At 41.3% G+C, this 72,089-nt stretch overlaps 1 protein-coding gene and 1 long non-coding RNA gene across 3 annotated transcripts; one reads left to right on the top strand and one right to left on the bottom strand.

The window, feature by feature from the left end:
• Window positions 1–25,489: 25,489 nt before the first annotated feature.
• On the top strand, window positions 25,490–34,365 carry LOC118666505 (GTPase IMAP family member 6-like). Its single transcript, XM_036328947.1, has 3 exons — window positions 25,490–25,765; window positions 27,638–27,722; window positions 30,450–34,365. The coding sequence occupies exons 1-3, from the start codon at window positions 25,583–25,585 to the stop codon at window positions 31,193–31,195; spliced, it is 1,014 nt and encodes a 337-aa protein (XP_036184840.1). The 5' UTR covers window positions 25,490–25,582; the 3' UTR covers window positions 31,196–34,365.
• A 5,279-nt stretch (window positions 34,366–39,644) lies between these two features.
• Window positions 39,645–50,981, bottom strand: LOC118666506. Of its 2 annotated transcripts, none has more exons than XR_004970981.1 (3): window positions 50,787–50,981; window positions 40,338–40,426; window positions 39,645–40,059 (listed from the first exon to the last, which is right to left on the bottom strand). It is a non-coding gene; the product is annotated as an uncharacterized LOC118666506 (long non-coding RNA). The 2 variants fall into 2 exon arrangements; XR_004970980.1 differs by having other exon boundaries at window positions 40,338–40,432; window positions 50,787–50,980.
• Between the last annotated feature and the right edge of the window lie 21,108 nt (window positions 50,982–72,089).

Below are 72,089 nucleotides of genomic sequence, written 5' to 3'. Positions count from 1 at the left end.
AATCGAATAGAATACAGAGCCCAGAAATCGGCCCGAACCAATATGCTCAATTAATATTTGACAAAGGAGGCAAGAACATACAATGGAGCCAAGATAGTCTCTTCAATAAATGGTGTTGGGAAAATTGGACAGATATATGCAATAAAATGAAACTAGACCACCAACTTACACCATACACAAAAATAAACTCAAAATGGATAAAGGACTTAAATGCATGAAAGGAAACCATAAAAATTCTAGAAGAATCCAAAGGCAACAAAATCTCAGACATATTCCGAAGCAATTTCTTCACTGATACAGCTCCTAGGGCACTTGAAACTAAAGAGAAAGTGAACAAATGGGACTACATCAAAATAAAAAGCTTCTGCACAGCAAAAGAAACCATCAACAAAACAATGAGAAAACCCACTGTGTGGGAAAACATATTTGCCAATGTCATATCTGATAAGGGCCTAATCTCCAAAATTTATAGGGAACTCATACAACTTAACAAAAGGAAGATAAACAATCCAATCAAAAAATGGGCAAAAGACCTAAATAGACACCTTACAAAAGAGGACATTCAGAAAGCCAAGAGACATATGAAAACATGCTCAAAGTCACTAATCATCAGAGAGATGCAAATCAAAACAACAATGAGGTAACATCTCACACCTGTCAGACTGGCTATCTTCAACAAATCAACAAACGACAAATGCTGGAGAGGATGTGGAGAAAAAGGAACACTTGTGCACTGCTGGTGGGAATGCAGACTGGTGCCGCCAGTATGAAAGACAGTATGGAGTCTCCTCAAAAAACTGAAAATGGAACTCCTATTTGACCCTGTGATCCCACTTCTAAGAATATATCCCAAGAAACCAGAAACACCAATCAGAAAGGATATATGCACCCCTATGTTCATAGCAGCACAATTCACCATAGCTAAGATCTGGAAACAGCCTAAGTGCCCATCAGTAGATGCATGGATTAGAAAACTGTGGTACATCTACATGATGGAATACTATGCTGCTCTAAAAAGGAAGGAACTCTTACCATTTGCAACGGCATGGATGGAACTGGAGAGCATTATGCTAAGTGAAATAAGCCAGTCAATGAAAGAAAAATACCACATGATCTCACTCATTCATGGATAATGAGACCATTATAAACTTTTGAACAATAATAGATACAGAGGCAGAGCTGCCTCAAACAGATTGTCAAACTGCAGCGGGAAGGCCGGGGAAGGTTGGGGGGCAGGAGGTAGGGGGGTAAGAGATCAACCAAAGGACTTGTATGCATACATATACGCATAACCAATGGACATAAGACACTGGGGGATATGGGAGGCCAGGGGATTGTCCAGGGCAGGGGGAAAAAAGGGACACATATGTAATACCCTTTGTAATACTGTAACAATAATAATAATAATAATTAATAATAATAATAATAATAAAAAGAATAGAGAACGCAGAAATCGACCGAAAACAACAATGCTCAATTAATATTTGACAAAGGAGGCAAGAGCATACAATGGAGTCAAGACAGTCTCTTCAATAAATGGTGCTGGGAAATTTGGTCAGACACATGCAAAAAAATGAAACTAAACCACCAACTTACACCATACACAAAAATAAACTTAAAATGGATAAGGGACTTAAACGTAAGACAAGAAACCATAAAAATATTAGAGGAATCCACAGGTAGCAAAATCTCAGATATTCACGGACACAATCCCTAGGACAATGGAAACTAAAGGGAAAATAAACAAATGGGACTATATCAAAATAAAAAGCTTCTACACTGCAAAAAACAAACAAACAAACAAACAAACAAAAAACCATCAACAAAACAACAAGAAAACCCACTGCATGGGAAAACATATTTGCCAATGATATCTCAGATAAAGGTTTAATCTCCAACATTTACAGGAAACTCATAAAACTTAACAAAAGGAAGGTAAACAATCCAATCAAAAAATGGGCAACGGACCTAAATAAACACTTTTCTTAAGAGGACATACAGAAGGCCGAAAGACATATGAAAACATGCTCAAAGTCACTAATTATATGAGAGATGCAAATCAAAACGACGATGAGGTAGCATCTCACACCTGTCAGAATGGCTATCATCAACAAATCAACAAACAACAAGTGTTGGAGAGGATGTGGAGAAAAAGGAACCCTTCTGCACTGCTGGTGGGAATGCAGACTGGTGCAGCCACTGTGGAGAACAGTATGGAGTTTCCATAAAAAACTAAAAGTGGAACTCCCATTTGACCCTGTGATCCCACTTCTAGGAATATATCCCAAGAAGCCAGAAACACCAATCAGAAAGGATATATGCTCCCCTATGTTCATAGCAGCACAATTTACAATAGCTAAGATTTGGAATCAGCCTAAGTGCCCACCAGCAGATGAATGGATTACAAAACTTTGGAACATCTACACAATGGAATACTATGCTGCTGTAAAAAAGAAGGCACTCCTACCATTTGCAACAGCATGGATGGAACTGGAGAGCATTATGCTAAGTCAGTCAGAGAAAGATAAATATCACATGCTCTCACTCATTTGTGGATTATAATGAACAACATAAACCGATGAACAAAAATAGATAGAGAGACAGAGAAGCATCAATCAGATGCTCAAAACTCAGAGGGAAGATAGGGGAGGGTGGGGGTGTGGGGGAGAGATCAACCAAAGTACTTGTATGCATGCATATAAGCATAAGCGATGGATGTGGACAACAGGGGTTTAAGGTGAGGGCAGGATTGGAGGGATGAGGGTACATTGGGGGGATAAGGACACATTTGTAATATCTTAATAAAGGGAAAAATAATTTTTAAAAAAGTTACTAGAAGCAGTCTGGGAGCCCAAGGAAATAGCCGTCATCCATTGCAAAGGTCACCAGAAGGGAAAAGACTCAGTGTCAGAAGGAAACCAATGTGCTGCTAAAGAACAAGTGGCACCATCATGGATCATGTTGGCCCCTGAATTACCTGAATCTCCAAATTACACTCCCCAGGAAGAGGAATGGGCTCAGCAAGAAGCGGGCAAGAGAACAAAGGAAGGCTGGTGGATATTCCCAGATCATAGGGTCTATGTCCCAGAACAGTTATCCCATAAGTTAGTCCTCCAGAAGCATGAACTTACTCATTCAGGGAAGACAGCCCTAGAATATTTGTTAGGCAGATACTACCTAATTGCCTGTCTTCCCTCTTTCTGTGCCTCAGTCTCTCAGCATTGCCTCCTCTGTGCACAGAACAATGCCAAACAGGGTCCTGTGGGACTGATAGGAGTTCAGCGCTGTGGGCAAGCTCCCTTTGAGGACTTAGAAGTAGATTTTACAGAAATAGGGCCTAGCAGAGGAAATGCATACCCACTAGTCTTAGCTCCTTTTCAGGCTGGGTCAAGGCATGTCCCACTCACTTGGAAAAGGCATGAGAAGTCACTAAGGCATTGCTGAGGGATATAATTCCACAGTATGGAATACCTTTGACCATAGGTTCCAGCCTTTGTAGCAGAAATAGTACAACAGGTAGCTAAGGCTTTAGGAATTAACTGGAATCTACATACAGTTTACAAGCCTCAGAGTTCAGGAAAGTAGAGTGCATGAACCGAACTCTCAAGCAGGCTATGGCTAAGGTATGCCAAGGGACAACCTTACCCTGGACAGATATCTTATCTCTTATACTCTTGCGGGTATGCTGTGCCCTGAGGACCAGGTTAGGTTTCTCTCCCTTTGAAATTCTATATGGTAGACACCCTCCATTAAATCAGACCATGGGCATTTTGGGGGGAATAGGGAACTTAGAAATACAGAAGCAACTACAGGGACTTGGAAAAACTGTCTTTGCAGTCCACAGATGGGTTATTGATTTGTTACCCATCTCTCTAGGAACAGCTGTACATCCTTATAAACCTGGAGACCAGGTTTGGGTAAAAGATTGGAAAAAGGAACTCCTCAAGCCTACTTGGAAGGGATCCTATTCAGTCATATTAACCACACCCACAGCTCTCAAAGTTGCAGGATTTAGCAACTGGATCTACCACTCATGTGTGAAGGCAGCTCATCAGCCAAGCAGTGATCAGTCCGAGTGGAAGGTGACCCCAGATCTTGAAAATCCCCTCTGGCTGTGCCTCAGCAAGGAAACGAAAGCCTTATCATGAATTGCTGGACCACTCCTTGTCATGCCATCCTCGGCTACATTTGCCTTGCAGGAATTGTTATAATACTACTCTTAATTCTAGCGGTTCACTGCTGTGGACCCCACTGAACAGAAACAGGGGGAATAACATACTTCCCTTAATCATAGCCTGTATGTTCCCACTCTCCCTTGCAACTACATGTCCATCCTGCCCCTGCTTAACCAGGACCCAGGATGGCACTATTGTGTGTCTTTTCTCTTATCAGGGGAGCTACTGCTACACTGGAATAAATCTCTGTATATGGAGAAAACAGTTCTACTGGACAGGTAAACTCCACAACCATTGTCAGGGACCCTCAATTAGTGCATACATCTATTGTGCCAATAGGGGGGACCAAAGTTTTGTTGACCAAGCCTGATCCAGGGAAGCCATTAGACTAGAAACAATCAAGCAATGACAGGAAGCATCCAAGGTATTGATACATCGACTAAGAACTCAGCCACAGAGGCAATATGAATTGGACACCTGATTCTATCAGCTCCTTGATTCAACCCACCACCTCCTCAATATTACCAACCCCAATATGGCCAGGGATTGCTGGTTATGTCTTCCCCCAGGACCACTACTATTAATGGCTACCTCGGTAAACATAACTAAACCAGGGAACTTAGCGGATGAAATAATAGGACCTACCATTGCCAATGTGCAGCTAACTAATGTTGCTCCTATTTGTTTCAGGAGTACCCAGGGCCAAGATCCAATAGGTCGCCTCCCAGATGATCTATGCAACTCCACTCTCAAGGCTGAAAACACCACCAACCCCACATGCCCCTTGTAGGAACATTCTACGTGTGTGGGACCACTGTTTACCCCTGCCTGCCTGCAAATTGAACGGGAGTGGGCACTCCTGCTATATAACCCGAGATATGTCTATTATACCCAACAACCAATCCCTTGAAACCCCCCTTAAAGCAGTAACTAGATATAAAAGAGCTCTGCAAGTGACTCCTCTTCTAATAGCAATCGGAATTGTGGTTGGCATAGGAGCTGGGGTAGGGGGAATGGCTCACTTTGTCTCCTCTTATCAAGTTTTAACCTAAGAATTTTCAGAAGACATAGAGAAAGTAGCTGAGACCCTAATTGCCTTGCAGGATCAAGTTGATTCCTCAGCCACAGTAGTGCTACAGAATAGAAGAGGATTAGACTTACTAATGGCAGAGAAAGGTGAAATCTGCCTCTTCTTAGGAGAAGAGTGCTGCTTTTATGCCAACCATTCAGTCATTGTCATAGATAAAGCTAAGGATCTAATTGAACAAGCAACAAAAAGAAGACAGGATCTATCTGAGTCCTGCGCTTCCTGGGGTGGGGGAGGGGGCGGGTGGTCTGAAAATGGCTTCTCCCATTGACAGGACCACTATTAATGTTACTCATAGCTGTAATCTTAGGATGTCTTCTAAATTTCTTAACTTGCTTTATCTCATCTCGCCAAGATGCCTTTAGACTTCAAATGGTCTTACAAACCAGAACTCCCTACAAACCCCTCCAAGAGGAAGAAACTGGATGCTAAGACCTTGGTCATCATCTGTTATCGCAGGAAGCAGTTAGAAGCGGTTGTCACCTCTTTTCATCATAACATTCCATAGTCATGATTGTTGTATCACAAGGCTAAGAAAAGCTTGTGGGACAAGAAGGGGCGGAGATGAGAAGGCTAAAGGCTAATTCTTTCTATAACATCTGGTTCCCTCTAAGGGAACTTTCCTCAGGCAAAACAATGTAACCCAGATGGGAAAATATAACCAATTGCCCCATTTCCTGCAGTCTGGGCTAGCAGGATTTGTTGCCTGTTTGCTCACATGTTACAAAGGCCATAAGTTGTAAAACAATACACAACCCCCGGAGAGGGCTGCCAGTGCTGACGCCAGACCAGGCCCTTAGGGTATGGTCTCATGACCCCCATCCCCACACATGGGGCTTTTTGCAAAGCCCCTGAAAGGTTGGAAGTCCCATCCATATTTGGGGGACGAAGAAGCCAAAAAGATATAAAGAAAAAGCATCCACCAGATTGCTTTTGCTCAGACTTTGAGAGGTAACTCCTCTGAGTCCACCGGCATAATAAAGCTGTGTAACTCCATTTCTCTAAGCATTGCTTGGTTTTTCTCCAGTCTTCTTTAACAGGATGTTGCTTGCATTTCCAACTATCCCTCCCTGGCAGACAGAAACTCCACTGCTATCACAACCAGATCTTATGTGGGCTTCTTTCTTAGTTCTGGTGCTCTGGGCTGGGGATCCCAACTTGGGGTTTATATCCTAGAGTTCTCAGTGGGAACCCCCACAGCTGAGATATCCCTCTATGTTTTTAGCTGCTGCCTGTGGGTGCCTGCCAAGTCCTCTTGTGCCAATTTCTATGTGGGCTCCACTTTTGGTCCTCAGTTATCAGGGTTCTCTCCAACTAGTTTCCAATTGATAATTCAGGATGGTTTTTCCATATTTTAGTTGTAATTCCAGCTTTGTCTTGGGAGACTGTCAATGTAGCTTCCACTTAATTCATCATTATATTGGAATTTTCCCACAATCAATTCTTGTCTTAATTATTTGCCAGTATTTTCATTAATACTTATTCCTTAGAGTTCTAGACATCTTCATCTAGTTGAAAGTTATGGCCTGAAAATTTATTCTCAGAATTCCATGTTTTAGAATAAGTCAGAGTCCTTTCCATGGATATTTCTGAAGATGTAACATATTTGCAAATACATCAGGGTAAAACAATGACTGTATATAAATGGAAAAAACAAACAAATAAAAAAATTTATCCCTGACTGGTTTGGCTCAGTGGATAGAGCGTCGGCCTACAGACTGAGGGGTCCCAGGTTCGATTCCAGTCAAGGGCATGTACCTTGGTTGCAGGCACATCCCCAGTAGGGGGTGTGCAGGAGGCAGCTGATCGATGTTTCTCTCCCATCGATGTTTCTAACTCTCTATCCCTCTCCCTTCCTCTCTGTAAAAAAAATCAATAAAATATATTTTAAAAAAATTTAAAGAAACTTAAGATTACATGGTTATAAATCTAATTATATTGCAATTGACAAAGAAATTAGCTTTTTTGTAAAAACATTTTAAGATAGTAATTAAATTACAAATAAAAGCATATCACAATATCGTAGAATCTTTTTTGATTTTATATACTTTCTAGAACATCCATGTTAATAATAAAATATATTTTCAAATTGAACATATAAGTTATGACTACTTTATTTGATAAACCTTCCCATGTACTTCAAGTATATGAAATATGCCTAACTAGTTTCAAATTTTCTCTCTTATAAGGAGAGAGAACAAACTCTTGGGGTATTCCAGGGGCCCATTGGAATAACTCAAGGCAATTTTTAGGTTAAGAAAAAGGTCTCTTAGAACTTGAACCCTGGGAAGGTTGGAGAAAGGCCTTTTGCTATATATTTTTGGTAACTCGTTCTACTGAGATGGTTGTCTAACTTCATTTGGCCATTTTTGTATTTAGAGCCAAGTCAGTGGCTCTAGTATGAACTAAAAATAAATCAATTTGATTCCCACACTCAATTGGGCAGGAGAAAGCAAAGTGGGAAAATTTCTGGGATTAGATACAAAAGTGAAATTGGTAGAAAAATACTTTGCCATTTGTGGGTGCAGGATAGTTATCTGTCAACAATTAATAAAACAACGATAACAATGAGGGGAGTGTGGTCTCTATCCTGGTACCCTGAAAGGTCTGAAAGAAGGGAAACAACCTTGACATTCCACAGGTATGTTTTCATAGACTCAAAAAGACAATAGACATGCTCAATGAAGGTAAGAATTGACCTTTGTCATTCTAGCCTAGGTTAGAAAGTTTGAATTTCTTACTATGCTATGTAGTTATTCTTGGTCTCTGAGTTTGTAAGGCTTATCATACAGGTCTTCCCTGAGCTCATCAGGTCTAGTATGTGGGCCCTTTTCATCTACACCTTCCATTATAAAAACCAAATAATTTTTCCATCTTAATTAGAATTATTAGTTTTTATAAACCTTAATTTTTAGTGGCAACCTAAACTAATTATTTAGAATTTTTTACTTTGATACTTTTATTATGAACATATTTCATAAATTCAAGGAGAAAGTTCCTTCATTGGCAAACACATGCACATTCTCAAGAGCTATAACTGAGATAACATTAATTTATTTTTTGTAAATCCAGGTAAGACAAAAATATTTTATGTTAATAACTGTAAAAGATATCAACCAAACTTAACTCAGCTTAATATCAAACATTTTCCCAGACCACATGATCCTAAAACTAACAAACAAATCCTTTGAGGACTGTTTTTATTTATTTTTTTCCATACACATAAACAGTATCCTATATAATAAAAGAGTAATATGCAAATTAACTTTGAGATAAAGATGGTGGTGCCCACAGTCAATAAGGAGGGAATAAATTGACATGATAAGGCGAGAGGCAGAAGGCAGCTCTGGCCAGAGCGAAGGTGGAAAAGTGGCTACGGGTAGCCAGAGCCAAGGCTGTGCTGGCAGCCGGGGGAAAGAAGGCCTATTCTTGCACAAATCTTCATGCATCTGGCATGTAGTTCCTAATAATTATAAAAAAGACAAGATTTTTCATTTGTGTTTAATAACTTTTAAGGAGGCTGGAGAAATGGGAGGGGAGATATCAGAAATGCGTAACTTTTACTGCTTGAGATTTTTAAAATGTCAGTTCTTTTCTTCACACTAAGGAGGGGCAGTCAACCCTGATGCTCCCTCAGCCTGCACAGGGTTTGAGACTGGCATTAATTCCCCCATTGTTCCCAGGACTACAGAGATCCTGGGCCTCTGAAAGGAAGATTTAGAGTGTTTAAAAGACTCACTTCACCATTTTTTTCTTCTTTCTGAGTTTTACTGCCTTGGAAGCGAATTAAATTCTTCCCCCCTCTTTGAACCATCAAATTAGATATTTTCTGAGTAGAATCCCTATTATGTAACAACAAAAAGACTTGTACATAAGAGGTCTTACTCCATTTAGCAGACCTTTGGAAACATGATTCTAATTAGTCATTGTCTTACAGCTGTTAAGTCAACCAGTCAGCTAAAATATGGCCTAATGGACTCTCTGGTGGAACCCAGAATGAGCCACCCATTTTACAACAGAAACAAAGTCCAAAACAAAGATAAAGTTCAAACAAAGACTCTTATAAAATTCTCTGGTCTTAGAATCTTATCTCACACCAACTGATACCATGGATATCCTTCACAAGGTCCAAATGGCAAAAAGCACAAATAGAGAAGATAGAGGGTTCCTGTTCAATTTTATCCAGTCTTGGAGCTTATTGACACCACCAATGACCATTTCCTTCTCCTGATAAAGCATTTGTAGTCCACTGCTGCCATGAGAGGGACTCTAGAGAGAATTTCTGAGATAAGAAACTCTTGGTAGCTGCTATCACCAATTATCTTGGAGTCAGAATGAATAAAGGTTGGAGTCTTCTTCTTCTGAAGTTATTCCCTAGAATTCTTAAGCAAACAGGTTGTTAATCTACAGTCACATATTTTTTTAAAATATATTTTTATTGATTTTTTACAGAGAGGAAGGGAGAGGAATAGAGAGTTAGAAACATTGATCAGCTGCCTCCTGCACACTCCCTACTGGGATGCACCCGCAAACAAGGTACATGCCCTTGGCCAGAATTGAACCTGGGACCCTTGAGTCTGCAGGCTGACGCTCTATCCACCGAGCCAAACCGGTTAGGGCTGCAGTCACATATTAGTTAGTGGGCCATCATTTACACAATAATGTTAAAGGAATGTTGTCATGAATTATAAGATGAGTGGAGACCACGCAGGGACCAGAGGTCAAAGTTAGGGAATTTTGTTCATCTCTATGGATGGAAGGGACAAGTTGCACATGGGAACACATGACAGCCAAAGAATCCATCTAAGAAGATGACAACATTTGAGTCAGGCTCAGCTGGACCTACCTTACAGAGAATTCTGTGGTCTGCCTCAGGAACCAAAGTGCAATTCAGATGTGGTCTCCTCTGACAAAAAGGGGAAAAGGATAGTCTATTTCCTATGTTTAAAAAGTAATAATAATAATAATCCTATCTAATAATAGACAAACATGGTAATTGTCCATACCTTCGCTACGCCTCCCATTGGCTAACAGCACAATATGCAAATTAACCGCCAACAAAGATGGCGGCTAATTTGCATACTGCAGGCAGGGTGGGACAGCACGAGCTGGCGCAAGCCGCCATCTAGGCCCCAGTGTGCAACTCCAAAAGCCGCCTTCCTGCCTCCCGGAACCCAGAGATCTGTGTGCAGCCACAGAAGCCACCTGCCTGCCGCATCTCACCATGATCCACTGAGTTATGAGGCCAGAGAGCAAAGAGAACTTCTGCCCCTGAGTCAAAGTTGGGAGCGGAGACACGGCCTCCCCTCCTAAAGTCGCCAAAGGACAGGACCTAACCTAAGCCACATCCTCTGATGTGGCAAGCACCACTGACCTTCCCTGCAGGCCGGGCAGGCACCACTGACCTTCCCTGCTCTAAACAGACTTGACCACTGCGGGCAAAGACCTGCAGCTGAGTGAGGACAGGTTCTGGGTATCGAGGTCCAGAGCATAGAAGGCCTCCTGGGGGAGCAGTGGATCTGGAAGCCTGTGTGCTGGGTCAGAGACACCCCTGCCTCCCACCCTCCCATGCCCTGCACATAGACGTGCCTGGACTGGGGTGAGGAGGAGAAGGAGAACTAGAGGGAAGGAACACTGAGTGTTGGTTGGCGGCTGTGTAAAAAGGACTGTGACCCTTTTCTTCTGCTGAGTCACTCCCTAAGGCAGAAGGAGACAGAGGGTCTGAGAGCAGCCACACAGCCTTGTGGCCCTGACCCAGGCACCAAGATGGTGTCCGTGCAACAGGGCTGAGGAGATGTCAGAGGACCTCACCCCAGAAAGCCCAATACCTCTTTGTGTGTGTGAGAGAGAAGGTGGCAGGGAGGGAGGGAGAAAGCGAATTGGAATCAAGAGGCCTCAAGGCCCAGATGAGGAGAATATATCAGGGATCAGCATGGACTTGAGCTCTGAGGTGAGGGTCAAGAGAAGCTGGGTAGGGGTCAGCCCAGACAGAAGACTGAGGTCCAGATGTCCTTGACCCTGCTCGGTCTTTGGCACCTCTGCTTGAGATATAAACTGTCTGACATGGAAGTACAACTCCAGAGAAGGGGGTGGGGAACCTAAGTTAAATATTTTGTTTTTGTTTTTTCACTTGGCCGAATGGGGGCTGAAGTTGTAGTTAGGTTTGGTTACTAAACAGTAAAAAAAGCAACATTCCTTGCATACCCGACTGTGTGGTCTGAGTTTGCTGCTGCCTATAAACCGAGAAAAAGTTGTAAAATGAAGTACTAATCTCTAGGGTTTAGTTCAGACCGAGGAGTAGTGCCACTCAGCCAGAAGCTGGCTCATGGCTGGCCAGTGCAGAGGTGGTGGCAGGAGCATCTCCCGCCTCCGTGGCAGCAATAAGAATGTCCAATTAACAGTTTAGGCCCGATCCCTTGGGGAGTGGGCCTAAGTCAACAGGTGGACATCCCCCAAGGGGTTCTGGACTGCAAATGGGTGCAGGCCGGGCTAAGGGACCCCCCCCTCCGCCCCCGCCCCGAGTGCACAAATTTTTGTGCACTGGTCCTCTAGTAATAATAATAATACGAAGTGGACAAACAGGCTAAAATTGAGAGAGAACAGTCTGAAAAGTAAAAATAATAGCACGATGTGGTCTTACATTTTGAAAGTGATCAAGCACTTTGCATTTTTAGAAGGACATAATTTAGGAAGTGTCACTTCAGAGTTTCTCCCTCCTGGGTTGGAGGGATAAACTTTTCCTTTTTCCAGAAGGATGACAGTCATGCCCCATGCCCATCACTTCCAAAATCTCCAGTAAAGAAGCTAAAGGCTACGGAATGCTTTGTACATGTTGTTATTGTGAAAACCAGCCAAAGAACTGAATTTGAAATTTATATGACATAGAATATAATAGTCAGAGGATAGTGGCTCAATATTGAGAACATAGAGGGAAGCAAGAGAATATGAGCTCAGAGAGTTCCCCAAATGAGCAAGAAAGATTGTGGACTCTCTATGTTGTGGAAATGTACCTTGATACAAGTTTCAGCAAATCTTCAAAAGGTTGGGTGACAAATATATACTGAATGCCTCCTGAAAACCAGAAATTTGGTACACAATGATGAGCAAGGAGGAGCCCCAGGAACCAACTATGATGGCAGTGTACATTAGTCCACTGAGACAAAAAGCAATCAAGGTACAAGATAATAAATTAATACATTTCCCTGGGCATAACCAGCATCAAATTGGTGCAAGCCCTATTGTTGTCTTGGATGAGATCAAAATATTTCCAGAAGAAGGTCAGATACAAGGTGAATTATCTCAAGGCTTATTCAACTGTGCTAAATCCTCTATTGTACAGAGGGCACAATTGATTGACCCGCTATGTTCTCAGCATCATAGAGAAAGGCCTGGAGACATTCTATTCAGCCCTTTTTAGACAGGTTTAGGTTACAGTCTATGGATATGAGGCACTCACAGGGAATTTTGAAATGGACAGGATGAGTACCATACCCTAGCAGCTATTGCAAACTGACAACATTGTGCTTCTCCATCTGACTTTTTAAAAGGTTGTCATTAATCCTCACCTAAGGATATTTATTCAATTGAATTTTAGAGAGAAGAAGGGAGGGGGGAGAGAGAGACAGGTAGGGAGAGAAAAACATCTATGTGAGAGGGACTCATCAGTTTGCTGCCTTCCACACTCTGCCTCCACTAGGGTGAGGATCAAAACTATAACCCAATACATGCCCTTGACTAAAAATCAAACCTGCAATCCTTTGATGGTAGCCAAATCTCTAACCACTGCACCACATAGACTAGGGGGCCATCTTATTTATTTATTTATTTATTTATTTATTTATTTAAACTCTTTGTTGTTGAGAGTATTAGAGATGTCCCTCCTTTTTCTCTCTTTTGCCCCTCTCTACCTAGTTCCCTGCTTCCCCAGGCATTCACCACCCTATTGTCTGTGTCCAAAGTTAAGGCATATATGCATATAAAATCTTTGGTTAATCTCTTCACGTTCCCCTTCCCCATTCCTTTGATATTTCTCAGTCTGTTCTATGTTGCTATGCCTCTGATTCTATTTTATTAATCAGATTATTTTGTTCATTATATTTATTGTTATTTTATTTTCATTTATATATTCAATTGTTGAAAGATATGTATCCATTGCTATTTAATTGTTCATATTTTTTTATTTTCTTCTTCTTCCTTTACTTGTTTTTTTAAATATATTTTTATTGCTTTCAGAGAGGAAGGGAGAGGAAGAGATATAGAAACATCAGTAATGAGAGAGAATCATTGATCAGCTGCCTCCTGTAAGCCCTGCACTGGGATTGAGCATGAAACCCAGCCATGGTCCCTGACCAGGAATCAAACCATGACCTCCTGCTTCATAGATTGTTGCTCAACCACTGAGCAACACTGGCTTGGCTCTTCTTCCTCTTCTTAAAAAATACCCTTCAACATTTCATGCAGTACTGGTTTGGTGATGATGAATTCCATTAGCTTTTTCTTGTCTGTGAAGCTCTTTATCAGACCTTCAATTCTAAATGATAGCTTTGCTGGGTAGAGTAATCTTGGTTGTAGGTATGTGCTAGTCATCACTTTGGGTATTTATTGCCACTCCCTTCTAACCTTCAGTTGAGTTTCTGTTGAGAAATCAGCTGACAGTCTTATAGATGCGCCATTGTAGCTAACTAACTGCTTTCCTCTTGCTGCTTTTAAGATTCTCTCTTGCTCATCAGAAATGGCTCTCCTGTATCTCTAAGCCTTGGCATTTTAATTATGGTGTGTCTTGGTGTGGGTGTCTTTGGGTTCCTCTTGTTTGTGACTCTCTGTGCTTGCTGGACTTGTAACTCCATTTCTTTAACCAGGTAGGGGAAGTTTCTGTCATCATTTCTTCAGAGATTTTCAACTTCTTGCTCTCTATATTCTCTTTCTGGCCTGCCCATAATGTGAATATTGGTATGCTTGAAATTGTCCCAGAGGATCCTTACACTATCTTCATGTATTTTATTCCTTTTCCTTTTTGCTCTTCTTTTGGGGCATCTTTTGCTTTTTCATATTCCAAATTGTTGATTTGATTCTCAGAATCCTATACTCTACTGTTGAATCCCTGTAAATTATTCTTTTTTATTTATTTTTTATTGCTTAAAGAATTACAAAGGGTATTACATATGTGTCCTTCCCCCCCCCCCCGCCCTTGACAGTCCCCTAGCCTCCCCTACCCCACAGTGTCTTATGTCCATTGGTTATGCTTATATGCATGCATTTAAGTTAATCTATGCTTATTTTTTGACTGGTCTTTTTTTATATCTTTAGCAATCTCACTAAGAACCTTGAGAAAGTCTCACTAAGTCCCTTAAAGATCTTATTAAGAACCTTCAGTAATATTATAACCATTTTGTGAACTATATATTTAGGATCTTGCTTGCTTCCATTTCTTTCATTTTAACATATTTCTTTGTCTCCCCATTTTGTCCGTGTCCCTGTCTTTTTTTCCCCTATGTATTCGGTAGAGCTGTGTGTCTTCTGGAAGAGGTAGAGTTGTCTTGCGTAGTAGATGTTCTGTAGGGCCCAGTGGATCAGCCTTTTTGGTTACCTGAGCTGGCCACTCTAGGTGTGCCCCTGTGTGGGCTGTGTTCACTGTCTTTTTGTAGTTGGGCCTTGATTGTTGCTTCCATCACTGAGAAGAATTGGCCTCCAGGCCAATTGACTATGAGGACTAGCTGCAGCTAAAATGGAAGAGCTGTTATGCAGGAGACATCTCTATGGAGCAGGACTTGCTTCAGTGGGGCTTTGGTGCTCACTGAGTCTGCCCTTTGAGTGTGTTGCCTGTGGATGTGTAGAGTTTATCTGGTATGGTCTGAAGTTGTCCACTGGGTGCCCTGGCTCTGGGGCCTCCAAGGAGGTGCATAGTCAGCCACTTCCTGGAGCTACCTAGGAGGAGCTACAGAGAGATCTGCAGATGTTTGCTGCTTTTATTGGGCTAGAAAGTGCCCAGGCGAGGATGAACCATAAAGCAAGGAAGTTTTGTGCTAGGCCAGTTCGTGGGCCTTTTATTGATAGGTTTGGGGCAAGCTGACTCCAGCTTCTACTTGTTTAAGAGATTTTAGCAAAGTGAAGCCTGAGCAAGGACAGGCCATTTATATGGAAAAGCTTCTGTAAACAGCTTCTGTGGGGCTGCAAATGGGATGGGACAGGATCTCAGGGAAAAACCAGGCCAGAACAAACAGTGTGGGCCAGGCTGATGGAAACTCAGATATGACTACCAGTCAGCTCTGCAACAGGGGAGGTCCCAGCACAGAAACATTGACCCCTGCAAGCACCCCTATCTTTGAGAAATTTTCTCTGAAGTCCCTGCCCCAATTCCAGACAGTCCAGTTCCTCCCTGTATACCCCTGGATTTCCTCAAAGCCACAACCTGGTGAAAGAACTCAGAGGAAGCTAGATCATATACGTTTTGCCATGAGTTCTTTAAGGGGAACACTTGGGATTCCTTCAGCCTCCGTGTCACTCAGACACAATCCCCACTGGTTTCTACAGCCCGAAATTACAGTGACTTCTCCTGGAACCATGGGCTGGGGTCTGGTGCAGCGCTGGGATGCCCTGTTTCTCACAGAAGGTCTGGTAGATGACTCTCCCAATTAAAAAAGAAAACACCACAAGTGGGTGTGGGACCAGCTCTTTCCAAGTCTCAGCCCCTCCTATCAGTCTCAGTGTTCTTTCTTCATTACTTCTCTAGTTGAAGGACTGCCATTCAGGTGGTTCTAAATAAGAGTTGTTCTGTATATGACTTATAATTTTCATAGGATTATAGGAGGTTGCGAGTACAGGCATTTACCTATGACACCATCTTGGTTCTCCCCATCTGACTTTTAATATCAACATTGACTTCAGCTTTCTTAATCAAATGCTATAATATCTATACCACCTATTTGAATCCCTCCTCCTGAGTTTTTAAAATGTCTTCATATATTTGGGTATTCTTTAAGACATACAATATTCTTGGGGCAATGTCTTATGTCACACATCTCTTGTGGCTCTAAAGAAAAACACTTGCAATTAAAAAAAAAAACACTTGCATTTTTTCACATTTTAAGTCAATTACTCAAAATTTCTTGCTTTCTATGGGCAATTGTTTGGTGATTTCACAGGAAGTTTTTCATGTTCTCTATATTTTTAAATGTTTTAATTTTTCTTAAAATTTTCCAATGAAACTCTCCATGATCAAAGTAATAAAAGGGTTTGCTTTTGCTGTTCCTTTTTTGTGTGTTTGCAATTTTATCCAAAGGGTTTTGTAGCTGGCCCAAGTTACAAGCACATATCCTATTAAAAAAAAAGTTGTTTAGGATGTTTTCCTTGGACTTGTAATTCTAGTTTCAGTGATTAGTTTTGTTGATTCTGTTTTTGTTCCTTCAAAGGATTTGTTTTATCAAATTACCTATGTCTCTGGCAGCTTTTTCTGTATTAGCTGTACTGTAGCAAATTGCACTATTTGTCATGAATTTTGTTATCAATTTTTAAGTCTCTGATTCTTTATTTTCAATTTAAAAATTTTCCATTCTTACATTTTAAATCTAATTTTAATTTAATTACATCATAAATAAAAGAGTCACCAATGCCAATGTAGATAGGTGTCACTGTAACTCATGCTGTCTCCATAAAGTATTCAAATGAAAGTACAAATAATTATTCAAATTAAATCAGTCTATTGGTGTTGACTAGATCAATATGTTTTCATATTAATACTGGAAATTATGCATTGCAATAGAGCAATATTAACATGTGATACAACACTTAGAATAAACGTATTTCTAGCAAAACAACAAAGCTGTGTTTCATGGTGAAATATTTGATTCTGCTTTAGTTTTTAAATTTAAATTAAATCTATTTATACTTAGATAAAATGTAAAATTCAGTTTCTCAGGTATGCTAGCTATATTTCAAATGCTCGATAGCCACATGTGAGAAGTGGCTACCATATTAGATACTGAAATTTCTAAAAAAATACTCAAATTTTTGAAAGTGAGGATAAACTTCTAAGTAATCCATGAGTGAAAAAAGAAATCACAAAGGATATAGAAAATATTTTAAATTGAATGATAGTGAAAACAGAATGTACAAAATTTTGAGAGTTTTAGATATACATTCATAGAAGGAAACTTTATAGCTTTCTAGCCTTATGTTAGAAAAGAAGAATTTTTAATAGTTTATAGTAGAGGCTTTGAATATTATTACTTCTCCTGAAGAATATTTATTTTGTTTTTCATTTAAGCAGGCACATAAAGTATGGGCACACCACCATGATCTTCAGAAGGCTGGTTTTATATGTCATTAGCCAGGGACTACTCCAATTTGGATGTTCCTTTAGGCACAATTTGAGAATCAGATTGGGATGTCTTATTGTTAGTGGTGAAAATGGTGCCAGGTGTTAGACCTCAGTTCAGCAACATCATTACTTGAGTTCTAGCTAAGACTTGATTATAAGAAAAATGTTCATTTATAGTGACACAGGTAGAAATCAAGTGAGCCTTAGAAGAAATAGGCTTAGGATACAAGTTATAAAGGCAGTAGAAGTGCCCTTGGAGAGGCAAATAAGGATACTTAGAACTTAGAGATGTGCCTTGAGAGAGGAAAGAAGGGTGTGGAAAAAGGCTCTAATGTGCTCCATGGAGAGAGCCATGCTGGGACCTCTGTCCTGAGGACTTTTATCTGAGATCTCAGGGGACAATATCAATAGAATATTCATCAGCTTTTCAAATGTATCTTCTCAGGGTCATGGTCTCAACTAACTGATCTGTCTCTGGGCAGAGGATCATTAGTCAATGCAGCTGGTCCTAATGTCAGCCATGGCTCACTTGTCTGGTTTTGCTGCTTTGGTGGGCCTGGAACTGAAGTGCAGCTTAGGCTTATATGTCATCTCCAGGGGTTAGTGCTTAAGGGAGTGGTCATGCATGGGCTTGTGGTTTTTCCATTGCTAGGCACCCAGGGCTCTCTGCCTTGGGGACTTTCTGCACTATTTCCATCATTCCTGCTCTGTTCATGCCTATCCAACTGCCTACTACATTTCCCTCTCCCCCCAAGGAATCTTGGCTCTAATTTTTTTTAAGGGAATAGGGGTGCAAAGTCCCTCCTTAGCTGCTTCTTGCTGAAGATAAATGACATTATCCTTCAGAGCCAAGAGATCCTTGCTCTCTGTCAGAGGAAGATGAGGCCTGGGGATAAAAGAAGATTGAAATGGTATCTAGTGTCAGCAAGGGGTGGTATGCCTGGAGTACAAGTAGGGCTCATAACCTGGTGGAGACAAATTATGTTACAAATCTTAATATGATTGGGCAAAAGCAAGAAAGACAAGAGTTATGACAAGTGGTTCAATGAAAGAGAGCACCCAAGCAAGTTTCAGTTACTAAGATTGTTTAAGTATGCCTTTGGCTTTACTTTGTAATTGTGAAGTTCTGGAAAAGGTTTAGTAAGACAACTAACTAAATTAGAGTCTAATGTATGCCATGAAAACACAATTTCTCTCCCTAAAATTGCCCTCATTTTTATCAAAAGAGCCAAATTAAGACAACCTATTTACAGCATTGTCTAGTTTAAATTGAGTTGATTATTTGCGTAAACACAACAAGAACAGCAATTGATCATATAGGATCTTTTAAATCTGCTTTGCTGGTAACTCATAAGAAATCTCAAAATTGAGCATTAATTAGCCTCTCAGGGTTGCCATCAGGCTTCTCCTTCAATATCTATAGATTTGGGTGAATTCCTCAAGTTCTAAAGGTTCCCAAAATGTCTTGAAGTCCTTTCTTTGTCATCTACCAGGAGAGCAATCTTCATAGACACTGCTATGAACCATGTAAATAAGCAAGACTCCAGGCTGTTTATAAAAGGGGTTTTCATGGGCTTCCCATGTCAACCTAAATTCGTTAAAGATTTCTGGTGACATCCAGAGTCTAGGCATGTGTCTCTCAACCATGACAGTCCAGTCAAAGTCTTGGTTAATAAACTCAGCTTCTAACTGTGTCCTGTTATAAAGAGTACAGATTCCTAGATACTACGCGGAGTTTCCCAAAGCGATCCTGCCTATTTACACTTTCATAAACATTGTGTGAGAGTTCTGTCTGCTCCATATCCTCAGAAGTTTCTTAAAGTTTCCTATATATAGATTTTTTACACAATTTTAGCTTCATTCTTAGGAATTTTTTGGATGTTATTTTTAAAAATCACAAATTATTATAATAGGTTATTGTTTGTATGTTAGTTAACTTTTATCATTTTTTTAAAAAAATATATTTTATTGATTTTTTACAGAGAGGAAGGGAGAGAGATAGAGAGTTAGAAACATCGATGAGAGAGAAACATCGATCAGCTACTTCCTGCACATCTCCCACTGGGGATGTGCCTGCAACCCAGGTACATGCCCTTCACCGGAATCGAACCTGGGACCCTTCAGTCCGCAGGCCGACGCTCTATCCACTGAGCCAAACCGGTTTCGGCACTTTTATCATTTTAATTTAATGTTGTAACTATCAGATTTCTATACAAATGTTATCAGTTTATTCTCTTGATTTTCCATATAATGATGATTTTTGCATTCGTCTTTATGTTTTATAGACATGTAGTTAATTTGTCTTTAATGGTTTTAGTGTATAGAGTCATGCATCACTTAATGACAGGGTACATTTTGAGAAATGCATCCTATTTGTGTAAACATCACAGCATGCACTTATGCAAACCTATATGGAGTAGCTTACTACACACCTAGACTGTATGGCATAACCTATTGCTCCTGAGCTACAAGCCTGTGCAACAGGTTACTGTACTGAGTACTGTAGGAAATTGCAACACGATGATAAGTACTTGTGTATCTAAACACAGAAATGATAGAGTAAAAATATGGTATACAGTATTTTCATATAGACCACAGTGAGTTTCTTTACATAGTCTTCACCAGAAACAGGTGAGTAATGTGTGCTAAGACAATATAATGGCTATGATGTCACTATGTGATAAGACTTTTTCACCTCCAGTATAATCTTGTGGGACCATCATTGTATAGGTTGTCTCATTGACTGGAACATCGTTATGTGACAAATGACTGTATTTCTGTTAGAGTAGGCAGCTAGTTAGACCTGAGTTGGGAGAAGTAGTTGGTGCCTAGAGGGGAGTCATGAAAAATGTGACAAACCAAAACTATCAAAAATAGCAGACCCAAATGTGAGAATGGGGGAGACTTAAAATTCCTCCTAAATGTAGTCTAATTGATAGCACAGCATCTGGTTAGGTCAGCCTTGCAGCTTGAGGAGAATATACATATACTAGTGGCCTGGTGCACGACATTCGTGCATGAAGCGTGGGGGGGGGGGGTTCCCTCAGCCCAGCCTGCACCCTCTCCAATTGGGGACCCTTTGGGGGACATCCCTCTTGCAATCTGGGACCACTGGCTCCTAACCTATCACTGCCTGACTTCCTTATTGCCCCTAACTGCTTCTGCCTGCCTGCCTGGTAGCTCCTAACCCCTCTGCCTGCCTGCCTGATCACCCTTAACTGCCCTCCCCTTGCCAGCCTGGTTGCTCACAAGGCCCCTCCACTGCAGACCTGATCTTGCATCCAATTGCCCTCTCCTGCCTGCCTGATCTCACCCCCAAGGGCCTTCCCCTGCCAGCCTGATCTCACCCCCCAACTGCCCTCCTCTGCCAGCCAATTTGGTTCTGATTGGTTAGTTTCTATGTCAGTCATCATCAGAAGCTCCGCCTCCTAGGCAGCCATTGGCTCCTCACAGTACACCCGGATTTGGTTCTGATTGGTCAGTTTCTATGCCAGTCAGCGTCAAAAGCTCTACTTCCTAGGCAGCCATTGGCTCCTCACACTTGACCCATATATGGTTCTGATTGGTCAGTTTCTATGCCAGTCAGCATCCAGAGCTTTGCCTCCTAGGCAGTGATTGGCTCCTCACAGTTGACCCAGATTTGGTCTGATTGGTCAGTTTCTATGCAAGTCAGTGTCAAAAGCTCCACCTTCTAAGAAGCCATTGGCTCCTCACACTTCACCCAGATTTGGTTCTGATTGGTCAGTTTCTATGCTAGTCAGCATCAAAAGCTTCACCTCCTAGGCAGCTATTGGTTCCTCGCACTTCACCCAGATTTGTTTCTGATTGGTCGGTTTCTATTCCAGTCAGTGTCTCTGGGCCTATCAATGGGGCCTGATCAGAAAGGCAGGGCTGATCAGCAGCCCTGGTGGAGGCCGGAAGGGAAATGGAGGTGCAGCTGTTGGCCAGGCTGGGAGAGAAAGAGGGAAGCAAGTGCTGATCAAAAGCTTCCACAGAGACAACAAATCAGTCCCTGATTCTCTCTTCAGGCCTCACTCTGGCCCTGATTCACAGCGCCCTCAGCAGTCAGTGCTGGGGCACCGTGCCTGCAGAGGAAGCAATCACCTCCTGGAAACCCAGTGCTGACTGCAGGAATGACTTCTGGTTGGTCTAGTATCCATCGTTACCAGTCGTTACAACCCAAGGTTTTTATATATTAGGATATATATACTAGTATATGAAACTTGTTACTTGTCTAGGGGTATCTAGGGAACTTCCACCCTAGGGGTATACATCCTCTGAACTACCAATAAAGAGGGAACTTGGTTTGGCTTCTGTCATCTAAGCTGCCAGCTCAGAGTATATCTTAATGCATTTCCTTTTCTTGAAAATATACTCTTGAATGCTCTGCTGCTATTTGTTGTTGTCTCTTGTTTGAATTGATTCCTAGAAGCAAGACAAGAACTGGGGGTGCACAAACCACCTCTAACATTTCCTTCAGAAAAAAATTTAAAATAGTGCTAATGGTGAATATTTTAAACATTATAACATCCAATAAACCTCCAAATGTTTATAAAAATCTGTTTGTAATAGAATATAGTCCCTGAGGGACATTTCAGTTCCATCTTTTCATAGCAGTTCTAGAGCAAAAAAGAAAACAAGCAAAAAAAATGAGATGAAGCATTCAATAACAAAGGGGGACACTCAAGGCCAAGACACAGAGGGGGAAAATGAAGCTTTAATAAAAAGAGGAGGAAAAGCCAGAAGTCACCATATTTGGCCTATATCACCAAAAAGGGGCAAGGGAAGGGAAAGCTAAAAACAAAAAACAAAAGAAAATATAACAAAATAAAAAGCTGTGATGATCACAGCCCCAGGACACAGACCCACTGAGAGTGTGATTTAACTCCAAGACCGCACTGCCCTTCCCTCACGCCTGACCACCACATAGACAGGGCTCTGATATGGCAATAGCAAATTGAAGCTGCAGGAACTATGGGGGGCAGACTTCATTTAAGAAGAAGTCCTTTAAATAGTACAAATTGACAGTTAAAAGAAATCACAGGGATGAAAAACACAGCATAGGGAATATAGTCAATAATCCTATATAATAAAGAGGTAATATGCAAATATCTGTCATGCTCTCGCACACAAGATGGCCGTCCCATGTGGCCACAAGATGGCTGTCCCCCTGTCATCACAAGATGGCTGCCACAAGATGGCTGACAGGAGAAGGCAGTTGTGGGTGATCAGGCCAGCAGAAGAGAGCAGTTAGGGGTGAACAGGCCAGCAGGAGAGGGCAATTGGGGGCAACCAGGTCAGCAGGGGAGAGCAGTTAGGGGCAACTGGGCCAAAAGGGGAGGGCAGTTAGGGGTGACCAGGCTAGCAGAGGAGGGTAGTTGGGGGGGACTGGGCCTGTAATGGAGGGAAATTGGGGGCAACCAGGCCAGCAGGGGAGGGCAGTTGGGGGCAATAGGGCTGGCAGGGGAGAAGTTAGGCTTCAATCAGGCTGGCAGAGGAGTGGTTAGGGGTGATCAGGCAGGCAGGCAAGCGAGCAGTTAGGAGCCAACAGTCCCGAATTGTGACAGGGATGTCCGACTCCCAGTTTAGGGGATCTGGCCTAAACCGGCAGTTGGACATCCCTCAAGGGATCCTAGATTGGAGAGGATGCAGGCTGGGCTGAGGGACACCGCCCTCCCCCTCCCCCCCAGTGCACAAATTTCATGCACTGGGCCTCTAGTATTGTAATAACTATGTATAGTGCCAGGTGGACACTGGACTTATCAGGGGATCACTTCATAAGTTCTATAAATGTCTAACTCTATGTTGTACACCTGAAACTAATATAATATTGAATGTCAACTGTAATTTAAAAAGTTTAAACAAATAAAAATTTCAAAGCTGTAAAAGAGGGAGTCCTTAGGGAGACTCACAGACAACAGGTGAGACACAAAAACTAAAGGCCTAATCACTTCAGTTACTAATCTGATGTATAACATCTAGATTTCAACATGACAAGGTATACTAACAGGCAAGAAAAAAACCACAAACTTTTCTGAAGGATCTGCTGCCTTTTTTAAGCCTCTGAGTTCTAATTATGCTAGTTCAAGATAAAAATCATAACAATCTTGTGTTTTTGTTTTCCTGTTTATACTACTAAAGAAGGAAATAATTCCACCTCAGAAATCAGGGTTGTAAAAATCATACATAGTTATTACAATACTAGAGGCCTGGTGCATAAAATTTGTGCACTGAGCCATACAAATTGAATGAAGACACAAATGGGACACACTGAGGAGGTGGAATCAACAAAATATGGAACACTGATGGCAATACTGGGGAGGGAACCAGGCTTCTATCTTGGGCCACCCTCCTACATGTGGCTCCCTTCACTGCCCTGCACCCTCAGAGGGAGAGCAGAGGAGGGTGATGTCTATGGAGCAGGATGTGCCAGATTTGATGCCCATGGGGCACATCCTGTCCTCCAATGGACAATGGGTGAGCTCATACTCCTTCCAGGGAAGGCAATGGACCAGGCATAAACTTGGCCCAAGAAAATCCTAGGGCAGCCCTGGCTGTTTTGGCTCAGTGGATGGGGTGTCGGCTTGCAGACTGAAGGGTCCCACATTCGATTCCAGTCAAGGGCATTGTATGTAACTTGGTTGAAAACACATCCCTGGTAGGAGGTGTGCAGGAGGCAGCTGATCGATGTTTCTCTCTCATCGATGTTTCTGACTCTCTATCCCTCTCCCTTCCTCTCTGAAAAAAATCAATAAAATATATTTTAAAAAAAAAGAAAGAAAAAGAAAATCCAAGGGCAGTGATTTTTAACCAGTGTGCCAGAAGCAATTTCCAACCAGTGTGCTGCAAGAATTTTTAAAACATGCAATAGTTAGTCAAGGGCACTGATCTCTTTTCCTTTAGGTTGTCAAATTAAATAATGACAACAACCAACACAATAGTCATCCAGTCTGAATAAACCCAAATTATACCTGCTTTTGGAAGATTAACAAAAAATATATTTTTTTGGTATGCAGCAGAATTTTACCAGTTAGTTAATGTGTACCATGAGGTGAAAAAGGTTGAAAATCTCTCTTCTAGGTAATCCAGATGTTGTTTCCCCTTTGTCAATGTCAGCGGGAGTCAAGATGGAGAGTTAACCAAGGATATTTTATGGTAGAGAAGGAGAAAGGGTCTTGTTAACTCTTTACAAAGTAATTTTTAGGAAAATGTTCAAACATGAGCTCTGTTTCTCCCCTGAGCCTGGGGGCAGTCATTTTTTCCTCCTCTGCCCTCCCACTGTCATTCTTCAAAATAATTCCACTGAAAAGATTTTCCACTTTATTCAGGATTCAGAGAATGTCTACTCTGCAGCTGGCACTCAAGCATCAGAGGATGGTCCATCCTAATTCATGGAACAAGAGGAGAGAAATAATTTATTCTCCATGCCACTTCCTCAGAGTATTCATATAATGAGCACAGGGAAGTTCTGAGAGTTAAGGATTTTTTTTTTAAAGGAATATGGATAACATTTTCCTAGTTTAAATGTTTTCAAATGCAGTGAAAAGAGAACTCAAGCTTCAGTTGCTTAAACAGTAAGGGAAGTCACTGGCTGAAGTCCAGAGATGGGGGAAGGATTCAGCCCTGGGTGACTTATGGGCTTGGGTTTCTTCCAACTCTCTGCTATGCTTTCAGGTGTTGCCCTCAACCTTAGGCTGGTGGCTGGAATAGTAGCTGGAGTTCCAAGCATCACACTCAGATCCAACCATGCCCAGGGGAGCAGAGGAACTGTGTCTCTCTGGGAAGCAGAAACCTCAGGCCCCACCTCTGCAGACCTGTACTTTTATCTTCTTGTTCTTCCTCTTATATCACTAAGGCTGTAGACAAAGTGCACACAGCATGTGTTCTGACTCAGGAAGGTCTGGCCCTGGTGCTCCCTCCCACTTCCTGCTTCTCCACCCACAGCAGATAGCTGCTTTTCTACAGCAGTTCTTGGCTGGGCTTCTGGTCACATTTTGCTGAAAAATGCCAGCAATGTTTTCTTTCTGTTCCAGTGCCTATAGTGGTTTATTAGACTTCCTGCAGTCAAGGCCCCCAGACGCCTACAATGTGTCAGGCCCCAAGGGAGAAACCAAGAACTTTCAAGAGCACAAGGTAATGGGAGGCAGGGGACATAGCTATTCCTCTTGTTCAGTGGCCAGCACCCTGGTAAGTCTAAGATTATGTCTCTCTGTGTGTGTATTTGTGTTTGTTCTGTTTGTGTGTGTTGTTCTGTATGAAAGTTTATGTATGTGTTGTGCTTGTGAGTATACGTGGGTTAGGTGTGTGTTGTGTTTTGTATGTTATGTTTGTGTGTTGTTATGTTTTGTGAGTGTATATTTGTGTTTGTGTTATGCTTGTGCATATGTTGTATATATATATGTTTGTATCTCTGCTGTGTTTGTGACTGCATGTGTGTTATATGTATTATATTTTTGTATGTCTGTGAGTGTGTGTGTTGTGTTTGAGTGTATATGTGTGAATGATGTCTATTGTGTTTTTGTGTGTTATGTTTGTGTGATGCATGTATGCTTTGTACATATGTATTAGTGGTGTTTTGTGATTGTATTATGTAAGTGGTGTGTGTGTCATGTTTGTGTGTATTATATTTGTGTGTATGCATGTGTTGTATACGTATGTTTGTATGTATGTTTGTGAGTGTATGTGTGTGTTGTGGTTGTGAGTATATTGTGTGAGTGGTGTGTGTGCCGTGTTTGTGTGTGTGTTGTGAATGTGTGTGTTTGTGGTATATTAGAAAGGGCTATGACTAAAAAGTCAGGAGAACTTTGTACGCCTTCTGCTCTGAGTAAACTCCCTGCTTATATGGGGAAGATGCTTCTGTGAGTTTTACTTTCTTTTGAAGAAACATAACAGGGTGGGGTAGCTTTTCTGTGTTCTATGTCAGAGACAAAACCACCAAGTGTGGCAAAGGTGTGAGGCACTGATCAGGGCTGGATCTAGGGGCCTGTGAGTCAGGTGCTCCCACATCTGGAGCCTTCATCTGGAGATGGTCCCTGACTGTGAATGTCTCTGAGTGTCCTGTGTGTCCAGGCACTTTCCTTCCCAAACCCACACACCAGATTGGACTCCTGGAACAGGGAACAATGTTAGTCCCTGAGGTTAGGCGGTGTGCGTGGCAGCAGGGTGCACTGTCCTCTCGCCTGAAGGATGATGGGAGTTTCTGGCGGGTGACATGGCCCTTGCAATAGACTAGAACTCACAATAGAAAATGTCATAAAACGTGCTGGAATGTTATAGGGACGACAGGACACCTACTTCAGGTACAGCGTTCACACTTAGGGGACACTGAGGCTCAGGCAGTGTGACGTTGGAGGTGGGCCCTGAGGTCTCCTGGCTCCAGCAAGACTGTCCTGAAGCCATGAAGTTCCTGTGCTGAGGCTATTGTCCTCCTCAGCACAGCACCCGGCCACCCGCCTCTCAGCCCTCTGCCATCCTCACTTCCAGGCCTTCCTCAGGGATCATCCTGGCACCAGGACCTCACTGCACCCCAAGCCAGCCCCTCACCACAGTGTCCTGCTCCAGCCCTCCTGAACACTCTGGCCACACATCCTCCCATGCTCCTGGGACACAGTGTCAGACCTGCTTCTGCGTCTCTGCTCCTTTCTCTTCCTCATAGGACAGCTCCAGGACCTTCTGTCCATCCAAATGCCATTCATTCCTCAGGCTGCAAGCTGATTGCACCTTCTCCATGAAATCACATTGGAGACCAAACTTACACTGGAGATCAAAAAGCAGAGAGAGAGGAAAGAAAGAGAGACAGAGAACAGAGAGGGACAGGGAGGAGCACAGAGAGAGAAACAGAGACAGAAATGCAGAGATAGACAGAGGGAGAAACAAGAAAGGGATAGAGAGAGGAAAACAGGATCCCTAAAAAGTTAGTGTCTCAGACCTCCCCTCTCCTCATTTAAGCCACTCCTCCCCCAAAGCAATGTAAAACTCTTCCTTCTGACAAGAGAAAGACAAATCAGGTACCCCTTGAAACTCATTTGGAAAATCAGTCAGACATACTATTTTCTCTAGGTGGAGGAAGAGGAATATGAGCAGATTCTCCCAGACAATCCTGCAGGAGCACTGGCCCAGCATTCTAAACAAGACGTGTCTGGAGGTAAAATGACTTACCAGTGTACCTGAACCTGAGGCAGGTGTGCATGGGGACTGTGATGTGCAGGGTGCCCTTGGAGAGGCAGCAGAGTGCAGCCCAGTCAGAGCTTCACCCAGCAGATGGCCCTTGGGAGGGGCCTTGCTTAAAACCTTAAACCCCCAACAGGCACAGTGGGAGTAAAGGGGAGAGGAGAGAGAGAGAGAGAGAGAGAGAGAGAGAGAGAGAGAGAGAGAGAGAGAGAAAGAGAACACCAGTAATGCCCTCAGGAAGATGGGCATGACAAGACCATCTTTGGCGGCAGAGGATTGCAAGCCAATAGACCCTATGTGATTACTTTGCTGATTCAAACCAGAGGGGCTACAAACAACCTTATGAATAAGGAGTTGCCTCATAGCTAGGCTGGCCCTTCTTAAGGGGTTCTCCTCTTAAAAGCTTTTGCATCAGGGTCAGGTGCTTAACAGTAACGGGCTCAACTTCATCATCTAACCCAGGGAGATAGAGTTTAGGAGTGCTCTCAATCCATCCATTTTCCTGGCCAGAAGACATTATTTATGATTCATTATGTATTTGAACATGATGATTTTTTTTACTGTATAAACTTGAATGGACTGAGCCATTAGAAGAAAGTCATATTAATAAACTGTATGAGAAATTTACCAGTACAGGTTGCAACATGTGGTTTACCCTTTCTCATGGCAATCAAAGGCACTGGCTCCAGACTTTCCCAGATGGGAGTTGGTACTGTCTTCACCCAGCTTCAGATTGGCTGGGAGGGCAGGAATGAACATTCCACCTTCCATGCTTTCTTGAAACTCCCACCAATTCACTCACATCCCTCTCAAAGCCAAGTGGGGGAAGTTGCAAGGAGCCAATGTCATCAGTCAGAATTGGTTAGTGGGTCTACCATTCAAGGATGCTATTCTTTTCTCTACGAGGTTTAGGGCTCTGTCATTGAGACATATGAATGTCTTCAATATGGAACAGACTTGTAAAGCAGAGGTGCTATTTGGGACCTCTATGTGCTCTGGGTCTGTGATCTCAAAGGCCAGGAGAAGGAATTCTCTTCCTGTCCTTCAGTTCAAATCATTTCTAAAAGCTTAACATTAAACTTTTTAATACTGAATTGATATCTTTAAGTATTCACCTGGCCAACAGTTCCTATATCGAGCTGGGTGAGAATATCTGGGTCAAATTTCAAGGATGTAGCCTAAAAATGTGACCCCACGGGGTCTGATTAAAAGATTCCACACTCCCCACATTCCCTATTGGAACAGCTAGAGGATGCAATGTGGTCAATAAGCTCAGGGAAAAGATGTAGACACAGACCCACACACTTCTATCCTCATCACCCAGGCATATGTAGGAAAACTGAGGGTCCCATATTCATGAAGGACTGGTTTCCATCTGGATGAGAACAGGTGACCCTGAGAAGTTTCAAAATCTAAACATAAGATGTGGTAGTCTACCATATGATCCAGCATTTCCACTTCTGGACATATGCTCCCAAAGAAATAAAAGTAGGGACTTAAATAGTCATGTGTACACCAATGTTCATAGCAGCACTATTCACAATAGTGGATAGTGGGAACAACTCATGTCCATATGTATACTAATAAAAGCCTAGACGGTCCTTGTGCCCTCTTGAGATGCCCTCACGTCATCACAAAATGGCCACCATAAGATGGCTAACAGAGGAGGGCAGTTGTGGGTGATCAGGCTGGCAGGGGAGGGCAGTTAGGGGTGAACAGGCCAGCAGGGGAGGGCAGCTGGAGGTGACCAGGCCTATAAGGTAGTGCACTTGGGTGTGACCAGGCTGGCAGGGGAGGGAAATTAGGGCCAACCAGGCCGGCAGTGGAGGGCAGTTGGGGGCCATCAGGCTTGCAGGGAGGGCAGTTGGCGAGATCAGTCCAGCAGGGGAGGGCAGTTGGGGGCGATCAGGCCAGCAGGAGAGCAGTTAGGTGTCAATCAGGCTGGCAGAGGAGCAGTTAGGGGGTGATCAGGCTGGCAGGCAGGCAAGTGATTAGGAGCCAGCAGTCCCAGATTGTGAGAAGGATGTCCAACTGCCGGTTTAGGCCTGATCCCGCAGGCGCCCCAGATTGGAGAGGGTGCAGGCCTCATGCAGACTGAGGGATACACCCCTGTATGAATTTCATGCACTGGGCCTCTAGTACAAGAATAAACAAAATGTGGTCCATCCATATAATGGAATATTTTCAAGCCTTGAAAAAGAAGGAAATTCTGGCACATGCTACTGTATGGGTGAACCTGGAAAACAATATGCCAGATGAAATAGATTAGAGAGAAAAGATTAAATGTGAAGGAATCCACTTATCTGAAGTCCCTAAAATAGTAAAAGTCAGAGAGACAATAAGCAGAATGGTGCTTAGCAAACATTTGGGGGGAGGGAGGAATGAAGAGTTATTGTTTCATGAGATAGTTTCTAGTTGGGGTGATGAAAACAAACATTCTTGAGATGCATATGAGTGATGATTGGACAACAATTTGAAGGTACTCAATGTCACTGAGTTATACATCTAAAAATAGCAAAAACAGTCACTTTAGGTTAATGTATATTTTACTACAATACAAAAATTAAAAGGAATGGGATGTGAGCTCAGTCACAGATGTTAATCTGTCCTTCCTCAGTGGACAGTCTGCCCTGAGGTCATGGAGCAGACCCAGGGGTGAGGCTTTAACCCCAATCCCTCTGCTTTCTCTTGATGCTTCTAGATCTGAGGAAGATGGAACAGACTCCAGAGAGGCTGAGGCTCATCCTGGTGGGGAAAACCGGAAGTGGAAAAAGTGCAACAGGAAACAGCATCCTTGGCCAGGAAGTGTTCCAGTCTAAGCTCAGTGCTACACCAGTGACCAAGACCTTCCAGAGGGGGAACCGAGACTGGGCCGGGAAGGAACTTGAGGTGATTGACACCCCCGATATTTTGTCGCCTGGAGTTCCACAGGAAGTGGCAGGTAGGGGCTCCTGGGAAGCCATCGCCTCCTCCTCCCCAGGGCCACATGCAGTGCTCCTGGTGATTGAGCTGGGCAGGTTCACAAAGGAGGACCAGTTGGTGGTCAAGCGCCTCCAGGAGGTCTTTGGAGTAGGAGTCCTGGCCTACACCATTCTGGTGTTCACCCGGAAGGAAGACCTGGATGGTGGCTCTCTGGATGAGTATGTGCGAGAGACTGACAACCGGGAGCTTGCCCAGCTGGATGTGATTTGTGCCAGGCGCCACTGTGGCTTCAACAATAGGGTGGAGGGGGAAGAGCAGGAGGCCCAGCTGAAGGATCTCATGAAAAAAATCGACATGGTCCTGTGGGAAAACGAAGACCATCATTACAGCAACAAGGCTTACCAATACTCCCAGCAAAACCTTCTGCTCAGAGAAATGCAGGGAGGACATATAATCCAGGGTCAAGGCTCTGAGGAATGGCCCAGTGGGGAATCCTGGCTGGAGGGACTGTGCAGAATCCAGTAGGCATCTGAAGAAACTCACAAAAGTCTCCTGAAGTGAGCACACATCTGAGCATATGCTGGACTCCAGTGAGGGACAGCTATTTCCTGTGAGTCCCTCTCAGCCCTGTGTCCAGCTTCCAGCCTGTCATTTGTTCTCTCCATCCCATGAGTCACTGACCATACCAGTCTCCAAGTGGGTATGTGGTATGGGTTCCTGAATTCGCAACTCCCATCCAGGTCCTTCATCACATCTTTCAGTGCATGTAGACCCCTCCCTCCTCTGTTCCCCTCTACTTTCTGCATGCCTTCTCATATGGAACCTCACATTGCATTGGCATTATGTTTCTTGAAGTTCTTATCTTTACCCTGATAAAACCAACACTTCTTGAGGGTAGGTCATTCCTCATTCTTCACATGATCCCCACAGCATCCTGGTCACTGGAATCATTCCTTACATGATGATAGAAAATATGAGTGGGGCATTGGTCAGGTGATTTCACACTTCTTGGCCTATGTCCTCACTAGTAAAGGGGCAGGCATAGTGACTTTAAGGTACCTGTTATGTGTGGTGGGTAAGGACATAGCAATGGCTCTGCAGCAAGTGGGGAGGGACAACTGCTGGCCTAGGGACAAGAAAGCTAGCAGAAAGAGGGAAGGTGCAGGAGGAGCAGCCCTTTTATTCACTCCTGAAAGAGGTCATTGAATCACAACAAAGGAGCTTCCTGGGAACTTTCTGGTGGGAATGATGGGCAAAGTGTGGCTGGGTTATCCCAGGAGCCATGCTTGATCAGGAAAGCAGCCCTTAGACCTGGTTACAGGAGATGGAAATCCCAAGAGGTACCAAGGGGGGTTGGGCAGAGGAGGAGCACTAACCCTAAATTGGAGTTAGATCAGGGATATTCTAATTAGAATCACCTTTCATTATATATGCCTTCTGATGTTGGAAAAAAAGGTGATTTCCAACCCTGTCTCAGACTTATCTGCAACTCCTTCCCTTTGCACTTTATTGTGGGAGAAAGCATGTATGGCGTCAGTGTCTGGGTGTGTAGTTGGGTCCCCAGTAAGGTATGTGTGGGTGTCGTATGGAGGAAGGCAGAAAAGAAAGAGAACCTGAAAAGGTGGCAGGTGAGTGACATAAAAATCATAGAGAGCATTATTCCTGGTGATGTGGGTGTGTCTGCATCCCCTGGCTCTTTCTGGAGGGCTGCTCCTGCAGACAGGGGCCATAGGAAACAAAGTGGAACAGAAGACAGCAGATGTTTGTCCGGGCTTGGCCTCTGATAGGTAGGTGCCATCTAAACTCACAAAATAGATTGACACACCTCAAATGCACCTCAGCTTTTCTGAGTTTCAGTATGCTCCACCGTGAGTCTAACCAACAGATGGAAACAGGATAGGAGGGAACAGGGGAAATGCCTCCCTATAGACCTCGCTTTTCCTTTTTTCAAGCCATGTGGCAGCTACATTCTTTGGGGTGGGGTTGAATGTGGAGGTGGGGGTGACAGTGCTGGGGGACATTCAGAAATTAGAGACACAGCCTCAAATCTGTCTGGATGCTCACCTGCTGAGTAGAGACCCTCTACTTGCAGAGGCCTTATTTAAACCATCATCTCCCAGACCGGAGGCCGTGGAACCCACTTCTCAGGTATAGGAGATACCTAAGAAAGCCGGAGAATTTCTTGTGTTAACAGATTCAGGAAAGTGACTCAAGGCAGAACAGAAACTTATTTGGGTTTATACTTAAGACAGCCTTCATGCCATATGTCCCTTCCCCCTTCTCATTGCCCTCCCCACCTCCCAAGATAAATTTCTTTAAATGTTGATATTCTCACTGGTTAGCTTAATTCTTTTCATAACAGAAAATAAAGCATTTCACCAAATAACACCCAATCAGTGATTTTAAAGGCAAGTCACTCAAAGATATCATTAAAAATTCTAAAGGAATTGTTTTTAATTATATCAAACGTGCTGTTTTCTCTTGCTCATTATTAAGAATCAGAGAAGATGCTGCCCACAACATTTCAGTAGACAGTTCAGATGCTGCTCCACTGCTGTCATTCCGGGGGTTCCCAGAGTGGGGCAGGCAGGTGTGGGCCTGTCTAGAAATTCCAGTCTGTGTATCAGTAAGAAAGACATGATGTGAGCAGGGTGGGCTAGGGAGAGAGGGTTGTTTTGGCCCAGGCTACGAAAATAGTGAACTTTAGATTTTGTTCATTAAAAAACAACATTTCAACACTGGAGTAAAGCAGGAAAAACAGGGATTTGTGCACTTTGAAGTGTCCAGTGAATACACACTTGTTTCCTCCTTGGTGGATTAAACCAGCTGCTAAAGCCTCAGGGAAGGATTCCTGCTCCCAGTTCTCCTGGAACAACATTGATGAACTATGGAGAAAATACAAAATAATAATTGTAAAACAACTGTTTGAGGCACTGGGAAGTCACCAAATGCACATAGACCCTCTAGGGCATTCAAATCTTAGTCAATATCCTTTGGCAAAGATAAGGGAACCAAACTGCTGCCACATTCATGTGGCTTCCCTGAGAGCACTTTGTCCAGCTCACACAGGAAAAACACTCAGACAGAAATTCACGGTGATTGGAGAGAAGGTAGATGGATTGTGTGGGCAATCAGAGCAGGTGGACTCTGATGGAGAACCCCCCAATAAACACAGACATCCCATCATGGGAGAGCTTCGGAAATTATGCATGTAAACACCCCTCAAATCTTTGGCTGACCCAGGAAATTTTACCTCCAAAGGGTCCAGGGAAAATTATCCTGGAAGGCAGGAAACACAGGTCAAAGATATCAGCAGGAGCCCTGCAGCAAACACAGAATTTGCGGCTCTAGTCCACCAAGTATTTTCACTGAAATCATTAAAGAGTCATATTTTAGGAGTAAAAAGCACATTAGTGTTAAGGAATTTGCTTAAAGGAGCAGCAAAATTTGAGTAGTCCCTATCTAATGACATCTAAAACCAGCTTTCCGATGGTCAAGGTGATGTGCCCATAATTTAAGTGTCTGCTTAAATGACAAACACACTCAATATTCTTCAGGAGAAGGTAATAATATTCAGAGCCTCTACCAGCATATTACTTGAAATATCCTGTAAACTATATAAAAATTCTTCTTTTCTAACATAAGGTTAGAAAGCTATAGTTTCCTTCTATGCATGTTTATATAAATCTCTCAAAGTTTTGTACATTCTGTTTTCACTATCATTCAGATTAAAATGTTTCTATATCTTTTGTGATTTCTCATTTTATTCATGGATTACTTAGAAGTATGTCCTCAATTTCAAACATTTGAGTATTTTCTAGGAATTGCAGTATCCAGTGTGGTAGCCACTAGCCACATATGGCTCCCGAGCACTTGTAATGTAGCTGGTGTTCCTGAAAAAATTGAATTTTACACTTTATCTAAGTATAACTAGTTTTAATTTTTTTAAATTTTAATTTTAATTTTAAAACTAAAGCAGTATCAAATGTTTCACCATGGAACGCAGCTTTGTTGTTTTGGTAGAAATATATTTATTCTAAGTGTTGTATCACGTGTTATTATTGCTCTATTACAATGTATCACTTCCAGTATTAACATAAACACATGATTGATATAATCAACACCAATAGACTGATTCAATTTGAATAATTCTTTTTACTTTCATTTGAATATTTTATGAGGACAGCATAAGTTAGAGACACCTATCTAAAGGGTGTCCCAAAATTGACGCAAGAAGTAATTTTGATAGAAAATACAGGTTTATAATTAAAAATTGTAATTTTTTTAAACATATTTTATTGATTTTTTACAGAGAGGAAGGGAGAGAGACAGATAGTCAGAAACATCGATGAGAGAGAAACATCGATCAGCTGCCTCCTGCACATCTCCCACTGGGGATATGCCCGCAACCAAGGTACATGCCCTTGACCGGAATCGAACCCGGGACCCTTCAGTCCGCAGGCCGACGCTCTATCCACTGAGCCAAACCGGTTTTGGCAAAAATTGTAATTTTTTTAATTGATTTGTAAAGTATACAGTATAGGGTTATGTATGGAATAGCACATCGGGTAAATAGCCTCCCCAGCTTTGCCGGCACATACGCAAAGCCGTGGTCTTCATTGGTCTTCATTGTCCCTGCTCCTGGGCCATAATTGGTACTTGGTAATGCTTATCAAATTGAAGGGATTGAAATCAAAGGGCAACAGATATTAGAATCTGATTCAATAAATCAAGTAAAATTAGGCTTTTATTTATTTTTGTTGCTGTTGTTGTTAATGCTCACGCAAAATTCAAATCTTGGGTGAATTTTGGGACACCCTTTACATTGGCATTGGTGATACAATTTAAATTCAGATAATTGTTTTATTTACAATGTAATTAGATTAAAATTAGATTAAAATGTAAGGATGGATAATTTTTACAATTGAAAATAAAGGATCAAAGACTAGAAGAAGATCTATTACAAAATTCATTACAAATAGTGCAATTTGCTACAGTACAGCTAATACACAAAAAGTTGCTAGGGACATTGGTAATTTGATAAAACACATCTTCTCAAGAAACAAAAACAGGATCAACAAAACTAATTACTGAAACTAGAATTACAAGTCCAAGGAAAACATCCTAAACAATTTTTAACAGGATCTGAGCTTGTAACTTAGGCCAGCTACAAAACCCTAAGGATAAAATTGAATACACACACAAAAAGAAAAAGAAAAACAAACACTTTTATTACTTTGATCATGGAGAGTTTCATCGGAAAATTTTAAGAAAAATTAAAGTATACAGAACATGAAAAACCTCCCATGAAGGCGCGAAACAATTGTGCATAGAAAGCAAGACATTTTGAATAATATAAAAGACTAATTAATTTAAAATGTGAAAAAAATGCTAGTATTTTTCTTTAGAGCTACATGAGAAGTGTGATATAAGACATTGCCCCAATAATAATGTATGTCTCACAAAATCTATGAAGAACTGTTAAAAACTCAGGGGAGAGGGGTTCAAATTGGTGGTACAGATATTTCCAAAACTTTTGAACATGTTAGATGAGAATTTGAATCGATTTTTGGCACAAATCCCTCATGATGGAAACATCTGCTTAAGATTCCAGTCTCACTCTGACTTTCTGCCCCAGAATTACTGGGTTGTGTCTTCTCCATTTCTGGATCCTGCCTCTACTTTGTCTTGATTGTTTCCAGAAACATTTAATCTCTTTCCACTTATGGAAGTTAGATGGGACCCTGGCCTGTGTTGTGCAGTGGTTAGAGATCCTGCCACCATCAAAGGATGGCAGGTCTGATTTTTCGGTCAAGTGCACGTACCTGAGTTTCAGTTTTGATCCTGAACCCACTGACCCAGTGAAAGCAGAGTGTGGAAGGCAACCGATTGATGAGTCCCTCTCACATAGATGTTTCTCTCTTACTCTCTGTGTCTCTCTCCCCACATTCCACTCTCTAAAAACCAATTGAAAAAAATTTTTCTCAGGGGAGTGTTAACAACAACCATAAAAAAAGTCGGATGGAGAACCACAAATGTTGTCTGCAATAGCTGCCAGAGTATGATACTCATCCTTGTCCATGTTCTAAATCTCCCATGAGTCCACCTGACCTATCTGAAAATGGATGATAGGAATGTCTCCAGAAATCTCATCCAAGACAGCAATAGGACTTACACCAATTTGATGCTGGATGTGCCCAGGACAAAGTATTAATTTATTTTCTTGTACTTTACTTGATGTCTCAGTGGACTAACACATGCTGCCATTATAGTGTATGCTAGGGGGCTCCTCCTACTCCCCATTGTGTACCAAATTCCTGGTGTACATGAGACACTCATTAAACATTTGTCTCCCTAGCTTTCAGAAATTTGATGAACCTTAGATCAAGGTACATTTCCACAGCATAGAGAGTCCCCAGTCTTTCTTGATCTTTTGGGGAACTTTCTGAGTTCACTTCCTCTTGCTTCTCTCTATGTCCTCAATCATGTGCCACTGTCCTCTGTCTATTATACCTGATGTTATGTAAACTTGAAATTCGTTTTTTTACTGTTTTCCACAATAACAACATGCATAAAGCATTCTGTATCCTCTTGCTTTTCACTGGAGATTTGGGAAGTCAGAGTTGAGGCCCCACAGACAGCCTTGAGCATTACTGCACCAAGCTGACTATTGTCCTTTGGAAAGAGGAAGAACTTATCCCCCCACACCCTAGAGGGAGAAACCCTGGGTGACACTTCATCAATTATGTCCTTCTCACAAAGGCAAAAGGCTTGATCACTTTCAGAATATGACTTCACTTCTAGCTATTCTTACTTTTCATAAAAAGGAAACGGACACTTCTCTATCAATTTTGGCCTGTTGTGTCCACTTTGTTCTCATTTTTTGTTTCACTTTGAAGCACAGGAAGCAGAGTGGATTCTCTACCTTTTGGCTGGTGGAGACCACATCTGACCTGTACTTTGGTTCCCTATTTCATTCTCTAGGAAGACCACAGAATTCTCTGCCAGGCAGGTCCAGCTGAGTCTGACTCATTTGGTGTCATTATCTTAGAATGTGACTCTTACGTTGTCATGTGGACCCATATGTGAAAACTGGTATCCTTCCATCCATAGAAGAGAGTAAAATTCCCTAACTTTGACCTCTGGTCCCTGCTTGGTCTCTATTAACCTTATAACCCACATGCCATTCTTTTAACATTATTCTGTACATGATAATCTGTTAAATAATATGTGATTGCAGATAAATATCCTATTTACTTAAGAATTCTAGGAACTAACTTCAGAGGAAGCTGCCAGGTCAGTGTTGCTCAGTGGTTGAGCATCGACCTATGAAACAGGAGGTCATGGTTCAATTATTGGTTAGGGCATATGCCCAGTTTATGGGCTTGATCTCCAATAGGGAGCTTGCTGGCAGCAGCCAATCAATTAATGATTCTCTATCACATTGATGCTTCTATCTCTCTCTCCCTCTGCCTTCCTCTCTGAAATAAAGAACTTTTTTAAAAAAAGAAGAAGCAGATTCTGACCTTCAGACATATTGGCTCTAGGATAATTGCCCACCACAGCTGCCTAGAGTTTTTTATTTTGGGGACTCTCACTAGGATCCCTCTAATGGCATCAGTGCATTACAATAGCTTTATTGGGGGAAGTAAATGACCTTTGGGGGAGTGAATAAGATCAAAGACTGGGTAAAGTTGAACAGGTGTACACACTAGGAATCCTCTATCTCTTCCATATGTGCCAGTTGGACCTTGTAAAGGTTATTTGTGGAATGGTTAGTGTGAGATAAGATTCTAAGACCAGAGGATTTCATTTGACAGTGCTCATTTGTTTGAGTTTTATCACTGTTTTGGATTTTATTTCTGTTTTAAAATGGGCAGCTTGGTCTTGGTTCCAGCACAGAGTCCATTAGCTTTGATTTTCCTGAATGGCTACAAGCCAATGACTAATTAGAATTGTGTTGCTGAAGGTCTGATAAATGGGATAACATCTCTAGGGTCAAGATTTCCTGTTGCATAATAAGGATTCTACTCAGAAAGGATCTCAATTGATGGTTCAAAGAGGGGGAAAAGATCTCACTGGCTTCCCAGAGAGTAAACTCAGAAAGAAGAAAAAAATAACGAAGTGAGTCTTTTAAATGTTCTAAATCCTCCTCTTGGAGGCCTGGGAGCTCTGTGGTCCTGAAAGCAATGGGGAAATTAATGTCACCCCCAAACCCTGTGCAGGCTGTGGGAGCATCAGGGGTGATTGTTCCTCCTCAATGTGAAGGAAAAATGGTACTTTAAAATCGCAAGTGGCTAAAAGTTGCCCATTCTTGATAGCTCTCTACCCTTTACTCCAGTTTCCTCAAAAATTGTCAAGGACAAATGAAAAATCTTGCCTTTTGTACAATTATTAGTAATACTCTTTATGTGTATGGTAAAAAGTAAAAAGTCCCAAAAGTTGTAGTTGTGTGGTTTTTTTAGGATCCTGTTGTTACAGAAGACTAAAGAAATACCAAGCATGCTTCCTAGAGAAAGGGAGGGGTCCCATTTATTAACACTAGTGGACTCTGGGAATAATTTACAAATCAGTGTGAAGAAACACACAGAAGGCTTCACTTTTTATAACCTTCTAGGGTCTTTGTCTTGCAGATATGGTTCCACTTCCTTTCCTGGGCTTACAGGAAGGCCCCAGGTATTGGGGGTCCCCAGTTCATATCCGATGATCTGTCCTGGGGCCAGCGATAACGACCTTCCCCCCACCCCAGGGCAGCGCATTGTTCACAGCTTTTATGGCCTGACATGCCTTGCAAGACCAGTTTCCTCCTCATCTCCCCCCCCCCCCCCCCCCCCAGCTTGTCCCACAAGCTTCTTTTAGGCTTGTGGAGCAATGACCATGGGATGTTATGGTGAACAGGGGTGATAAATGGGATAACATCTCTAGGGTCAAGATTTCCTGTTGCATAATAAGGTCTAGGATCCCTCTCATGGCATCAGTGGACTACAAAAGCTTTATTGGGGGAAGTAAATGATCTTTGGGGGAGTGAATAAGATCAAAGACTGGGTAAAGTTGAACAGGTGTACACACCAGGAATCCTCTATCTCTTCCATATGTGCCAGTTGGACCTTGTAAAGGTTATTTGTGGTATGATTAGTGTGAGATAAGTGCTCTTAGCTACTTCCTGCTAGAAAGGGACAATGATCAAGGGGTTAGCATCCCACTTCTTCCTCTCAGAGGGGTTTGTAGGGAGTTCTTCTGGTTTCAGGCAGGCAGAGGTAAGCAGTGGCCCCATATGCATAGAATGTTCCTGCAGGGGGCACCAGGGGTAGGTGGTGTTTTCAGCCTTGCGGGTAGAGTTGCATAGATCATCTGGGAGGTGACCTGTTGGATGTTGGTCCTGCGTACTGCTGAAACAAACAGGAGCAACATTAATTAGTTGCACATTGGCCGTGACAGGTCTTATTATTATTTTTTCTGTCCAATACAATCCACCCCCCACATGCATTTGGTAGTAGAGTCATAACATGCTGCAGGCTGATAAGTATGGCTAACAAAAATCTGACTTGATTGGGTTTTCTCCTGGACTACCTGGTCTAGCATATTTGGGTAGCGAGTTTCTAAGCAAGGAGCAAAGGATGGCATGACAAGTTGTAACCCAACAATTTATGATAAGGCCTTTGTTTACTTGCTGTGTGGGGAGCAGTAATTTTATGGTGCTTCTGTGTCCCAGCAAGAGCAGATGACTTCTCCTCCTGGTACTAGTCTCAGATTCCACTGGCACTCATAAAAAGACAAAATAAGAATTATTAGATAAAACCAGTGATTATCCAGGAATTTTTAACCTCAGATAAAAATTTCTGGCCATACATATTCCACAAGTTCTTACAGATCTCATTACACCACTTGTATTTGAAAATTTCAACAATCCTTTACTCCAAATTAATAACAATCCTAAATTTAGTAAAATAGCTTGCATATGCTTCATTGCATTTATCCCGAATGACACCCAGTCCAACATAGAAAATTTCTTTAAACAGAAAAAAAAGGATGGACCCATAAGAGTCATAAGAGTCATAATCCTCAAAATCTGTTCCTTCCTCACCCGTATACCAGAAATGCATTAGTCTTTCCATAAAGGGAGTGACAGTGAGATTTGCTCTTTGCACACAGAGTAACAAAGGGATCTGTGTTTGGATGGGTTGAGAATAAGAGGATTTGTTAATGATTTTATATGTTGTAGTTGATGGTTCACAAGGCCGTGTGTCTATGATTGATATTGATCTAGTGGTGAGTGCATCTGGAAACCATTGAAGTGGTGTGCAGGTTTTCAGTTGGGTGTGGTAATGAGCTCTAAGAGTCGTTTGCTCAGAATTTAGTGCAAGGGTTTGGCAAGAGTGTGCAGGAAGGTATGCAGGGCAGAGTTTATAGGTGCTATGGTAGTAGATAGAGGTATTAAAATCAAAATGTCCTATAGAGTATGAGAGTAAGGAATTATTATTTGTCACTATGTGTACAGTTGGGTACACATAGTGTTTTCCCGATTTTTTTCAGTTTAGGTATATGGGTAGGATGTGTGAGAAAGATAAGTGAAGGGATTGTTGTGGTAGTAGAGGGAGCTGTGGTAGGGTGCGAGATAGAAGTAGTGATTATAGAAGTATGGGTTGTGGCATTGGAGATATCAATAGTAGCGGTAGCATTAGCAAAGGCAGCAGTAATAAGGGAGAGCATAAAGACTAGCGGTAGCAGAAAATATCTAATTCCATGTCTCCCTGTTCTAAATCCTGAATGATGTCTTGTGCTAACAGTGCATGGCGATTTCTTCCTGAGTGAGACTGGGTATGCATTCCCATATTGGCAGCATGAGGGGAAATGGTGGGGATTGATAGTGGAGCATAAGAAGCAACGAAGGGGGTTACTAATGAGAGTAGTTGGGATAGGATCTGGGTCTCTATTAGGAGAGTAGATGGCTGCCTCCACCAAGCGAGTGTAGTGCTGTAAGAGGTGGAGGTAATTAATAGTAATTTGCCCTGGGAGATATTCAGCAAATGCTTGAATATCATCCAGCAGGTTATGGAGACTTTGTCTCACTGGGCCTGTGAGGCTAGTCTGTAGGTTTGCTGGGTATTCAGAATAAGAGTTGGGTTGGGGTATCCAGCAGTACCAAGAATCATTACATATCAGGGGGTGAAGTTGTATGCGATAATTGTCAAGAGCAATACCAGGGTAAGGAGGAATTGTTGGGGATGGGGCTCGTTCTGAAGGAGGGTTAATTGGAAGTGGGGCGGGAACAGTAGGGTAAGTGGGGGATTGGTTTGGTGCGGATTGTGGGGGTACTGGGACTGCTGAGATCTCTTCTAGAAATTCAACTAGTTGTTCCAGGTTTCCAGTGTCTGATCACTGAAAAAGAGATGGGTATTATTTGTTTAGGATGCAGAGGGTATAGTTATAGAGAGCGGAGTAGGGTTTTTTTAAGATCTCTAGGGTCACGTGGACGGTGGTGGTGGGCTTGGTGGTGGTGGTATTGTCACATGAACGATACGGACACCACATCCAATGGAGTCTCAGTGGGGTTGCTAAGAGTGCTATAAGGAGGGGGAATCCAAAGAGGGAGATGCAGGCAGTCCTTAAGCACATCGTTAAGGAGGCATTTGAGGGTCAACACTAGAACTAGTGTGGGAAGGATTGAGAAGGGGAGTGAGAGGAGTGTGTAGAGATCAATATAGAAGTTTGTGGGTGAGCAGTTGGGTCCTGCCAGAGGGTAGAGTTCTGTAGTTTGGTTTGTTGTAGGTGTCCTAGACTGTTTACAGTCCAGAAGAGCGATGATCCAGAGTGGGCAATTATTTCCTGTGGGGATAAGGAGCCATCCTTAGCGGGTTTGGTTAAGGTTTTATAGGGTAATTTTTTGGTGATATTGAGGGGTGGTTCATGATCTGCAATGGGATTATTTAGAATGTGTGGTTGGAGTAATTCTTCTATTGGGGAAAGTCTATTTGCCCTGGGTGTGGAGTTTAGTTGTAGACATGCTTTGTCTGGTAATTCTTGGAGTGTCTTGAATGACCTGTCCATGAATAGTGTTTGCAGTTTGTGTTTGAGGAGGCCATTGTGTCTCTCTATTTGTCCAGCTGCTTGTGGGTTATAAGGCAGGTGGAGATTCCAATCGATGTCTAAGTCTTGTGCTTGTTGTTGGACTGATGATGCTGTGAAGTGTGTGCCTTGGTCTGATTCAAAGATGTGCAGTGGTCCATAGAATGAGAACCATGTTGAGAGTGCTTGAATAGTGGTTTTTGCATTTGGATGTCTTGAGGGGTAAGCATAAAGTATTCCAGTTGCTGTGTCAACAATAGTGCATGCATATTTGTCTGCAAAGGGTACCTGAAGTGGTCCAATAAAATCAATTTGTAAGACTTGATTAGGCACAAATGCATTAGTCAGTCTGGGTGTTATAATAGATTTAAACGTGTGAGTACCTTTGCATTGTTCACAGGAATTGATTGCTTGCTTGATGAGTTTAATGGGTGCCTTTAGGTTCCTCTTAGCAGGGGTCCTCAAACTACAGCCAGCGGGCCACATGCAATACAAATATTGTATTTGTTCCCGTTTTGTTTTTTTACTTCAAAATAAGAAATGTGCAGTGTGCATAGGAATTTGTTCATAGTATTTTTTTAAACTATAGTCCGGCCCTCCAACTGTCTGAGGGACAGTGAACTGGCCCCCTGTTTAAAAAGTTTGAGGACCCCTGCATCTTAAGGAACCAAGGGGCAAGAGAAGAATGTCCTAGGTGTCCTAATGTTGTATGTATCTGTTGTATAAATTGTGGTGGAAAGGTGAGTTCTGATGTAGATGGGAGCAATTTGTATTTGCCATTTTCTTTCCTAAACTTAAGTTTAGGAAGAGGGGTGATGGACTAGTCATTATTTTCATTTCTTACTAATTTTAGATTAATTGCTAATGATTTTGATTTGTCCACGATAGTGATGTTGTCTTCAGGTGTGACGCCTTTTGCTAATGTATCTGCTGTTGGGTTGTGGAGCATGTGGGTGTTTTGTCTGTGGCGTGAGCGTTGACGTGTGTATATTTTAATTTGTTTGGAGAGACCGTAGAGTTTTATCCAATAGTCTTGTGACCATAAAGGTTTGCCATTAATTAACCAGCCTGATTGTTGCCATTTGCCTGAACATTCAGTGATTCCTTTACAGACTGCCCATGAGTCGGAAAAGACGTAAATTTTGGGCTTATGATGGTCAATTGAGTCCTTAATGGCTGAACATGTAGCTATGAGTTTGGCATGTTGAGCAGATTTGGACCTACAGTCGCCGTTAGCGCTTGTGATGTCGCTGGATTGAAGGTTGCTGCTCTCCATGCGCACTGGTCACCGGTTACGGAAACGGATCTGTCTGTAAACCAGGCGTTGTTAAGTTCAGGGCTATACTGTGGCCCTTTCACACCGATCGGATCGGGTGGTCTTACAAACTTGTTGGCACAGGTAGGTGGTTCCACCTCAAGTTTGTTGACCTCCTCGGTGAGGAGGGCTGGTTCACTGGAGCCAGTGGTTTCTTGTGTGTTAATGTACCACTTGCATGCGAGAACCTTCTCGTCCATTTGGGAACCTGCCAATTCAGCTGACATTTTGAGCCGTGCCTTAAGGGCCAATGTGCTGCGCACGGTCATTGGGTTAAGTCCAGTCAGGGGCTCCACGTGCAAAATGCCACGTATAGTGTCCAGATTAGTTTCTCAAAATGAGAGAATTTGTGGTAAGAGTCAGGGAATCTCTGAGTCCAGAATCCTACAGGCATTAGTTTTCCGTCTTCTGTTCCTCTTTTGTCTAGTCCCCAACTAGTTCCATGTTCTGCCATGAAACTAATGCCTGGTACTATTTTGTCTCCTGGTCTGATACTTTGTAGGGATTGAAGGTGGTGTATGTAGTCCTTTAATTGTTTAAATGCTTGTTCCTGTTCTTGGGCCCATATGAAAGATACTGCTTTCCTGGTGACTGTATATGGGTTTTGCAATGTCTGCCAGGTATGGCATGTGTTGTCTCCAGTACATGAAAAGTCCCATTAATTGTTGTGCTTCTTTTTTGTTGGTTGGGCTTTTTAGGTTTAGCAATTTCTCTATTACTTTGTTCGGTATGTTTCCGCCTGCAGACCTCCAGTGGATGCCTAAAAATGTTGTTTTGGTGTCTGGGGGCTGGATTTTGTCAGGATTAATTGTCCAGCCTAGTGATCTCAAATGAGATACGAGTGCATTTAAGTCAGTTTGAAGGGTATCCTTGTCATTGTTGTAGAGTAGGATGTCGTCTATGTATTGTACAATTGTAGATTTACATTTGGTGGGGTCGATGTTATTGGCAAGTAAATTGTGTGCAACTGTAGGTGAATTTTTGTATGCTTTTGTAGTCTTTTGAATTGAGATTGCTTACCTTGCCATGCAGATGTGGTAATAGGTCTGGATTCCTTAGCTATTGGGATGGCGGAAAACATGTCTGATAGGTCAGTTGCTGCCATGCGTTTCGGGTCGGCTTTTTGGGTCACGTTGATTACTTCTTGTGCGTCAGGCAGGCAGCCATCTATCTTTGGTGAGGCCTTATTCATGTTGGGATAGTCAATTGTGATCCTGTAGGTGCTGTTAGGCTTTTTTACAGGCCAGATTGGGCTGTGATAAATGTGTGATCTGCCTGGTTCTACTTTATGCTCTTTCAGAAGTTTTTTAAGTGCATTGGTTACATCAAGAATGTCTGTATTTTATGTAATGTAGGTTTATACATGATGTGACTAAAGAGTTGTGGGATTAAGTCCATACCTATAATGTTTTGAATTTCTGGTGCTATTAAAAAGGTTGCTGGGATTTTCTTTCCTTTATAAAGGGTGTCCCAAAATTCACACAAGATTTGAATTTTGCGTGAGCATTAAGGACAACAACAAAAAAATAAAAGCCGAATTTTACTTGGTTTATTGAATCAGATTCTAATATCTGTTGCCCTTTGATTTCAATCCCTTCAATTTGATAAGCATTACCAAGTACCAATTATGGCCCAGTGCCGGGAGCCGGTCCATCCTTGCTGTTTCAAAGGACCTGGCATATATGGCATACTATTCTTAATATGTTTGCTCACCTTCTTGGCACTATGTGTTTTAACCAAGGTCTCTGAGAAAGGTTGTTCCCCCAGGTAGGGATTTTCCCCTGAAGTTAGGGAGGGAATAAAATCCCTCAACTAAGTGCCAGGCGGGTAAGCCAGTTGGGTAATTAATCACTTTAACTATGAACAATCATGCTTAAGCTACATAATCTTTACTCCCTGGAATGGAGATAAGAAACGCCCTAACCTTTGTAATAGAGATTGATAGGATTGAATCAACTGGTATAAATACAGATGCAACAAGACAGCAAGGGCAGAACTCAGAACACAGAACGAAGAAGACAGAACTCAGAAGAAGGAACCTACAAAAACAGAAGAACTTTGCTGGAGAGAACATGGCAAAAGATCCTGCACTGAACCTGACTACAGAAATTGGCAAGAGAACCTGACTAGAACCTGGTGACTGAACCTGGCTGGAGAACCTGGACAGAACCTGGCTGGAGAATCTAGCAAGGGAACATGGCTACAGAACCTGGCTGGAGAACCTAGCAAGAGAACATGGACACAGAACTTGGCTGGAGCTCCTGGCTAGAGATCCTGGCTAGGCTGCTGATCAACGGAACGCTGTCTCCGTGTCCCTCCTTCTTCGCCGACTCCGTCCACACCTTTGGGGACCCCTGGACCTGCTGGGGTTGGACCCCGGCATCTGGCGCCCGAACAGGGACCCCTAGGTAAGCGTCCCACACTCAGGACGGATCGGACTCCACCGTAGGAAGAGGGTGGATAGTCTTCGCTGACTCCGTCCACACCTTTGGGAACCCCTGGAACAGGATTCCCCTAGGTAAGCCCCCTCCATTGAGAACCCCCACACTCGGGACGGATAGGACTCCACCAGGGTGCTACAGACCCCCCTACAGAAGATAAGTAGGGTAAGAAGGTGGATAGTACAGAACTTAGATTGAGAAGATGTGTCGTACTGAGTCCAAAGAAAGAAGACTCTGTATTGATCTTTAGATTAAGAAGATATGCCATACTGAGTCTAAAGAAAAAAGACTCTGTATTGATCTTTTAACATATATGCTTGCTAGCAGACGAATTAAGGTTACTCCCAGTCAGACAGAACGTTTTATACAAGAAGTATGTCCATGCTTTTCTGAGGAAGGAAAGGTAAATGTAATGGCATGGGAGAAGGTAGGCCCAAGGAGCCTTATCCTTAACCCCACTGCAGCCTTTCCACCCTGGGAAAGTGCAGGATTGGCAAGCTCTCCCTGGGATGATAGATCAGGACTCAGGTAATAGCAGAAAGCGCCAATCCTACTCTTAAAATGGATACAAGAGAGCATTTCGGGTTTTTCTTTTTAATGCCTGCTTTTAAAAAATAAAAAAGGGGGAATTTGCCGGGAGCCGGTCCATCCTTGCTGTTTCAAGGGACCTGGCATATATGGCATACTGTTCTTAATATGTTTGCTCACCTTCTTGGCACTATGTGTTTTAACCAAGGTCTCCTCTCTGAGAAAGGTTGTTTCCCCAGGTAGGGATTTTCCCCTGAAGTTAGGGAGGGAATAAAACCTCTTAACTAGTGCCAGGTGGGTAATTAATCACTTTAACTACGAACAATCATGCTTAAGCTACTCCCTGGAATGAAGATAAGAAATGCCCTAACCTTTGTAATAGAGATTGATAGGATTGAATCAACTGGTATAAATACAGATGTAATAAGACAGCAAGAGACAGAACTTAGAATACGGAACCAAGAGAGACAGAACTTAGAACACAGAACTTAGAACACAGAACTTAGAACACAGAACTTAGAACACAGAACCAGGAGGCACAGAACCTACACAGAACGTTCTCTAGAGACAAAAGAACTTCGCTGGAGAGAACATGGCAAAAGATCCTGGACAGAAACTGGCCTCAGAACCTAGAGACAGAACGTAGCGAGAGAACATGGCAAAAGATCCTGGACTGAGCCTGACTACAGAAATTGGCAAGAGAACCTGACTAGAACCTGGTGACTGAACCTGGCTGGAGAACCTGGACAGAACCTGGCTGGAGAACCTAGTGAGGGAACATGGCTACAGAACCTGGCTGGAGAACCTAGCAAGAGAACATGGACACAGAACCTGGCTGGAGATCCTAAGCAGAACCTCTCTGGAGATCCAGACCAGAACTTGGCTGGAGATCCTGGCTAGAGATCCTGGCGAGGCTGCTGATCAACTGAACGCTGTCTCCATGTCATCTCTTCTTCGCCGACTCCGTCCACACCTTTGGGGACCCCTGGACCCGCTGGGGCCGGACCCCAGCAGCCCAGGAGCAGGGAAAATGAAGACCAATGAAGACCACGGCTTTGTGTATGTGCCAGCAAAGCTATGGAGGCCATTTACCTGATGTCCTATTTCATACATAACCCTATACTGTATACTTTATGAATCAATAAAAAATTACAGTTTTTAATTAGAAACCCATGTTTCCTATCAAAATTACTTCTTGCGTGAATTTTGGGACACCCTTTATAATATGTGTCCAGGAGTGGGCGCTGTTCGGATCACGTTGCCCATTACTCCTTCTGTGACTACTTTGTTGTGTGTTACTGTGCCTTTTAGTAGAGACTTGTGATCCTGTATCTACTAAAAATGAGTGGTTTTGAAAATGACTTCCATGTAGTGATACTTGTAGTGTTATGTGTGGTCTATTATCATGTTCCATGCGAAATGTTTCTGTAATATTTATGTCGGGGAGGGTTGCAAGTGGTAGGGTGGGTAAATTTGTTTGTGCCCCTCTACTGCTGAACTTGCTGTGGTCGGCGGGAGCCCTGCCAGTTTCCCTGATTTGGTTTGAGTTTTGTTTAAAGGGGTTAGTGCCTTGTCCATTTTGGAAGGGGTTGGGATTTCATTTAAAGTTTCAATTTCTAAATAAGTCATTGTTTCCGAAAGGGTCATTTTGTCTGAATGGGTTTTGTGGCTGGGGGTGTTGATTATTCCTGAATGGATCATTATTTCTAAATGGATTACTATTGTCTCTGACTGAGTTGTTATTATTACTTCTGAATGGATTATTGTTCTTGAAGAACGGATTGTTCCTTCTCCAGTAATTAGCTTGTCCTTGTCTGTCCTGGTCATTCTGCCTGTTTTCATTGGTTTGGCTGTTTGTAAGGGCTTTAGAGGTCCTCTGTACTGTTGCATGGGGAATGACTATTTCTTTGATTCCTCTGCCGTGAAGGCGAATTTCTTTTCTGCTAACAGGTCTTGGTGCAGTTGGGTTTTCTTTTTAATATCCTCTGCAGTGCTGGACCCTGCGATAAGGTTCTGAAGCTGCATTTTGTAGCCATCTGGGCGTTTCTTATTAGTACGTTGACTATCCCTTCTACTTCTGAATTTTCCCAGGGTGAGCTCCAGTCTGGTTTAGAGAGGCTCATTAGAATCACCCATTTCCTTAACTGGGTCTGCAATTGTGTTCTGACAACTGTCCTGAAGACAGGTCCACTGCTGGGAATGCTCTTCTCCACGCATCTCCTACCCAAATCCCTAATGATCTTACTATTTGAGTGTTCTTCTGCAATTTCCTTTAGTGCTGTTTTTAATTTGGCTAATTGTATTGCATCTATTACTACTGTGAGTTCCTCTGCACTTAACATAGACGTGTCGCCTCCAAGTTCATATATATATTTTTTCTTTTTTCTTATTTATTTATTATTTTTATGTTTTTAAATTTTGTTTTGTTTCTTAAAGTATTAAAAGGGTAGTACATATGTCTCCTTTTTTAAAAAAAATTGTTTTATTGCTTAAAGTATTACAAAGGGTATTACATATGTCTCCTTTTATTTTTTACAAGCCACTTTACGTCTGGTAATTCCCCTTTAATCAGTAGTTTTCTGAGTTCTGCTAGTTCCTGCTTTGAAAAGGAGGTGAATTCTACTAATTCCTCAGTCCCTTCATTTTCTAATTTTATTACCTTCTTTTTTACTACTACTGGCTTGCTGGAGTATTTTGCAACTACCTTCTGTGCTAGTGACCTTCCCTTGTCAGTGTCCTCCTGCAGGTGACGGATTGTCTGGAGTAATATTCCTACTACTTCCTGTGGTGGCGCTCTTTCTATTATTGGAATCAGGTTGTTAGGATCTACTATGTTTTTGTTGAGGCCTGGGGCCATCTGGATTTTATATTTGGCCCTCAGGGTGTCCTCTACCTGTCTCCATTTACTTTCTGATGGTATGTTAGGCTTGGGAGGGCTGTTTCTTTTGAAAAGCTTGTTGAAGAGGTCTTTAACCTTCTGCTTGGTGCTGAGTGAGGGGGACTCTTGGTCCGTACCTACCAAACTGACAGAATGCGGTGTGTTCCTAAGGCAGTATGTGGTCTCTAGATGGAGAGTTGTTAGTTTTCTTAGAAAATTAGAGAGAGTTTTAACTAGTTTCGTCAAAATTTTGTTCATAAGTGCGGCTCTGCTGTAAATATATTCTTCAAAATGTTTCATTTTCCTTTTACTTTCAGTTTCCATTAATTCAGTTTCCTTTACTTTGAAGGGGAATTTTGATTTTGGACCGAACCTGGGCGACCCGGTTATGTCGAGTCTCCGGACTGGGAATAGGTTGGTTGGTATAATCTGCCAACTCAGCTCCGCTTGGGCAGAAAGGCTGCTGCGACCCTCGGGCCTCGCCATCGGGAGTCAGACTCGCGTGGGTATGCCCTTGCGGTGGACGACCACTGACCCGTGTCCTTAGAGACTAGTTCGCTTTCGGTTGGTGCCAGATTAATTTCCCCTTTACATTCGGTGGTCGTTTCCTTAATACGCTGACCGAAACCTGAGTGCTTTTGCCAATTTTAAATAATTATCCGCCTGCGCTGTGGAGAAATTTGTTTTGGAATCCTGCCGGCTACGCCAGTTGTCCCAATTATGCCCCAATTAATTAATTTTCTGTCTAGACTTAGACGAACGCAGGTGACCAGGAGTCAGCATTAACGGCCTATCCCCTGGCACTTCAATGTATAGACAGCTGAGCCGAACCAGAACACATGAATACACAAGACAGAATTAGTATGCAGTCACACAAGGTTTATTTACCTATTCCTAGTGGGTCCTAGGCTCCAGCAAAGGCCACCCGGCGATGCACACCAAAAGACGGACACAGACAGGTGGCCACAATTGGTTCAGGCTCACACAGCAGAGCAGTCAATCGGGGCTTGTCTCACGGAGTGACGTGAGTCCTCCTTTCATCAGGCAGGAGACGTTCACTGGGGAAATATCGGATGCTTAGATAGCTGGTGGTAAACAACTTGTGTCTTATCAGTGTGGGCCAGTGTGCCTTTGCTAGGAGCAGGGTGTTTACGCTTTAAGGACTTAGGGCATTCACATCAAAATAGTGGGGCGTTCACCACATTTTGGAAGTTACAGAGTATTGGGGTCTTCACACAGCAAACATTTCACACATTAATTATTTCACACAATAATTATTTCCACACATTAGAGGGGTTTCCTTATGACCATAACATTATTATAACAATGTTGTTACCAAAAATCTGAATATCTTTGTTAATTGCATTATAATAATATCTATAATCATGACATCTTAAATTTTTTTTTTAATTTTCCTTGTTTGTTTGTTGTCATTTAGAGACAGTCATTGTTTTACCCTGATGTATTTGCAAACATGTTACATCTTCAGAAATATCCATGGAAAAGACTCTGACTTATTCTAAAATATGGGTTTCTGACATATATTTGAACTGGATGAATATTCCTAGAACTCTAAGGAATAAGTAGATTCATGAAAATACTGACAAATCATCAATATAAATAAGAATAGATTATGGGACTGAATAAACTGAGGAAAGTTGTTATTTTTATGACTTTGTTCAAAATATTGCTGATTTTGCTCTAGATGGTATGGTTGCATGGTTACAGCACTGGCCCTCCAAAAGGGTCAGGAGGTTCTATTCCCAGTTAAGGGCTTGTACCTCAGTTGCAGGTTCAATTCCCGGCCATGATCAGTACACATGTGGATGGCAACCAGTTGATATGTCTCTCTCACATCTCTCTCTCTCTCTTCCACCCCTTTCACTTTTTCTCTAAAAATCAATAGAAACATATCCTCAGGCTAGGATTAAGAAGGAAAAAAAATATTGCTGATTTTTAAGTCATGTTTTCTTTTTATTTCCAGAATAAGAAGGCTTGTTTATAAAGCAGTTTAGTGAAGTATAACTTGATAAGCAGTATTAAAGCATTTATATTTTTCTCCCCTCTTATTCCCTCCAGAGTTTGAAAACTTCAATTATGAATATTTTTATTTTCATGCCAATATATTTGCTTACATGAATTCAATAAGAATTTGTTCTCTTTGTAACTGGACATTCTTGGAAACTGGTTTTATTAACCAAGATTTTGACTGGAATGTCATGTTTGAGAGAGGCATACATAGACTGTGGAAATTATGAGAAAGATTTAGAAAATTAAGATTGACTTTGGAAGCCAATAAAAGTCCCTTGGGGAAAAACAGTACCTTGCTGATTTACATGATTCATGGCAGTCTTCACAGGTAAGGAATAAAGGTTGCCTTCCTGAGAGATGGCAAAGAAAGGACCTCAAGACATTTGTGTGAACCTCAAGAACTTGAGGAATTTACCCAAAACTATGAGAATAGCAGGCTAATACTGATGGTTACTATGTGGCTTCTTTCTTCAACCTGAGCGGCTGATTGAAGTTCAATCCAGAAATTCCTTATGAGATTCCAGCAAAGAATATTTGAGGGAGCCTATATGGTCAATTTATTCTTGTTCTATTTATGCAAATAGTTAAGCCAAATTAAAATTGGAATTAATGTAGCAAATAGTCTTAAATTGATAATCTTTGATATAAATGAAGGCAATCTTAGGGGGAAATTTGTTTCAATAGAATTTATAATACACAGAGGTACATGCTAGGCCATAATGCAATTAATTGTTTTTAAAGTTTACTTTTCACCTGTAAATTAGATTGGATCCTGAATTTTTCTAGTTTTAAAAAATATTCTGGCTACAGCCTGCTGTTTTATTTTTCTCCTATCATTTGACTTGATATTATTGAAAACTAAAATGGTTTTTCTGATCTTTGCAATGGCAAATTGCAGCTAAAGAACATGACATAAACTTGAAAAGTAAACACCACAGCTCAAGCAATCTCAGTGGTGATTACTACGTAAGCCATGAAGAATTTACCTGAGCACATGTTAGCATCATCAGAGACATTGAAACTGCAGATAAGGAGGTTCTATCAGATTGTCACTGCTTGTTTTCATTCCAGCAAAAGAAACATTGAGTAAAAATCCAGAAATCTTTTTGACTACTAACCTTACAGACTCAAAAACTGGTTTATAGCAGGTGTGCTCAGTGGTTCAGCATTGACTTATAAACCAGGAGGACACTGATCAATTCCTGGTCAGGGCACATGCCCACATTGCAGGCTTGCTCTGAGTGGAGGGTGTTCAGGAGGCAGCCAATCAATGATTCTCTCTCTTTATTGATGTTGCTGTCATTCTCTCCCTCTCCCTTCTTGTCTGAAATCAATAAAAAATATCTGTAATAAGCTGGTTTAAAAATTGCTCTGGTCATTAAACTTTGTTTCTTTCTTCTGTTCTCATAGACATACCCCTGATTAAATACTGATTGCTTGCTTATACAATATAGTCCTCATATTGGAAGCCTATCTTTATCATTGCATCCTGAAATGATAGTCAACAATTTAACTTAACTGACTTATGCTCAGGAGTGAATAACCGAATCAATGAAGTAGAACAATCTACCAACTTAGTGTCTAGGATGTATAATTTTACTATTTAAAATTTAAAATTCAGGACTAAAGAGACCAGGATTCTGCCACCATGAGGCTTCTTTTCCTAATAAAACTAAAAGTTATATCTCACAACATGTTCAGGCATTTCATGCTAAATTAATGCCCAAAGGTTCTGCTACAGATTAATCAGGGAACTTCCATAGAACTGGACTAATAAATTGACAATGGGAATTGTATCCCACCCCACCATTTTTGAAACATTATTTCTGTATTTGATGACCTGTTAACTAATATGTGACTGCAGATAAAAGCCTGTTTGCTTAAGGATTCTAGGATCTAACTTCTAAAGAAACAGATTCTGACCTTCAGAAGTGTCAGTTCTGGGATATTTGCAGACCTTCCCTTCGACCAATTATTGTAAAAGACTGTGTTGGCCAGAAACCATCAACAAAACAATAAGAAGGCCCACTGCATGGGAGAACATATTTGCCAATGCTATCTCAGATAGATAAAGGTTTAATCTCCAAAATCTACAGGGAGCTCATACAACTTAACAAAAAGAAGATAAACAATCCAATCAACAAATGGGCAAAGGACCTAAATAGACAGTTTTCAAAAGAGGACATACAGAAGGCCAAGAGACATATGAAAACATGCTCAAGGTCACTAATAATCTGAGAAATGCAAATCAAAATGACAATGAGGTAGCATCTCACACCTGTCAGAATGGCTATCATCAACAAACGACAAGTGCTGGCAAGGATGTGGAGAAAAAGGAACACTCATGTACTGCTGGTGGGAATGTAGACTGGTGCAGCCACTGTGGAAAACAGTCTGGAGATTCCTCAAAAAAATTAAAAATGGAAGTCTCATTCGACGTAGTAATCCCACTTCTAGAAATATATCCCAAGAAACACCAATCAGAAAGGATATATGCTCCCCTATGTTCATAGCAGCACAATTTATAATAGCTAAGATTTGGAAATAGCCTAAGTGCCCATCAGCAGATGAGTAGATTAAAAAACTGTGCTACACATAATAATTAAATTGGCAAACACCAATGACAAAGCAAGAATCTTAAAAGCAGCCAGAGAGAGACAGAAAATTACCTACAAAGGATCCCCCATCAGACTAGCGACCGATTTCTCAACAGAAACACATCAGGCAAGAAGGGAATGGAATGAAATATACAAAGTCATGCAAAGGAAGGGTCTGAATCCAAGAATACTATACCCAACGAGGCTATCAATCAAAATTGAGGGTCAAATCAGGAGCTTCACAGACAAAAACGGTCTACGGGAGTTTATTACAACCAAACCAGCAATGCAAGAAATGCTAAAGGGTCTGCTGTAAATAGAAAAAAACAGGAAACAAAGAAGGAACGCAGCGGTAAAGAACAAAAATGGCGACTAACAAGTTTCTATCAATAATAACTTTAAATGTAAATAGATTAAATGCCCCAATAAAAAGACATAGGGTAAATGAGTGGATAAGAAAACATGACCCATATATCTGCTGTCTACAGGAAACCCACCTCAGAAAAAAAGACGCACACAGACTGATGGTGAAGGGATGGAAAAAGGTTTTTCAGGCCAATGGAAGTGAAAAAAAAGCCGGGGTAGCAATACTTATATCTGACAAATTAGATCTCAAAGTGAAGGACATAAAAAGAGATCAAGAAGGCCACTTCATAATACTAAAGGGAGCAGTCCAACAAGAAGAAATAACTCTGGTAAATATATATGCACCCAATATAGGAGCACCCAAATATGAAAGAAATCTTCTGGAGAAGATCAAGGGAGAGATTGACAGCAATACAATCATAGTAGGGGATCTTAACACCCCATTATCTCCACTGGACAAATCCTCTAAACAGAAACTCAGCAAAGCAACATCAATCCTAAAAGACTCACTAGATCAGATGGAATTAATTGACATCTTCAGAACATTTCACCCCAAAGTCACAGAATATACATTCTCCTCAGGTGCACATTTGTCATCTTCAAAGAGAGACCATATATTGGGTCACAGAAAAAGTCTCTTCAAATTCAAGAAAATTGAAATCATATCAAGTATCTTCTCAGACCACAAAGGCATAAAACTGGAAATCAACTACAACAAAAACAATCCAAAAAAATCAAACACATGGAGACTAAATAGCATGCTATTAAACAACGACTGGGTCACCAGTGAGATCAAAGAAGAAATAAAAAACATCATGGCAACAAATGACAATGAAAACACAACAATCCAAAACCTATGGGACACAGCAAAAGCAGTCTTGAGAGGGAAGTTCATAGCTCTACAAGCCTACTGCAAGAAACAAGAAACAATGAGAATAAATGACCTAACTCTACAACTCGAAGAATTAGAAAGAGAGCAACAAAAAAAGCCCACTGTAAGCAGAAGGAAGGAAATAACAAAGATCAGAGCGGAGATAAACGACATAGAGACCAAAAAAACAATACAAAAGATCAACAAAAGCAAGAGCTGGTTCTTTGAAAGGATAAACAAGATTGATACACCTCTAGCCAGGCTCACCAAGAAACAAAGAGAGAGGACCCAAATAAACAAAATCAGAAATTAAAGAGGATAAATAACAACAGACCCCATAGAAATACAAAGGATTGTTAGAAAATACTATGAACAACTCTACTCCAACACACTAGACAACCTGGAGGAAATGGACATATTCCTAGATAAATACAACCTTCCAAAACTTAACCAGGAAGAATCTAAAAATCTCAATAGGCCAATAACTATGGAGGAAATCGAAGCAGTAATCAAAAAGCTTCCAGCAAACAAAAGCCTGGGGCCAGATGGCTTCACAGGGGAGTTTTACCAAACATTCAAGGAAGACCTAAAACCTATCCTCCTCAGACTATGTCAAAAGATCCAAGAGGAAGGAGCACTTCCCAGCTCATTCTATGAAGCCAACATCACCCTAATCCCAAAACCAGATAAAGACAATACAATGAAAGAGAATTATAGGCCAATATCCCTCATGAACATGGATGCCAAAATCCTCAACAAAATCCTAGCAAATTGCATCCAGCAGTACATCAAAAAGATCATACACCATGACCAAGTAGGATTTATCCAAGGGATGCAAGGATGGTACAATATCCGCAAATCAATAAACGTGATACATCACATAAACAAATTGAGAGAAAAAAATCACATAGTCATATCAATTGATTCGGAAAAAGCATTTGACAAAATCCAACACCCTTTCTTGATAAAAACTCTCAGCAAGATAGGAATTGAGGGATGATACCTCAACATAATAAAAGCCATATATGACAAACCCACAGCCAACATCATAATCAATGGGCAAAAACTAAAACCATTCCCCCTAAAAACAGGAACAAGACAGGGATGCCCACTCTCACCACTCCTGTTCAACATAGTACTGGAAGTACTAGCCATTGCGATCAGACACGAAGAAGAAATAAAAGGCATCCAGATTGGAAAAGAAGAAGTAAAACTGTCCTTATTTGCAGATGACATGATACTGTACATACAGAACCCTAAGGACTCCATCAAAAAATTATTAGACTTAATAAATGAATTTGGCAATGTAGCAGGATACAAAATTAATGCTAAGAAATCCATGGCATTTCTTTACACCAATAGTGAACTTACAGAAAGTGAAACTACAAAAGCAATCCCATTTACCATTGCACCAAAAAAATTAAAATACCTAGGAATAAACTTAACTAAGGAGGTAAAAGACTTATATGCTGAAAACTACAGGACACTGAAAAAAGAGATAGAGGAAGACATAAACAGATAGAAGAATATACCGTGTTCATGGATTGGTAGAATCAACATCATCAAAATGTCCATACTACCCAAAGCAATTTATAGATTCAATGCAATCCCCATTAAATTACCAACAGCATATTTCACAGATCTAGAACGAACGTTCCAAAAATTCATCTGGAATAAAAAAAAGGCCCCGAATAGCTGCAGCGATCCTGAGAAAGAAGTACAAAGTAGGTGGGATCTCAATACCAGATATCAAACTGTATTACAAAGCCACTGTTCTTAAAACAGCTTGGTACTGGCACAAGAACAGACATATAGATCAATGGAATAGAATAGAGACCCCAGAAATCGACCCAAACCACTATGCCCAATTAATATTCGACAAAGGAGGCAAGACCATACAATGGAGTCAAGACAGTCTTTTCAATAAATGGTGTTGGGAAAATTGGACAGATACATGCAAAAGGATGAAACTAGATCACCAACTCACACCATACACAAAAATAAACTCAAAATGGATAAAAGACTTAAACGTAAGTCGGGAAACCATAAAAATACTAGAGGAATCCACAGGCAGCGAAATCGCAAACATATGCCGAAGAAATTTCTTCTCTGATAATGCTCCTAGGGCAATGGAAACTAAAGAGAAAATAAACAAATGGGACTACATCAAAATAAAAAGCTTTTGCACAGCAAAGGAAACCATCAACAAAACAACAAGAAGACCCACTACATGGGAGAACATATTTGCCAATGATACCACCGATAAGGGTTTAGTTTCCAACATTTACAGGGATCTCATGAAACTTAACAAAAGGAAGATAAACAATCCAATAAAAAAATGGGCAACAGACCTAGATAGACACTTTTGGAAAGAGGACATACAGAAGGCCGAAAGACATATGAAAACCTGCTCAAAGTCACTAATTATATGAGAGATGCAAATCAAAACGACAATGCGTTATCATCTCACACCTGTCAGAATGGCTATCATCAACAAATCAACAAACAACAAGTGTTGGAGAGGATGTGGAGAAAAAGGAACCCTTCTGCACTGCTGGTGGGAATGCAGACTGGTGCAGCCACTGTGGAGAACAGTATGGAGCTACCTCAGAAGACTAAAAATGGAACTCCCATTTGACCCAGTGATCCCACTACTAGGAATATATCCCAAGAAACCAGAAACGCCAATCAGAAAGGATATATGCACCCCTATGTTCATAGCAGCACAATTCACCATAGCTAAGATTTGGAAACAGCCTAAGTGCCCATCAGCAGATGAGTGGATTAGAAAACTGTGGTACATATACACAATGGAATACTATGCTGCGGTAAAAAAAAAGGAACTCTTGCCTTTTGCAACAGCATGGATGGAACTGGAGAGCATTATGCTAATTGAAATAAGCCAGTCAGAGAAATATAAATACCACATGATCTCACTCATTTGTGGATTATAGAGAACAACATAGACTGATGAAAAGGGACAGAACCAAAGACTGAGAAACAGCGATCAGGCTATCAATCCCCAGAAGGAAAGTAGGGGAGGGCGGGGGTAAGGGGAAGAGATCAACTGAAGGACTTGTATACATATATATAAGCCAAACCAATGGACATGGACAACAGGGGGATGGGAGCATGAGTTTGTGTGTGTGGGGGAGGTTAGGGGTTAATGGGGGAGATGAGGACACATTTGTAATACCTTAACTAATAAAAAAAAACAAAACTGTGCTACATCTACACAATGGAATACTATGCTGCTATAAAAAAGAAGGAAATTTTACCATTTGCAACAGCATGGATGGACCTAGAGAACGTTATGCTAAGTGAAATAAGCCAGTGAGAGAAAGATAAATATCACATGATCTCACTCATATGTGGGATATAATGAACAACGTAAACTGATGAACAAAAATAGATTCAGAGCCGAAACCGGTTTGGCTCAGTGGATAGAGCGTCGGCCTGCGGACTGAAAGGTCCCAGGTTCGATTCCGGTCAAGGGCATGTACCTGGGTTGCGGGCACTTCCCCAGTGGGGAGCGTGCAGGAGGCAGCTGATCGATGTTTCTCTCTCATAGATGTTTCTAACTCCCTATCTCTCTCCCTTCCTCTCTGTAAAAAAAAATCAATAAAATATATATAAAAAAAATAGATTCAGAGACAAAGAAACATTGAATAGACCATCTAACCTCAGAGAGAAGGCAGGGGAAGGGGTGGGGTAAAAGATCAACCAAAGGACTTGAATGCATGCATATTAGTGTAACCAATAGGTACGGACACTGGGGCAGTGGGGGCTTGTCTTGGGGGGCGGGAGTGTGTGTGTGGGGTCAATCGGGGAAAAAGGAGACACATGCAATACTTTAAACAATAAAGAAAAGATATTCTATTTACCAGACCTTTGACAACACAATTCTAATTAGTTAATGATTCAGATAAAATGTGGCAAATATGGACTAATGGACTCTCTGGTGGAACCAAGACTGAGCTATCTATTTTAAAACAGAAACAAAGTCCAAAAACAAAGATAAAATTCAAATAAACAAGGACTCTCAAAAAAACTCCTCTGGTCTTAGAATCTTATCTCATACCATTCAATACCACAGATAACCTTTACAAGGTCCAAAAGGCACAAAGCCCAAATGAAGGAGACAGAGGATTTCTGTTGGGCACACCTGTTTGATTTTACCCAGTCTTGAAGTTTATTGACCCCACACAATGACAATTTATTTCCCCCAATAAAGCATTTATAGTCCACTGATGTCATGGGAGGGATCATAGGGAGTCTCCCAGATCAGAAACTCTTGGCAGCTGCAGCCAGCAATTATTACAGACCCAGAATGTCTGATGGTTAGCCTACTTCTTCTGAAGTTAGCTTCTAGAATTAAGCACACAGGTTGTTTATATCTACAGTCACATATTAGTTAGCAGGCCATCATTTATAGATTCATGTGAAGAGAATAGTGAGGTGGGTTACAATATGAGTGGAGAGCAAAGCACAGACCAGAGGCCAAAATTAGAGGACATTTTTCTTTTCTCTGGATGTATGGGAGCCAGTTGCATATAAGACGCACCTGACAACCAGTCACAGTGTGAAAAGATAACACCAAACAAGTCAGACTCAGAAGTACCTGCCATACAGAAAACTCTGTGGTCTGCCTATAGAATTAAACAAGGAACCAAAGTGCAGGTCAGATGTGGTCACTACTGGCCAAAAGGAAGAGATGAAAGTCAGTTTCTTTTTTTTTTTTTTTTTAAATATATTTTATTGATTTTTTACAGAGAGGAAGGGAGAGAGATAGAGAGCTGGAAACATCGATGAGAGAGAAACATCGATCAGCTGCCTCCTGCACACCTCCTACTGGGGATATGCCCGCAACCCAGGTACATGCCCTTGACCAGAATCGAACCCGGGACCTCTCAGTCCGCAGGCCGACGCTCTATCCACTGAGCCAAACCGGTTTCGGCTAAAGTCAGTTTCTTAAAAAAGAAAAAGAAAGTCTGTTTCTTGTGTTTCAAAATTTAAAAAAAAATGATAGTACAAAGTGGACACAACAGGCCAAAATTGAGAGAAAACAGACTGTTTCCTTTTTATGAAAAGTAAAATTGACAGCATGAAGTGGTCTCACATCCTGAAAGAGACCAGCCCCTTTCCTTTTGGAGGAGATAATATATGAAGTGTCACCCAGAGTTTCTCCCTCCTGGGTGTTGGGGGATAAGCTCTTCCTCTTTCCAAAAGACAACTGTCAGCTTGGTGCAGTAATGCTCAGGGATTCCTGTGGGACCCCACCCCCCATCTTGGAATTTAAAAATCTCCATTAAAAAAGCTAAAGGCTACTGGATGCTTTATGCATGTTGTTATTGTGGAAACCAGCCAAATAACTGGATTTCAAGTTTACAAAACATCTTATCTAGTAGCCTATCTAATAAAAGGGTAATATGCAAATTGACTTTCACTCCAACACACAAGATGGCTGCCCCTATGTGGTCAAAGATGGCAGTTAGGGGTGATTGGGCCAGCAGAGGAGGGCAGTTGGGAGCGATGAGGCCTACAGGGGAGGATAGTTGGGGAGGGGGACCCAGGCTGGCAGGGAAGGGCAGTTGGGGGGAACCAAGCCTGCAGGGGAGGGCAGTTGGAGGCAACCAGGCCTTCAGGGGAGGACAGTTGGGGGGATGCAGACCTGCAGGGGAGGGCAGAATAAGGCTTGTTTTTAGAGAAGTTTAGTGAAGTATAACTTGATAAGCAGTATTAAAGCATTTATATTTTTCTCCCCACTTATTCCCTCCAGAGTTTGAAAACTTCAATTATGAATATTTTTATTTTCATGCCAATATATTTGCTTACATGAATTCAATAAGAATTTGTTCTCTTTGTAACTGGACATTCTTGGAAACTGGTTTTATTAACCAAGATTTTGACTGGAATGTCATGTTTGAGAGAGGCATACATAGACTGTGGAAATTATGAGAAAGATTTAGGGAATTAATATTGACAGGGGAGTGGTTAGGCGGTGATCAGGCTGGCAGGCAGAAGTGGTTAGGAGCAATCAAGCAGGCAGGCAGGCGAGCGGTTGTGAGCCAGCAGTCCTGGATTGTGAGAGGGATTCTCCGGTTGGGCCTAAACAGGCAGTCAGGCATCCCTTGAGGGGTCCCAGATTGGAGAGGATGCAGGCTGAGCTGAGGGACACTCCCCTCCCCCCATGCATGAATTTCATGCACCAGGCCTCTAGTAGGATATAATAGACAGAGGAAAGTGGCATATGATTGAGAACTTAGAGGGAAACAAGAGGAATTGAGCTCAGAAAGTTCCCTAAAAGAGCTAAAGAGATTTTGAACTCTCTATGCTATGTAACTGTCCATTGAACCAAGTATCACCAAATCTCCAAAGGGTAGGGTGATAAATATTTAGTGAATGTCTCCTGTATATGAAGAATTTGTACAAAATGCTGAGCAAGGAGGAGCTCCCTACCTCTCACTATGATGGTAGCATATGTTAGTCCACTGAGACAACAAGTAATCAAAATGCAAGATAATAAATTAATATTTTGTCCCAGGCACACACAGCATCAAATGGGTGTAAGTCTCTTGGATGAGATAGAAACTTTTCCATAAGAAGGTCAGATAGTGGGGGGGGAGGAGGCTGGGGGTTAATGGGGGGGATGAGGACACATTTGTAATACCTTAACTAATAATAATAATAATAAATGTTGTAAAAAAAAAAAAAAAGGTCAGATAAAAGGTGAATTCTCACATGGATTATTCAGATGAGCTGAATCCTCTGTCACAAACATGGCTCCAAGATTATCCCACTGTGTTCTCTGCATCACAGGAAGGGGCCTCCTGCTGGAAACCATTTACTGTCCTTATTAGCTGATTATAGACAGAGACCCCAAAAGTTAGTAACCTTGAAGCCCTAGCAAAGGTCAGGGCTGTGTACCACCCAGTTAATCTAGATACCACCCAGTTAATCTAGATAATGGTAGCTGAAGCAACCTCCCTACCTTTAATCATGTAAGTTGCCTAAGGGTCATGTTATGACCTAATCTGTGTGTCATTGAAACCTCCTTACCCTAGGGCTACCCCAGACCAAATAAAAGGTTGGAGCGGCCAGAGCACCAGAGGAAGTCTCTCTCTCCTTGAGTTTGACTTGCCCCCCTGGCTCCCCGACATTTCCAAATCATCTCATGTCTTTTTCTCTCATTTGCTGTGTGGCTCCTCTTTCAGATACCGAACCCTACTCCACGCAGAACGTGGAGGGAGTGTTACTCGACATCTGGCGCCCGACGGGTAATCTGGAAGTGCAGGCTTCGCTGGAGCGAGAAAAGGAAGTTTTCACCGAAAAGGTGTGGAAAACTCACCGGAAAAAGGTGAGGGGAATTCTACCGCACGCAATGCCCAGGATCAACTACAGAAGCCCGGGTCTGTAAGTAAACTGGGAATGTTTTCTTAACCAGGCTAACCAATGGGGCAGGATTTGGCTTTAAAAAAGTAGATTTGGTTTTAAAAAGGTATATTTGGCTTTTAACAACTGAGAAACTGTATTATATGCTTTTGATTTGCATATTTAAAGTGTTTAAATTTTAGAAGGTAATCTTTTACAGTTTTTGCGTGTTATTATAGAACATAACCTTTGTTTTTCTTGAAGAAGGAACATTAGATCTTAAAAGTTTTCCAGAAAAGTTAATCAGAACTTGAAAAAAAAGTCAGCAGCAAGAAAAAATTACCTCCAAAAATTGTTTCCCTTTGTAAAAAATGGTATTTCATTTTCTAGAGCCCTTAAGAGAGGTCAAGGAGGATATATATCCTCCCCTTGCACCCTCCGCTCCTAAAGAGGAGCAGAAAGGGAAGAAAAAATAGGAGGAATGGCATTCATGGCTCCCTCCACCTCCATGTCCTAATCCTGAAATGCTTAATTTGCCGTTAATAGAATCACCAGTGCAAAAAGGCCAAATTATAAAGAAATTAGAATATTAAAAGGTACTCTTTTAAATCAGGCTGAAAAAAAATATATAGTGCCATGGTCATCTTAATGTGTTTTCTTGTTCAAATTAAAATCTTAATTTGTATTTGGAATCTAAAATCTAATGAAACCCTGCTGTCGAATCTCTCTCTGGTTCAGAGAAATTCAAAGGTGGCAGAAGAGGACAAAGCTTTTGGCTCGCCGGCAAAAAGACTAGCTTTGTTTAAAAATTACCTGAGAACATGTCGGGAAGTGCAAAGTCTAGCCAAGGTCACCTTGGGTGCTAGCTATTACTTTGGAAAGCAGAAAAGGAAAAAAAATTAAAATCTGTTTTTCTATTAAGCATGACTTTGGGAACAAATACGCCATCTGAGTCATTTGCTGAAACTTTCCCCAAAGCAGGATGTGGGGGAAAGGAAAAGGGAGCACATAGCGATCCAATATGGACACCTCCTCCCCAGTATTCTAATATAAAGTCTCATTCTTGTAATTGAAAAGTTTTACAAAATTTAAAAAATGCATCTGGGATTTCTGTTCACGCGTAAAGAGAAAACCTGGCTTGAAACTAATTCGTGCGTCATCTGATTTTGGACATCTAGATAGAGTTTTGAGCTGGAGTCTCTTTACAACTGTACAAAATAAAACCCAAGACTGATTATTTCCTAAGGAAAATGGCGAATTTGACCCAGGGTAGAAATGCTAGCTAGAATCTAGCAACAAGATTGGTATTTTTCCATAATAAAGTGATTTTTGAAATGTTAATGAAGCCTGTTCCAAAGCTGACTTTAAGACCTCCAAAAGAGAATTCAGTAAAATTGTCTCTGTTATAAAAATTTGCTAAAGCAAGTGCCTTAAAATAATAATTGGATTTGAATCAAAGTAGCCTGGTAAAAAACCAGCCCTTTGTTAATTAAAAAGGCTAGCCAAGCCTTTCTAGAGGAGAAAAGGGCTAGTCACTTCCTGCCTGTAGCAAATTCTTAAAGAATATGGTCAATTTACATCTGATTGGTCCAGGGTAGGCCAAAACATTGGTCTATCATACCACTGAAATTATACTAAGACCGTGATTGCTAATTTTATTAAGCATTAAAAATATCTTCTTAAAAATAGTATTTTGCCAGGGGAAAACAGCCCCCCCCCCCAGGCTTTGATCTCATGGCCAATTTTGAAACTTCCCGACGGCAAGCAACTGGCAGGAAACAATGGAGCTATAAGCTTGCTTCTTGACCTTCCCCAGAGAAAAAATTATGGTCCTTTTAAAATCAAGGGCTGGGCCAGGCCTGCCTTGCCAGCCTCAGGTGTAGTTTTCCAGAGCTGCTGGAAACTTGGGACCTTGGAGCTTACTGAATTCAAATGATAAAAACTTATGTCTAGGTATTTTGAAGTGAAATAATGCTGAAATATTGCTAGAGTACAGAATTGAATCTGCTGGTTGATTATTTCTTGCATTTTTGAAGTTTATTCTTAAAAATGTTACTGATTGAGAGAGAAATGCTGAATATCTGACTTGCCAGCTAAAAGTTTAAGGTTCGGATTGAATTGGGAAAAATTGTGTAGTTGTGGTAGCTAAATGCCTTTGCTTATTGGTCTGATTAAAAAAGAGGATTAATTTTATGATCTCAACTGAAAATTTTTAATACAAACCAGTTGAAATTTAATTGATATTCTTTAAGATAATTATAAAAGGTGTAAACAGCTAATGAGATTTCAGTTTGTCTGAAATATAATGTTGGCCATCTATCTTTTAGGGGTTTTGGTTTGCTCTGTCAAAGAACAGTTTAGACAGCCACCACTTTAGGCTGCATGACTTGGCAGCCACCATGTCAGTCACGTGGCTTGCTGTGCCCCTGGGGGCCGCAATCTAGAAACAGCAAAGGCCCCTCCCTCTGATTTAGTCAATCACAGAAGGAATGTCTGCTCACGGAGGCAGGATGGAATTTCAGGGGTGGAACTTTAAGGCGGAATTTTACTACAGAAATAGGGATGGGGCAGAAAGTGCGCTTGCCTCGAGGATTTATTTAATACTATTTTTAAGAAGATATTTTTAATGCTTAATAAAATTAGCAATCACGGTCTTAATATAATTTCAGTGGTATGATAGACCAATGTTCTGAGCAGTTGGCTTTATAAGGGCCGACAATAGAGCTCGTATTCCTTGAAAAGGCTGCCATTTTTCTAATCTCTTAAATCTAGAAAACCCGGCTTTCCTTAAACTAAGGACAATTAAAGGTTATATGTTCCCTCCCTAAACAAAAGGTAAGTAGCTTATGTCAAAGCATTTAAAAGGGACTGATAGCAGTAATCCAATTTCTGTGATCCCAGCCGAAATTTTAAAACCAATTTAAATTTAATTAATATCTCTTAATAATTATAAGAAATACATAATTTTTAAATCATATATATATATATATATTTGAAGTTGGATTTCAAGTTGGATTTCAAAACTATAACCGAGAATGACTTTGAGAAATTTCACGGGCCCTGAAATGTTTTCAAAAGTTTATTCTCTCTTTTTAAAGGATTTTTTAATTTAGCCAAATTTAATATACTTGAAATCTCATGCAAAGCTTTATCAAATAAAAGTTAATAAATATATTTTAAGTTTTTTGCCTCTGAGAAAGGGCAAAACAAGTTATTTTGTTTAATATTTCTTAGAATACAGCAGTGGAATTTTATGATGTAATTTGAAATAACAAAGGTCCTTGCTGCTGCATTTTAAATTAGGCTGGAACAATAATTCACACTTGCAATAAGTGTGGTACCCTTGTCAATCAGAAGTTTACTAAATACTAAATTTACTTGCTTTGCTTTTTCAAAAATACTTACTTAAATTACTATCCTTGTAAGCAATTGAATTCTAGTAAAGTAAATTCTTCTAAAAAGGTTACTGAAGGCTTCCCATGATTCCTCTGTATATGAAAATAAGCCAAAGGGGATACTCTTTAAAAATATAATTGCTAACATTTATAGATTTTTGTTAAAATACTAAATCTGACAATAGTCACCATGAATAAAAAAATCACTTGAAATATATGGCTTTGCGGCAGTATTTGTTAAACTCTCAAAAGGCAACCATGTTCCTTACATTTGTTGCTTGTGTGAGAAAGAAAAGTGTCTGGAAGGAAATAAAAAGAGGTTTCCTTCAGATGTCTAACTAAAATTAAAAATCAATATATTGGGCCTCAAAAGCTAAATTAAATAATTTGTGTTTTGCCTCCTTAGACAAAGTTTATGTAAATTTACCCAAAGACTAACACCAGAAATTTAATTAATGTCATTTACTGTCCATAACTTAGGACAAGTAAAGTTAAAAGAAATGTTATTTCAAACTGACTTAAATTGGTAAATTGGGTTAAGTGTATATTCAGGGGAACTTAGTTGTCACCTATTAAAAAATAAACTACTACAATTTTTATATAAGACCTCCATCATTATACCAACAAATACTAGGCAGGAACCAATTCCTGGAGCTTTAACTGTTTTTACTAATGAGTCATCTAATGGGAAAGCTGCCTATCATACTATAAATTCTGACCAAGTCATACTGACCATACTTCTGTGCAAAGAATTGAATTAGAAGCTATTAAGGCTGTGTTGCAAGATTTCCAACAGCCTATTAGTATAATTTCTGATTCCTCTTATGCTTCAGGCCTAGTAAGTAGAATTGAAACTGCTTGGTTGAAATGGCTTAGTGACCAAAGTTTATTCTTACTATTTAAGAAAGTTCAACACATTGTGCAGCAGAGAAAATACCCCTTTTATATCACTCACATCAGGGCTCACAGTGTATTACCTGGCCCATTAACTAAGGGAAATGCACATGCTGATCAATTGGTTGATAAATTGGTTGCTTTATTAAAAGAGGCTTCAGAGTCTCATCAGCTTTTACATCAGCCTGCTAAAATGTTGTCCAAACAATTCTCAATCTCTTGACAGAAAGCAAAACAGATTATCAAGGAAGGCCCCACTTGCATGTTACAGCTACCTCAAAGGCCTAATACAGGAGTCAACCCTAGAGGTTTGTTAAGGGACCATATCTGGCAAATGGATGTAACACGTTATACTCCTTTTGGACGTCTTGGGGCATTACATGTCTCTGTAGACACCTTTTCGAAAGTCCTATGGACCATATAATTCCCAAGGACAGGCCATTATTGAGCAACAGCACCAACGGCTAAAATCCTAACTTGAAAAACAAAAAGGAGGATGATGGAGAAATCACCTACGGGTAGGCTGCACCAAGCCTTAATTACTAAAATGGTCTAGTTAAATGGAAGGATCCCGAATATGGTTTATGGAAGGGACCTGACCCATTATTAACCTTTGGCAGAAGGTACGCTTGTATATTCCCAGAGAATTTTTCCAAACCCGTATGGATTCCTACTAGAAATATTAAACTGCATCAGGAATCTAGCCAGACTGAAGATCTTGGGCCTGGAGCTATACCATGTAGCTGTAAACAATCAACAACCAACAGCCCAGAGACCACCTGGGGCATGGTAAAGTGAAGTGTGGTAACAATCATTTCAGGTAAAAACTATAGTTTCATACTGGTCTTAGAAGGCACATTTTTTCTTTAACTGGGAAGGACAGCACAGCTATCCCAAGGTCAGAGGGCTCCAGTTAATGTGTCAACTCAGTGTTCTGGAGACCCAAAACTGTAATTTAGATAGCGTGCTCTGCTTCTGTAAATTGATTTTTTTTTTTGAAAACTAGGTTCCTCATTCCAAACCTTGAGTTTAAAAATTAAAGTTGTCATGACCTAGAGCAAAGAATATTCTTACATGGTATTATTCTACAAGTTTCATTAATATTCTTTGATATTGTACATTTATCCCAAACAAACTTATAAATTCTTTGAATGTTTGGCAGCAACTTAAGGACATGAAAGGATTTATTCCCTTTCACTGTGTGGAAGACCCCCTGGGGAAGGCACTTAAGCATTCTGTATTGACCTCTATTGACCCTTTTTTGCCAAGAAGATTCCAATTGTCTACAGCTGTTATCTGAGCTCTCTGTTCAAGCTGAGATCATGAAAAGCTGGTACCATGGATCTGTCTCTTGCCCAATGGCGTAAGCTGGGCCCTCTCTGGAGAAGAAACCTGGGTTCCCTATGATCAATGCCGGGTATCCAATCAGGCGAGGGTATCCAAAGGCAGTTGCTGGGCATGGAGGCCAGAGGGACATAGGCTACCAAGGAGACAAAACTGAACCTCACATCACCCTTCTTGGCCCAGAGAAGACTGTTAGTCAAAGACGGGTAAGACCCCACAGGGTGGGGCAACCTAAGACAGGCACAGTTGGGGGGCCAGTAGGAGAGAACTTGGGGTCCAACAGAGGTGGTGCACAGATCCTCACCCCCCAATGATGCAGGGGCTTGAACACTAGCCCTTTCTGAGGAAGGTCTCCTGTCCCCATGGCTGCTTCTTGCTTCCCATGCCCAGCCCAGAACAGGAACCAAATAACAAAAGAGATTTGGTCCAGCTGAAATCAGAATTCAGATAAATGGAGGCTTGGCTAACAGACCCTATGTCTAAACCTAGCCTAAAACAGGAATGCTCAGAGCCTTCACAAGCATGTAAAGTGATTCTTTTTATTAATATTTACAGTGTGAATTAAGATTATTGTTAAAATATTAAATTTGACAGCAAAATAGTTTTCAAATTAACTAAAAGTCAAGTTTTCAAATTAATTAAATTTGGCGAATTTGAAATAAAATTTAAAAAGTATTAACCAAAATTTTCATTTCGTGGTAAATTGCTTAAAATGCTATGAACCTAAAGCAGTCATATTTTTGTGCAAAAAAGTTATCTAGACTGCATTATAAATTCTCCAAAAAGTCTCCTAATTAAATAAAAAAAGGGGGATGGTGGAAAAATGCCATGTAAGGAAATAGATCCTGTAACTAAATTACATTTAAATAAAATTTTTTCATTTATAATGCTAATAGCGAGACACCCAGGAAAAACACACATGATGCCAGGGTAAGCCAGGGAAGATCATTTTAAAGAAAAAACCCCAACTAAGGTTTCCTTTTATTAACCTTTGGTCGAGAATACCTTTGTATACTTTCGGAGAACAGCTTCAAGACCATGTTGATTCCTGCGACAACGAATCCCAGAGGGAATTGCTCCAGCCACAAAGACAGGAGAGACAGTTCAGAGATGGAGATGGTGAAGACGCCTTGCCATGCTAGCAGTTAGCAGCTGTGCGTCGCTGCAGGGTGCCCAGGACCAGACCAGAGAGGACCGGACCTGCATTACCACCGTTTGTCCACCATCCAGAACCAGCATCTCATTGCTGGCATGTACACACGAACTGTCGGACATTGAAACTTGGACTCAGAACTGTTGGGACATTGAAATTGGGACTTGTTCTTATTTCTAGATTTTTTAAAGAAAAAATAAGGGGGAGATGCTGGAAACCATTTACTTTCTTAATTAGCTGAGTATAGACAGAGGCCCCAAAAGTTAGTAACCTTGAAGCCCTAGCAAAGGTCAGGGCTGTGTACCACCCAGTTAATCTAGATACCACCCAGTTAATCTAGATAATGGTAGCTGAAGCAACCTCCCTACCTTTAATCATGTAAATTGCCTAAGGGTCATGTTATGACCTAATCTGTGTGTCATTGAAACCTCCTTACCCTAGGGCTACCCCAGACCAAATAAAAGGTTGGAGCGGCCAGAGCACCAGAGGAAGTCTCTCTCTCCTTGAGTTTGACTTGCCCCCCTGGCTCCCCGACATTTCCAAATCATCTCGTGTCTTTTTCTCTCATTTGCTGTGTGGCTCCTCTTTCAGATACCGAACCCTACTCCACGCAGAACGTGGAGGGAGTGTTACTCGACAGCCTCCCTTTTTGGATATGTCCCGGTTAGAGTCGACGCATGAGAGGCATGCCCATGAGAATTGGAAGGTAGATGACAGAGTACCATTGTCTGTTAGCTATTGCAAATAGAGAACAGTTCTGCTTCTCCATCAGACTTTTAATACCTACACTGACTTCAGTTTCCCTAATCAAATAGTCTGTGGAGGAAGAAGAAATGTTTCTGGAAACAATGGAGACAAAATTGAGGCAGGATCCAGAAGTAGAGAAGACATGGTCCAGTAATTCTGGGGCTGAAAGTCAGTGTGCGACTGGAGTCTTAAGCAGATGCTTCCATCATGAGGGATTTCTGCCAAATGTTGAATAAAATTCTCATCTGACATGTTAAAAATATCTATATCAACAATTTTAATTTCACCAAGTTTTTAACATTTTTTCATAGATTTTGGAATTCTTTAATACATATATTATTATCAGGGTAGTCTTTTATATCACACTTCTTATGTTGCTCTAAAGAAAACTATTTGTTATTTTTTTCAAATTTTAAATTAATTTTGATATTATTAAAAAGGTCTTGACTTCTATAGGCAATTTTTGGTGCCTTCATAGGAGGTGTTTCATGTTCTGTATACTTTAAAACTTGTAGTCCTTTCTTAAAATCTTCCTACAAAGCTTTTAATGATCAAAATAATAATTTATTTTACCATCTCCATCAAAAGTGGTTTGGGGTTCATTTTTTGTTTTGTTTTGTTTTGCAGTGCAATTTTATCAAAACTGTTCTATAGCTAACCCAAGTTACAAGTTCTGATCCTGTAAAACAATGTTTAGGATACTGTGGACGAAAAGGGCCACATGCTAACCTGAAAAGTTCAGGGGAGGCCTGCATGGCAGTTTGGCAAATTCAGAGACCTAAAGTAACCACAAAGGATGGTCTGAAATTAAACTTTAACTAAAAGCAGTTATGGTGGCAGTTACGTCCTAGGCCCGTATCTTCACTGACAAGGTCAACCTTTACTTTAACTGAGCCTATCTGTCTTTTTGCATCTATGATAACACACCCTTGAAATGTCTGGGTAATTTGCAACTTTCCTTTTTTCTGGACCCTTTGGGGCACAACCAAATGTGTTGGGCACCAGGACAGTTATCTCAAATTCCTTCATTATCATGTTAATTGTTCCTGCACCCACCTAAGTATGTGTCTATGATTTTACTTTTTATCCAATCCCAGGGATTTCCCTGCTTTGCTTTATCCCACCTCCTTAATCTACCACCAATGAATTTCATGTAACCCACCTACATCCCTCCTTTGATTGCAATGTATACATACAGATGTAACCTGCCATTCTCTGGAGCATTACCTCAATTCGTTGAGGTTCTGCTTCTTGGCATATGTCCACAATTTGGCTCAAATAAACTCACAAAAATTCTTTACAGGTTTCAATGGTTTTTACGTTAACATTACTTTTGTTGGAGATTGAATTCTAGCTCTAGTGACTAGTTTTATTGGTGCTGTTTTTGTTTTTGAGAGAATGTATTTTATCAAATTCTCAATG

This window comes from Myotis myotis, unplaced genomic scaffold (assembly GCF_014108235.1).
Source record: "Myotis myotis isolate mMyoMyo1 unplaced genomic scaffold, mMyoMyo1.p scaffold_m19_p_11, whole genome shotgun sequence".
NCBI lineage: Eukaryota > Metazoa > Chordata > Mammalia > Chiroptera > Vespertilionidae > Myotis > Myotis myotis.
This window is presented reverse-complemented; position numbering and strand designations above follow the sequence as displayed.

What these genes read in the sequence shown, in the direction of transcription:
- LOC118666505 (XM_036328947.1), top strand. Translation starts at nt 25,583, where the DNA reads ATGCCAGCAATGTTTTCTTTCTGTTCCAGTGCCTATAGTGGTTTATTA. An exon ending in GTTCAGTGGCCAGCACCCTG is followed by an intron (nt 25,766 to 27,637) that starts GTAAGTCTAAGA and finishes TATTTTCTCTAG; the next exon opens with GTGGAGGAAGAGGAATATGA. An exon ending in TAAACAAGACGTGTCTGGAG is followed by an intron (nt 27,723 to 30,449) that starts GTAAAATGACTT and finishes TGATGCTTCTAG; the next exon opens with ATCTGAGGAAGATGGAACAG.